We start from the raw sequence: 60,854 nt of genomic DNA, 5'->3' as shown, positions 1-60,854 counted from the left end.
ACAATGGGCCGGCGGCGGCGGCGGCGGGCGGGGCGGGGCGTGGCGGGAGGCGTCACCCGTCCGCGGCGTCCGCCAATGAGCGCCGGGCTCGCCGCGTCACTTCCTGCCGCCGACGCGACGCGGCGATGCCCGTCCCCTGAGCGCCCCCTGCCGGCGGCGCGGGACCCCCGGCGCTCCCGGCGTCCCGCGCGGCGCTAGGCGCGCGCGTCCCCGTGGCCGCGGGTCGCGCTCGTCCAGCGCCGGAACTGCGCGGCGGGATCCGGAGAACGCGGGCCGAGCCGCGGGGAAGCAGTGGCCGCCCGCTCGGCCTCGACGAGTCGCGGTCCTGCTGCCCTCCGCCGGTCCCCGTGCGCAGAGCGGAGCGCAGCTGGAAGCGGCGAAGGAAAAGGCCGTTAGGCCACAGAGAAACGAGACAGGGCTTTAAAACGCAAAAAGCGCCTTTAATCGTCGCGCCCTGCAGAAGCGCTGCTTGGCGCCGCGCGTTGTTGCAGAGCCGTCGGGGAGCGGCTGCCCGGCTGCGGATGGCGGCTGTCGGGCGCGGCTGCGGCGCGTGCTGCGGTACGAGCGCCTCGACTCGCGCACGGGTTTCTCTTCTCCGTTTTGTTTTCGCCCGAAGCCGCCCAGCGCACGGTCACTGCTCAGCCCCGCTGCGGCGATTCGCACTCCGTCTCTTTGCCGCTGGCGAAGCTCTCCGCACGCTGAAATCGGCCCTGGCAGCGGCACGGAGCGGGGCACGGCGCGGACGGCGGCGCGGCGCTCCGGGCGCTCCGGCAGCGGGCGGTGCCGCGGGGCGCGATCCCGTCACGTGGAGCCGCCCCGCAGAGCCGCCCCGCTTCGCTCCGCACATGTGTCGGCCACGCGGCGGCCGCCGGCGGCGAGCAAAGGGCGAGCGGACACGCGGCGGGCGTGGCCGGGGCGGTGGCGGCACAGCCCGCGACGGCGGCCAATCCGCGGCTCTCGGTGGCGCGGAGCGGCTTCCGCGGCCAACGGGCGGCGGCGGAGGAGGAACGGCCCCGTGGGGGGCTGGGGGGGAGGCGGGAGGGGAGGTGGGTGCGCCGCGGGTGTTGAGCAACGCGCCGAGCGGGGCATTTAAGCCGTGCGGAGCGCTGCGGGGCTCTTCCCGGCCCCGGCAGCCCGCGGACGGAGCCGCTGCGGGCACTGTGGCCGCCGCTCCCGCTTTGGGTCGCCTTCGGCGGAGCCGTCATGACCGAAACGACACGTTACTCGGGGTGAGTCCCGGGCGGGTTCTGCGCTGCTGTGGCTGGGACGGGAAAAACGTTCTCTGGGTTTGTTTAAGCCCGATTTACGAAATCATTCTCCGTTGGTTGTTGCTTTACGTTTATTAAAGCACGGGGACAGGCAGGGCGAGCCGACATCCCCGCTCCCGCACAGTCCCGATTCTCAGTGCTTGCGTTGCTGGGCACGCGAATATACAGTTCCCGTTAAAAAAGCGTTCCGTGTGATGTGGCACAGCGTGTTACCTGCCGGGCGCTTCTGGCAGAGCTCCTCCAAAGGAGGAGCTGGGGCCGCCACTGACGAACTGACGACAAATACTGAGAAATCCCGTCTGCCAAAGACGAAAGACACGGAAGGGGTTACCGGCATCGAGAGCTGTAACGTGGACGACCCCCGTGTGGCAGCAGGGCTTGGCAGGAGGGCGGCTGCCCCTCATTGCCGCCTCGCCTCATCCCTGGCCGTGCTCCGCCTCCCCCGGGCCGCCCGCCCTCCCGCTGCCCCGCTCACCCACCTTCACCCCGTCTCCCCGCAGCGGTGGATTCGTCCACGTCAAAAACCCGCATCTGGAGGCGATGGATGAGGACGTCCTGTATCATTTGGACTTAGGAACGAAGACACACGACCTGCCGGCAATGTTTGGGGACGTAAAGGTAACCGGCAGGGGCCGAACCGGGCGGCGGCTTGCCCTTTCTCTCGTCGCACCGTGCTGCCGTCCCTTAGTGCGGCCCCCCGGCGGTGTGTGCTCCTGCCGGAGAGCAGCTGCTCTGCAGCTGGGGGTCGATCCGCTCCAGCATTTGGGCAGCACTGTTTTAGCGCGAACGCTGTGAAAACGTGTCCCTTTTCTCCCCACCTCCGTGGCCTCTGTGCCATCAGCAGCGCTCTCTAATTGCAGTTGATGCTGCTGATAGAATAAATTAGACAAGAAGCTAACATCTGGCTTGGCTCTGCTGTCACTAGGCGTACCGGCAGCTTACATTTGCTGAATGTACGGCAGTGGAGTTATTGCAGATTTTCTTGCCCTGGAAGCGATACCCAACCAGGTTCGGCGGCTCCGCTGCCCCGGCCCAGGCCTGCCGGCTCCGGTGCAGTGCCCTGCGCTGTTCCGAGGAGGCAGCATCCCGTTGCGGACCCCGCCGCGCTGCAGGCTGAATCGCGGTACCTGTTGTAGTCGACGCTGCCAACACATCTGCGTTTTACACCCAGTTCGTCTGCGTTGGCGGCAGCCCGAACAGGATGAGGGCATTTGCGCAGTTCATGCGCAAGGAGCTGGGGCTGGAGGGCGACGGAGAGGACCTGGCCGACATCTGCGCGGGAACGGACCGCTACGCCATGTACCGCGTGGGACCGCTGCTGTCCATCAGCGTGAGTGCAGCGCCGTGCAGCCCTGCCCCGTCCTCTGCTCTCAGCTTCTCGCAGAGTAAATCGGGTTGCATCGAGTCCAGCCACCGACCCGTCCCTGCTATTCATTCCAGCACGGGCTCTCAGCTCAGTTGTGTTCGCTATTTAAAAAACATGGTATTCAAAATGAGCGTGCAGGAATTTTGCTCGTGAGATGAGCAGTGTGACAGTTCCTGGTAAAAACCCTTCCCACCCTGCACAAACTATGAAGTGTGGCTGAAGGTATTCCCCTGACATGAGTTGCTTGGTCAGAACCTCCTCTGTTAGTGGTTACTCCCTGAGGACAGCACTGGGTGCTGGGCTGGCCTGCAGGGTGCCTGGGCCTGGGGTTGCTTTCATGGCAGGGATCCCATCTGATTCCTCTGACAAAGCCAAGTCCAACCTGGCTGAGGGAATCAGTCTGATATCCTGGGGATCAGCCCTGCAGGTGTTCTTTGGACCCTGCTACTTGCTGCCTTGGCTAAAAGAAAAAAAGTGGAGGCCTTTATCATAGGAAAAAAGGCCATGCTCCTGAGCATCTTGTACTTCTAAAAGCCAAGCCAAGAGCAGGTGGGTGCCTACAGTGGTGCAAAGAACTGAGATGGGAGGCATAGGAACAGGACAAGGGTCACCAGGGGGGCACGAGTTTTGCAGGGGCTCCGCCAGCCCCAAGTGGTGGCGTTGGGGCCACAACACAGCATTGAGGGCAGGAGGGGCCGGGAGCTCTGCCTGGGCAGGCTGCAGAAACAGAGCCCCCCGATAATGCCTGCTGGCCTCTGCAGTGGGAAGAGGGTGTGATGCTGAGCTCACTGCCGTCACCCATCCAGCACCTACAGAATGGCTCTTTCTTCTCTCAACAGCATGGAATGGGGATCCCTTCTGTGTCCATCATGCTTCACGAGCTGATCAAACTGCTGCACCATGCCAAATGCCGAGATGTCACCATTATACGCATTGGTACTTCTGGAGGCTTAGGTGAGCTGTCCCAGGACTTCTTTCTTTCCAGGCAAAAGGCTATTAGCAATTTTTTTCCATGCAATTAGTCATGTCACTATGAGCTTTTGCATTTCGTCAGGCCCCCATGTGTCAGATAACATGATACTTCATTCTGGGTTCAAACCCAGCACAATCCTGGTGACCAGCTTAGCAGAGCATGTTTTTGTTATGCCTGCTGGGGCAGCGGTGCTGCTCACATCTGCACGGCCTGGTGCCAGGGCATGGCTCTGCATCCATCAGCAATTAAAGTGCCGTCACTCAGCATGCTCCCAGTCATTCATCATGTGCTGATTCTGTGCACTTTACTGATACATCTGTGCCACCACACAAATTCCAATTATTCCCTCACATCTGCTTCACTCACTAAAAACCCATCGCACAGATACCTGCAGGTATTTGTGGTGCTGAAGCTTGCAGCAGATCACCAGCAACGGGGGCTCAGGCTTAGCCTCAGCCTCTGCTTTCCCAGGGGTGCAGGCTGGCTCCGTGGTGATCACAGACAGGGCGGTGGACGCCTGCTTCCAGCCGCGGTTCGAGCAGGTGGTGCTGGGCGACGTGGTGGTGCGGGGCACCGACCTGGACGGGGGCCTTGTGGAGGAGCTGCTGGCCTGCAGTAAGGCCATTCCTGACTTCCCCACGCTCGTCGGGCACACCATGTGCACCTATGACTTCTATGAAGGTAAGACGTGCTTTGGCTGCCCTTCCCCATGGGCAGAGCTATCTGTGCAGCCAGTCCTACGGGTTGCGGCTGTCCCACCGATGCGTCAGGATCAGTTCAGAGCAGTGTGCACCTTCAGAACATGCATTACAAATCCCAGCACTTAGCCAGGCCAAGAGTTCCTCTGCTGATGGGACGTGCGTGCACCTGGCACCTCGTTACATTCGTAGTGTCACCCGTATGGCTGGCACTGCTGTAGGTGGTGGTGGAGCAAAGGGAGAGCCCTCCAGAAGCTGCTGCCTGGCCCAGGTGTGGCATGGCAGTGTGGGTGCTTAGGGACTCCCAGCAGTGGGGGGTCGATGGCTTCGGGCTGCAGGGAAGCAGCCCTGGTCCATAGCCCATCCCTGCGGACGAGCCGTGCTCTGCTGCTCAGGACAGGACTGTAAGTTCATAATAGCCATGTCAGGAAGCATGTGACATTTGGGCAAACAAGCTTCGGTTACTCTGGAACTGTTTCCTTTTCAGAACAAAGTGCTCATTACAGAGTAGATGAAATGTAATAAATGAAGAATTAATCGACTGAAAACTATCTGTAAACCTCTGCTTGTGAATGCAACCATCTGTGTGTTCCTCAAGTCCACATTTTATTTAAATAGAAATTCATTAAGGGGATTAACAGTAGGAACAGCAACAAGATGCCACAGGTTCTGCTCACCCCAAGGAGTGAGACTGCACACTGCAGGAGGCTGCACAAGGTGCAGGGCACTGGCTGCAGGGCAGGTGTGGGGAGAGGAGGCCCGGGGCCAGGGGGCACCGTGTGCAGTGGGTCCTTGGGGACCTGTAGGGCTGATGAAGGCTCACAGGGAGCAGCACAGGGAGCAGTGCCTCTGAAGCTGGTAATGCCATGTGCAAACAGCTCCCACTGCCTGCTGCCAGAGTCAGTCCCTAAAAGAACTAAACCTAAGTTAAGAGGTTGTTCTCTCCCTGATTTTCTGCACAACTTGCTATGCCTCTCCCACAGTGACTTGGAGTTGTTTGAATTTAACCTGGCACACCTCCACCTGATGTGCATCACAGGCCTCGGAGAGGCTGCGACCATTCGTTCGCCCCAGCACAGTGCCAGATGCCTCCTGCTCGGCAGCCGGGTCTTCCTTTATACAGCGTAAACCTACACTGATTTTTTTTCTTCTATACAGAGACGTAGTATGCTGGCCTGGAGTTCAGGTTAACTGGGACATGAGTGAGGTAACTGTGCAAAAGAAAACTCGGTCAGCTCCAGCCAAAACATTGGCACTGCAGACAGCCTGGGTCACTGAGCCTGCTGCCTGCAAGGGCAAGCCGTGACAGTTCTGTTTCCTTTCAAGGTCAAGGGAGATTAGATGGAGCTCTGTGCTCTTTTTCCAATGAAAAAAAGTTGGAGTACTTAAAGCGAGCTTATGATGCTGGTGTGAGAAACATTGAAATGGAGTCGACGGCATTCGCTGCGCTGTGCGGGCTGTGCGGGCTGAGAGGTGAGTGCTGCCCCGGGCTGCCCTGCTCCTCCCTGCAGGGCCTGGGGCTTTGGTGTGTTATGAGCTGATGTGAAGGCCAAAATGCATTCCTAGCAATTTCCATTAGAAAAAGTACACTGAAACAAATGCCACGGCTCAATAAAAAAACAAGTTTGTTTCAAAAGGCCCAAGTACCTGTTGGGTAGAGCAGGAAGTACTGCCTCACCCCTCTTGTGGCCTGGGTGCACCCTCAGCTGCAGCGATGCAGCCACGTCCCAGCTCACCAGCCTCGCGCCCACCCCACACCTTGTGATGCCCCGCCTCAGGCAGCCCCCAGCAGATCCCAGCACAGCCCGGGGGCCATTCAGCTACCCATGCAACGCAGCACTTGGGCCTTCTTGCAGCTGCCGTGGTCTGCGTAACGCTCCTGGACCGGCTGGAGGGGGACCAGATCCGGGCGTCCCACGAGGTGCTGCAGGAATACCAGCAGCGGCCGCAGCGCCTGGTGGCGGCCTTCATCCGGAGACGCCTGGGGCTGCATGCTGCTGCAGGGAACACACGGCCTTCCAGCGACTGAGAGCACTGCCATCCCCACGCCACCGGGGGACCAACCCGCACCACGGGCAAGTGGACCTGGAGAGCAGGAAAGACAGACTGGGGGGCCGCGCGTCCCCAGAGCTGCAGAGGCACTGCTGCCTGCGAGCAGGGGAGGTGTAACTGCAAACACTGCTGTGCTGGTGTGGTGGGTGTCAAACTGCTGGAATTGCATCAGTGCTGCTCAGGAAATAAGAGCGTGCCCCTCTGGCTCCTGCCCTGTGGATGGAAGGACTGTCCTGCAGGGTGCCCTTGCCCCGTGCCCCTCATCAGGGGAACACGTTGCTCCTGGCGCAGTGCTGATAGCTGAGCAAATGGCACACACAGCTCATCTGCTCTGTGAGGGCTGCTGCTCCTCGCTGCAGTCAGTAGGGCTCTCGGACTCATGTGGCCTGATGAGCTCTGTGGGGCCAGAGCCCAGCCCAGGAACCCAGTGGGCAGGGAGCATCTCTGCCACCAACCAACAGGGATGCAGGCAGGGTCTGTGAGCACTGCCCCATGCTGTAAGAAGGCCAAACTGCTCGTGGGTGGGGTGGAAGGCATTGCACCGGGGTTACACATAGCACAGCCAATTCACCACTGACACCGCTTCCAGTTTTGAAGGCTCACTTACAAGGTTGCTTGCAAATAAATCTTGGTGTTTTTAGAACAGTGACTTACAGGATTCAAGAGTTCAGATAAATAAAAGTATTACATATTACGGAAACTCAAGATGGTATCTCTAATATTATTAAAAGGGGGGGTTGGACTCGATGATCTCTGGAGGTCCCTTCCAACCCCTACAATTCTGTGATTCTGTGAAAAGCACAAAACAGTTCAGCCTGAGGACACTTATCAGCATTCTCCAAGGGGCCATTTGTGCAGTACTCGGTCTCACCCCGCGACCTGATTCAGTGACACCTGAATCACAGAATCACAGAATGGTTGGGTTGGAAGGGACCTCAAGGATCATGAATCTCCAACCTCCCCTGCCACCCACAGGGCCACCAACCTCCACTTTTCATAGCAGCCCAGGCTGCCCAGGGCCCCATCCAACCTGGCCTTGAACACCTCCAGGGATGGACGGGGCATCCACAGCCTCTCTGGGCAGCTGTTCCAGCACCTCACTGCTCTCATAGCAAAGAACTTCCCCCTGACATCCAACCTCAATCTTCCCTCAACTTCAAACCTTTACCCCATTTCCTCCCACTGCATGGCCCCCTCTGATGGCCCACCTGGGTCCCACTCACCCTGGTCTCCCCACCACCTCACCCTCACGCTCTGCTGCAGAGTTCCCTGCAGCATCGCAGCCTCCCAGCAGCACACTGACTGCCATCACACTGGGTCAGCACTGGGAGCACACAAACTCCACTTGTTTCAGAGAAGGAGCCTGGTTCTGAGTTTGCCTTCCTGGACTTCAGTTTTCAGGCACAAATACTGATCTGAAGGCTAAGGAAGAGCAGGACTTGAGCTAGTGTCCTTCAGTCACCCGTTACTGACATGCAATTTAACCTGCAGTTCAAGCTCAGCTCTGCAAAGTCCAACGTCCACTTCAAGAACCTCGTGTACTAACCATAAGGTACCTGAGCTCTTAGTGAAAACTACTCCAGGAAAAGCAACACGATGTTTAACATTCTGCCCAATTTGGTAGGGGTTTGCTTTGCTGCAGCTGACACAGCTACAGCCCTGATCATTTGCTCTGCAGGACACAGCCACTTCTTTATTTTCTACAATGTGGTGCAGTTAAGACTCTTCAATCATTCCGCTTCTAACTTAACGATTACATTGGGAAATGTTTACTCTGTTGCACATTCTGACACCCCCCCAAGGTTTCGCATCAGTCAGTTAATGGCTTATAGGGCTCAGCACCTCCGTCTCTGGGAGCTCCTTTCAGAATGCAAACCATCCAGTACAGCCGCCTGCTTCCCAGGGATCAGAGCCAGCACTGCAGCCACTCACATTGCTCTTCTATACATACAAACCCAAAAGCACACATAAGCTCATGTGCACATAAGCTGGCACAAGCATTGTGTTTCTGCAGCAGTTGGTACCGCACCGACTCATCCTGCAGCTGTGGCATACTTGACTTTCAGGCACCAGTTAACACTTGAGCCACTTCTGACGACCAAAACTGACAGCTGAGTCGTACATCTTAAAGTGGAGTGACTTCATTTTCATAAAGATGTTGTTCTCAGGCCTCAGAATATCCAGCAGCTGAAAGTGAGTGGAAGGTCTCAGTGATGAAGCTGATGGTGGAAAACAGGGAAGAAGCAGGTGGGCCCTTGGCCACCTCAGATATCACCGAGCATGGCCAAAGGTGCATTAGCATGTATTAATGAGTCCTTGACAAAGAATGAATCTGTATGCCAGTGTGCTGCATAGGGACATCTGAACTGTTGCAGAGTAAAACCTGAACTCCAGAAGATCAAACTGCTCGTCACCTGGCCCGGTGCACCTGGTGAGCAATAAAGGAATGCCTCTTTCTAACACCACACTGGAGTTAGAGAGTTCTTCCCAGATTTCAGATGACACTACTGAGCCCATTCTCTGCAAAGCAGCACATGTGACAGCATCCACCATACTGCTTATAAAACAGAGCCCCTTTTTTCAAGAACGATTTTCTGCTTCGTGTAAACGTTGTTTCTCCATAAGCATCTCACTAGTTACTTACTAGAGACAATTACAGTTTCACAAGATTTTGCACCACTGAGATTGTCTTCTGGATCTGCCTTTAAAGGCGAGAAAAAAAAACACTGCCTTAAGTATGAGACCTTCTGTTTTTGGGAAGCCATCGGGAGGATTTATCCCTGGAGCCAATCTGGTCTCCAGAAGCAAAGCAGTGCTGGCCTCCTCTGCTGGAGCAACCAACAAGCTGCCCAAGCATGTGTTAAAAATACTGAGTTACCTCGAACAAGACACCAAATTAAAATGCACAAATATGCACTGAATTGCAACGAGACAAAATGCAGAGGATATTCAGCTTCCGCTGCTCTTGAGCAAGCAGTCTCTGCAGCATTTCAACCCCAAGCAAAATAACTCAGATTCACTTCAGTACTCAGATTACTTTGCTTCGATTTAAAGCTGCCCATTGCTGCAGCCTGCAGCACCCGCCCTCCCCTGGCTTTGTGATCCCTTCCTCAGTTCTCTGCTTCTGTTTTCACAGCCTCACCCACCCACACCAGAGCAAACCTCCCTCCCTGGGCACCAACCCCCCTCCTGAGGTCAGGATGCACTGCTACATGTTGTCAGCATTACCTTCAGTGCAAGGTGTGAAGAATGGAACATCGCCTGTCAGATTGCAAGGCGCTCGGTGCAGAGCTGCTGAACCAGTCATCAGGAAGGACGGCCTGCTGAGGAGGGCAGCAGCCAGCACAGCTCTGCAGACGGGCTCTGCTGGCAGGGCCTCCAACATCCTCACCTGCAGATCCTCCTTTGGGCAGCAAGGAATCACTGCTTCACAGGGCCTTGAGGATGTGTGTCCCATTAACGCCTGTAAAGCATCACAATATTAGGCTAATTAAGTTCCTCTAGTTAACTAGATATGCAAATACGGATGTTCAGATCTTTCTGACATTTATTGTCCTTAGGAACTCTAGGTTAAGCTCCTCGCTGTAACTTGTTTACATACAGAATACATTTTACAGCCATCTTATGTGAGGCTTGAAAATGCAATCAGTTACGAAATGAGATGACATCAATTTACTTTAATTGAAGAGGATCACACGCAGTGGAGTCCACTCCAAAATAAAAATCCCGGATCTGAAATGGCGTTTATAATGTATAATTCATTCTGAAACACTGCCAATACAAAATTGCTTGCATGACTGGTTTCCAGTAAGTACAACGCAGCAAACTGGTTTCTAAATATAGACAAAGGTTAAGTTCCTTCTGATCGTCATCAAGGAATAGCAGAAAGATCTTATAATTAAAAGAATCAAATTCTCAGGCAACCTGGAATGAAAGCCACGTGGGATGTATTTGTGCACCACGATACAATCTAAGTCACTGCAAAGCCTTTGGGGTCTGCATTGCCAATTAAAAACCAGAATTCCAAACCACGCTACGCAAATTGACCAGCAGAGTTGGCAGAGGTCTTTGCCATCAGTGCTGATCTCCTGCTGGGAAGAAATACGGGAATCCTGCAGCATGGGGAGTTGAAGAGCAGCCCACCAGAGCTCCTCAAAGCCTGCACCCAGGCAGGGCTCAGATGTTGCACCGAACGCTGTAAGGAAAGGCACGTCCTTTTCTTGAATGATTGCACACAGTGACGACCCAGCAGCTCCATGACACAGCCAGTGAGAATTTGTTGAGAGTTCTACTGTTACGGCCCAGATGACACCTCTGAAGCTTCTCTGCTCTTGACACACAAAGCGCTCTACATTTTAAACACTGTAGATTCCATGTCTCTTCTTGGAAGCTTCAGTGGAGGAATTTTTGGCAAAATCTCTTTTGCATAAAGTGTTTTATGAAGTCCAGCTTCTCGAAGAGCTAACTCGACACGAAGCCTGGGGTCAGAAATGATCTGTTAAAATAAACCACAGCAATGATGAAACAAAACCCTACTTTCCTCACTTGCACTGCAAGTAAAGATAAACTGAAAGGCTATTTGTGAATGCACATATAGACACATACATTATTATTTTATATTTATATTATTATATAATATAATACATATATATTATATATATATATTTATATTATATATTATTATATGCTATATATGTTTGAAACAGAAGGGTTCAGAAGGTGATTAAAAATGTCTTGGTCACAAACAGAGCCTTTGGAAGCGAAGAAGTTCACTGGTGAATAACTCACTACACATAGTTTGATATCATTCTTTTTAAGTACTAATGATCACAATCTGTGTAAACAAAGAGCTCTGGTTTTCAGTCCTCATTGTGGCTCAGTTCAAAGTGCAAATGAGAAACTGAGAGAACTCAGCCTGCTCAGGAAAAGGATTCTGACTTCTCTGATGTTCTCCATCAATGCAACCCTGCTTTCAGGACAAAACTTTTAATTCTTCCTGGGTTTTTTTGCCTTTTTCCCTATGGGATATTAGCACTTCAAATGCACTTAGGATTTTTTTTCATTGCACTGCTTAGTGACTGCATGGCAGTACCACTTCCATATCTGTAACAGCAAGTAAGGCCCAGGGAAATTAACGCTAAGATTTGCCATGAGGTTATCTGACAAAATGCACGGCCCCTTTCAGCTCCCTTGGCCGGGTGCTGGGTGTTGGCAGGAGCAGAGCAGTGCCCACGACCAGCTGAAGTGGGCAGCACGTTCTGAGAACCCACAAATCAACCTCACACGCACCTCTTCAGAGCACGCTCAAGCCAGGCTTTTCCAAACCTCACAACATCCATTGGATTTGGGTAAATTTTCTTAGCCAAACAAAGAGCCTTGCATTCGAAACCATTCCCATTCTGGAATTTGGAAATGATACTGACAGAAAGAAGAATGCTATTATGTAGTTCTGTGGCATAAAAGCTTTATTTTAGCATTGAATAAGCTGAAATGTAATGATGTCTATTACCATGCTTGCCCAGCACTTCCCTTTTTAAGACATTTTAGGGCTTCTCAGTTCCGAATGCATACACTGACAGATGGAGAGTAGTAAAAAAAACCAGAACATCTCTCCCTGTGTCGCTTAACTTCAGTTGAAATAGAGTTAGCACTGTCCTCAGCAGAGCAGGCAACCTGAAAACCACCTCACTGCTTACCCCTGACTGGTTTCTCCTTTAGCCAACGCAGTAAGGAGGACTTCCATTTCACGTCAGACACTTAGCACAACACCTGCAGGAGCAGGTGAATAGGAGGCACTTTTTAAAGTGAGCGTGTAAAAGCATGAACGGGGTGAGTTTAGAAATGGAGCAATAGCAAAGCACTCAGCAAGCAGTCGGCACCCAGCTCCGCATCCTCCCCACTGGTGGGAGATGTGGCTCAGGGACAGCAGCACAGCCCCTGGGGCACTGTGTGTGTGTGTGTGTGTGTGTGTGTGTGTGTGTGTGCATGCTGCTGTGTGCTGCAGCACTGCAGACTCCTGGGCACACAGCTGGCTCCACGCATTGCTCCTAAGGATTTCAGTTTCATGTACATTGTGTTCTGTGTTCTGCCATTAGCGTTACTGTTTCAGCTACGCACCCTTTACCACCTATTGTTCTCACAGTACGGTTGCATACAATAAAGCATGCAGTATAAGGACAGGCTATTACCTGCTCTTCACTGTATGTCTGCAACTGAAACAGCGGCTTCTGAAGAACAAACTCTTCTGTGGACCCAACGCCCATCCGAGCTTTAGATGCTGCAGTATCAGCCACCACTCTCGCTGGGTCTGGTTTTGCTACGATGGAAACCTAAAGCACACAAATGAAAACAAGCGTTACAGTCTGTGCAGGGGCACGGTGGTATCAGTAACACACAGCCCTTGAGAACACCATCGCTGACATGGTTTAGAACCTTAAACCAACCTGCCTCCATACATAAGTGCTGTAAAGCCAGAAAGTTGAGCCCAGAGCCTGTGCATCCCCCCAGGGGCACAGGACCAGGTCCCACCGCCAGCACAGCCCTGTGCTCTCTGAATGCTGCCAGCAGCACAGCTCCCAGCCAGGCCCTGCCAGCAACCTCCAAGTGCTGTAACACAGAACAGAGGGGAAGATGCAAGGTGTGAATGCAGGAAAACTGCCTCAGACCAAACACTGAAAACCACTTTGATGCAGTGAAACTCAGGGAGATTTTTTCCAGCTTCCCGATAGAGACAATTTAATTGCCTAGACTTCATATAGCACTGTGCATGACTGGTAAGTGCAGGGCTGCCACAGCCTGGAGAACTGCCTGCTACACGGGCAGGCTGCACACAGAGCACCTGCACACTGTAAATGCCAATGCCAGTCCTTACAAACTGAAATAAACCTGAAAGCCAAATGGCATTTCTATGAAGAGAGAGCTCATGATGCTAGCTCACAAATGCTGTGGGGAAATAAGCCTATGTTGAACTCCAGGTGACCAGAGGACAGCCCCTCCTGAGGACAAGCACCACTGCTTCGTGCCATAAGGGCAGTGCGTGGCCCTGGGTGCAAAGGAGACCTCAGGGGTGGTACGACAGCAGTGCCAGCATCTGCAGCTCTAGCACAGATTGACACGAGATCTGATGTTCACAGCCCATAACCAGAAGCAGCCAGCAGGCTCAGTTTAGCCCCGTCCATATTTCTGGACATCTCAGTGCACTTTAACTTCTTAATATTCTTCCTGTCGGTTACAAAGCATGTAAGATTTATAGCACGACAGAATCAACATTAACATCAGACCCGGAGTGCATTTTAGCTCCTTCATTTATTTGCTTGTGGTGTAACATTTTGTTTTACCTTCCATGTAGTATGTCAGCATGTGCTCTGTCTCTACTGCATCTGAAAATACCACACGTAAGAAATAGAAGCACCTTTTGTCGAAGTGCTTCCAGGCATTTCTCTTTCTCTTCTGCTGCACAGGCTTCTCGAAGGGCCTCCTCCTTTTTCTCCAGGATCCGCTTTTCCAGCAGCCCTTGTCTAAACTCCACCCTGTAAAACAGCATGCATACAAACAGGAAAACTGGTCAAGTTTCACTTTAAAGTTGTTACTTTCCAATTGAAAACTAGCCTGATGCTCTCTTATGCCCACCATCAAAATTCCTGACAAACGCAAAGAATGCCATTCCCTTTATATATTTTTTATAAGTTGGTTAACCTTTCAGACTTCATTTCTACAACCCTAGCTCTTCTCTAGCAAGCTTTAAGCTTTATAGCACCATTACTCACTTTTTTCCATTTTCTTTGCCAAGAAGAAATGTTCTCTGACATCTGTGTATGGCAGCACAACTGTTCCCTATAGCCCTTCTCATTTAAAGAAACAAATCCCTTCCAAGAAGCAAGAAAACTCATGAATTAAAAACTTTCTCCGAAGGAACAAACGGAGCTCAGCACAAATAGATCCCGAATCTTCACCTACAGCACTGCCTTCACTGGTCAGCTTCCTGCAGCAGGTGTTTACAGCCCTTGAGATACCACTGCCACCATACCACCATGCTTCCTTCTACTTCTCAGCCCGCTGCCAAAGTCTGTTTCTCACGAAGCTGCAGGACGTTCTGTGGTGCATCACTGGCAGCCTTTCACACAAGCTGCTGTTGCCACCGTTTGCCTTCAGGGAAGCACAGAAATAAGGGCTGCTTCAAGGCAGCAGAGCTGCTGTCGTTGCTCTCAACGTTTCGTTGCTCCAAGGAGCACACGTGCTGTGCACTGCACGTACTGGAACTGAATGCGTAGTTGTGCTGGTGGCTCCAAAAGAGCACTGCAGCCACAGCCCAATAACAACTACTGGGACAAATATGTTGGTGCTAAGAGAGCAGTACAAAGCAGCTCACGGATGCCCTGGAGAGGCTTTCCACATCCCTGTATGGAATAGAATAGAATCATAGAATCGCTCAGGTTGGAAAAGACATTAAAGGTCATCAAGTCCATCCACAACCCAACCATACTGCCCTAACTCTAACAGCCCTCTGCTAAATCGTGGCCCTCAGCACCACATCCAAACACTTTATAGAATCAACGCTCGCAATGGAAATCTTTACAGGTCATTTTTTTTTTCCCTGGGAGAAAATTTAATCAGATTTTCATATGCAGAATATTTAATAAAAAGCAGAAATATTCTTTGAAAATGACAAAATTATTTTATATCAAAAATCCTTCACTCTGCTTGAGCCGACTGCTACGAGTTCTAAAATACTCCAGTGTTATCAGATACAAAATTCAACCGCTTGGGAACTTCTAAAACTGAGGGCACTCATTCAGGCCTAAGCTCACACATTTTGCTGCAGGAGTTCTGATTCACATCAGGGTGTGAAGCTGCGATAAAGTCAAACCCAGTGTGAAGGTGCCAGTGACTGGAAATGAATAGCAAGGCAGCCAACAGGCAGAGTGGGGCAGCGAAGGGACCCAGAGTATTGTTGCTGTATAAAATTAAGTGAGATTGATTTTATACAAAGCTAAAAATTAAGGTATTTCAATACTCAATTTTGATTCTAAGTACCACTCTAAGTACTGATTTTAATGAATCTCCAGCTGAAAAACAAGCTGAGCTGCTCAGGCTCAGTAAAACCACCTTGAAGTATTGTGGGCACACACTTATGTAACTTTGGACAAGCAGAATTTCACTAAAACTCTGCTTCAACACAACACCTCATATATGTTCAATAGGAAAAAAATGGACTACAGCTTATTGGGACAGATACAGTTGGAATTGGGAGGGGAGGAGAAGGTTTATAACACAGGTGGCATTTTTGCATGTATCAGAACCTACCTTATTCCCTGTGTCAGTTCAATAAACACCTCATTCATATTTAAATCTCTGCTTTCAGTGGGCCACATGCAGACACGCAGTGCTCCCAGCATCTTGTTTCAGAGCCTTTACTCCTTCAGTTTGGTCACAGCCCTGGTTATCCAGCATCTCATGCTTACCCGGTGAGACCTGAACACAGCAGCAAGTCTGGGATATATATTTATATTCAATCATTATTTTATAAGCCCAATTGCTTAATTTGAAATTAAACACAGAAACAATTCGGGATAGGGGCAGAACATTTCTTGGTATCCGATTGCACCCATTAGAAATGCTCTGTGTCTGCCCATGCTGTATCTCCTTCTTGGAACAGCCAGCTGGCTCACACCAAATCTTCTCCTTTCCCAAAAGAGCCTGAGGACATATCAGGTCACAATTGCTGTGCTGCTCTGATCCATCTTTTACAATCAGCTCTGCAAAGACTTAAAGACGTGTTGTGTTCTGGAACAGGCTAAGCTTGTGAGGATACAATGAGTTGCTGTAGGACTGCAATTCTTCACTGTGAAATCACTACACCAGCACCCTGCCTTCAGTACAACACGTGCCTGATGCCGTGCCAGTAGCACTACAGCTCCTAGTAACAGAAACACCTCTCTGCCCCTATTTGATTAATATTTGTGAAGGCTTTGGAGATGAAAAGCACAGAGCATTAGTAATCTCCGCAAAGAGCAAGCATTTTCCTTTAAACTGTTTTATTTTGTACAGTATGCCGATTCAGGGAAACATAATGCTGAGCATTTGCTGACGTTTGATTCATAATAGCCTGAAGGTATGATTGTTTCCTCCCTGCATTCCTCAATGAACTGTGCCATTTCCTTATATTTTATCCCGCAGCGTTTATTACCATAAGAAAAGAACGCTCTCCAACTGCCTGGCACACTGCAGTGTACAGGTTTAAAGAAAAGTCATTTTCTCCTATTCTGCTCTGCTGAAAACTCAGTAATTCAAGCCCTGTATTTCCTCTGCTCTTGGCTAAAACCAGTGCCAGGTACGTTTGAGGCAAGTGTAGGAGTACTCCCAGCATAAACCTAAACTCAGCTGTCAGAGAGGCACCGTAGCAGAGTCAGATGGAAGCAGTGTTTCACCATGAATGACTACAATAAATTTCAGTCTTTAAAAGTCAACTGAACTACGTCTCTATTTTAATTCCATTTCCAGTCTGCTCACCTGGCGACTCATTTCATGTAAAAAGGCAAACTTTTGATTCGAGAGCAGTTATAACCAGACTGCATACAATGGTTTTTTAATGGTCCTCCTTCCTTCAGCAGGTCATTAGAGACCACATTCCACAGAGAAGACTTGGCACAGGTTGAAACACAGACAGGCTCAGCCCATTCATCAAACAAGCGAACAGCAGCTACCAGGAATGCGCTGCAACGTACATCGTTTGTATTTCAGTTCCACCCTTAGAAGCATTCTGGTTCCCACATACAGAAATCACCACCAAGATTTTCTCACTGGTATTGGTTAAAATCCTAAATGCAGTTTGCTTGAGAAGAAGAAAGCAAAGAGTTCCATGGAAATACTTGATCCAGTGCAGTAACATTTACTGTGTCAACAACTGAGAGCTCTTAATGCAGAGCAAGAGCAACAGCTTTTACTAGGTCTGAATACTCAACACTGAGTAATTATTTGATTATCTCAAAATTCAGGGACACAATTTAAGGTTCTCTGAAAGGATGATAAATGTCTTTAAGGCTGCAGATGCTTGATGTGCTCCCCTTGCTGCCTTCAAACAAAAACACACCTGATCAATATGGAAAATAGCACAGAAGGTTCAGCTACCCGTCCACAACACAGCGAGCATGAAGGGAGCTGGACTTCATGTGTGTGCCCTGCTTTGTTTGCAGCTGTTCATTGCTTACATGGCTCTGATGCTGTGACTGATTTGAATTAATTTAAAAGAAGAAATAAATTGCATTCAGAATACAGCCATGATGCAACCTTCACGTGTCAAGTGGGGAAACCACCAAACAGGAAGAAAAAAAGCACTTGATTTTGTTTTAAGGTGAAAGGTAGGGAGAACAAAACAAATTCTATTGTAAAAAGTCCCTACAGACAGTATATTCACATGTCATGTATCTTACCGTTCTCTGTCTTTAATTGCTTGTTTAGCCATTAATTTCCTTAATTCCTCCAAATGTTGGAGCTCTTTTTCTTCCTGTTCTTGCCACTTCAGCTGTTTCTCAGCCAAGTACTTTTTAACCTAGAAGTTGAACAAACAGTGAACAAACCAACGACCGTCCATAAGCCTAATTTCCAAGAAGAGTTCAGACACCTGTAGACAGGAATCTGTGTATAAGCCCAAGTTCAGCGGCCGAAAAATGTACTGTGTGTGCCATGAGTCTTTGATTACACTCATAACATAAAGCAGTTAAACCCACATAAGGTGATGGCACAGTCATGGCACCTTAATTTGGCTGTGGGAAGTAACAGTTATGCATACTGGCACCACAGCCCTCCAGTCAGTTCTCATATGGAAACCCCAACACGCTGCTGCCCGTGATCTCCTGTGCTTCCTGACCTTGTGGCTCCTGTCAGCACGAAGCACAGCTGGCCTGGCCTGCCTCTACCTGTTGGTAACACACAATAGTACCAACATGTAGTAATACAAGCCAGATTCCACACCCTCTCCATGACATACTGTTTTCTTTTCTGCATTACACTGAGCCCTCTGCTCAAGCCACGAAGAGCTGGGGTGACATGACAGATCTACAAGTGGTAACACTTGCAGTTTCTCTTTGCCAGCCACTCCTTCATTTCTACCTTTTCTTCCCAGTCGACTTGCAGGTACCAGAAGAAAAAGACAAGTTGGGACACAGAGATAATGACATGCCCTGATGTGCCTCAAATCAGCAACAAACAGAAAAACAGCCAGAGCACAGCATGGTGCATCACCCTGCCACAGGGCTCACTGAGGAAGCCCCGGACCTGTTAGAAGCAGTGGATTTCCTGGCAATTGCTGCAATCATCTGTGTCACTGACTGATCACACTGAATTTAGGCCTCTCCTGGAGATGTTAGCTGGAGCAGCAAAGTTCCTCCTCTTATGCAGTATACCTCGTGAAGCAAAATTTGTAACTGTTCTGGTTCAAAATAACACAGGTCTTCCCAACAGTGCTTCTATTTCAGCATTGCTAACTTACAAGTCACTTGTCTCCTTAGGGCATTCTTTATGCATGGAGAACATGAATACAAGGACTCCAGAGAAGCATTCTAATAAAAATGGTCATCAAATCCTGTTTGGAATACTTTTAAAACAAAACTCTCTCTTTTGGAATTATTCTGCATCCCACACTGTCTGAAGGAATTTTCATAATCTGAATAGAGGCCAATGGATATTTCTGAAATTCGGTATTTAAATACACAGGAAGAAAGTCTGTTCTGCAGACTAATTGAAGAAGCAGAGCATTTGTACCTACTGCCATTGTACCCCTTCTCAGATTTAGGAGTGGAGGCATCTGACGCAGCCTGCCCACCCGGTCACACTGATCACAAATATTCCATCTCCTGGTTTGCTGTCCCAGCACACAGAAGCGGCCACACGCCGTGTTTGCAGCCCTTCCCTGCAGCCCAAGATGTCATTTACTCAAATGAAACATACAACTGCTGACCTCAAACAGCTGCCATCCCATCTGCGCATAGGCAGAGAGCTGTTCCACACAGACATTATCCACAGGCAAGGGGAAGGTGGAAAATATATACAACTAGGTATACAACTATATGTACAAGTAAAATATTTACTCATGAAATTAACATTGCTGGCAGTCAGGTCAACACAGCTCACAGAGCCACCTGCCACTGTAAACACTGCGTGAGAGCAGACAGCTCTACAGAACAAGCCTTAATCACAGAATCACAGAATGGCCAGGGTTGGAAGGGACCTCAAGGATCATGAATCTCCAACTCCCCTGCCACATGCAGGGCCACCAACCTCCACATTTAATGCTAGACCAGGCATTTGGTTCTTTAACAAAAAGAAAAGTAGCAGCACCGTTTCTTGCAGCAAAGAAGCAAACTACCATTAGATCCGGACTCCCCTTTCTCTGTACCTCTCACTGTGGTGCTGGCAGTGGAACCACAGAGGCTCACCATCACACGTCCAGCTGAGCCCACTCACACGCTATCCATCAGACACAGCCAAAATGCCACCACATCTCACCCTGCAAACTCCGATATGGAAAGTGACTGCGGATAACAAACGTACAAGTTCTCATGATTTCTGCTTCCTGCTTGGCTCGTAGCTTTAAATCCAGAGCCTAAATGTGCAATAAGATATCAGCAAACTGCAATTACACAGAAATAAATGTCAGTGTGAAAAAAATCTTACGCACAATGCGGTTTTGTAACACAGTGCACATAATCTTGAAAAATTCCCCTGCGTGTATTTGTAGAAGTTCTGTTTTTAAAGTTCAGTTATGGTGTCTACTACCACAAGCAAAGCAAAAGTAAAGAGAAAATCCAGACTGACTGAAGCTGACCCGAGACTGCTCTCAAGAGAAAGATTTTCAAGGCCAGGTTGGAGGGGGCCCTGGGCAGCCTGGGCTGCTCTGAAACGTGGAGGTTGGTGGCCCTGCGTGTGGCAGGGGGTTGGAGATCTGTGATCTTTGAGGTCCCTTCCAACCCAACCATTCTGTGATTCGGTGATTTCTCTGCCTGTTTTTTCACACACATAAATGTTCTTTTCTGCACATTTGAATCTGAAGTTATACTCTTAAATATAAATTATTATAATAAAATATAATTAAAATAATAATTAAATTATAGTCTTAAAGATAAATAGAATAAGGATAAAAAAAAAACAAATTAAAACAAGTATAAAGCCATGAGTTGTCTGGTCAGACCTCAGAGCAGACCCTACTTCCAGCAGAACTAAAGAGCTGTTGATGTCCCTTCTTATCTGAATTTTTTTTCTTAGGAAAAGTGAAAGCATTCTGAGTATTACGAAGGAAAGAGAAACATCTCATTGAAGTGACTTTTGGACAATTTTCTAACTATGTGATTTAGGACAGCTTGGCAGGAGGACGTATTCTGCCAAGAATGCATCTATAATCCTTAAGATACATGGCAGGAAAGGAAGAAGATCGGGTGACAAATGTAAGCAGAAACTTCTTCAGCTAGACAAGAACCTGGATGTGTGCAAAATGCAAAGCCGTGACAAGAACAGGGAAGTCACAAATCAAATAAAACTGATTAGAAATTAGGCAGCTTTTCAAATGTTGGCTCTGGGGACTTAGAACAAGGAGAACTAACGAGTGGACAGCAGTCCACCTGCAGGCAAGGCTTCAGCAAAGCTTCGGCTTCTTTTCTCCAGGTGCCACTTCCATTCCGGTGCCCCTTTGCAGCACTGTCTCTACAACCCTTCAGCAGTCGTGCACAACTACCAGCAGGAGCCTTCAGCACGGGCTGCTGCTTTTGCCCCGTTTGTCGTGGCAGAGAGACGTGTCTCTTCAAACAGAGCACAGAAAAAATATTTGAGTGCTATAACAGCAGATAGGGAAAATCCAAGTGGTGAAGGATTTTATTTCCATTTTTCCGCTAAGGCATTTGTTTCCAGCAGCCTGCAAGTCGTTTATTTTGGTCTGCTATCATCTCCTTTCTGCTTTTACTAAGTGTTGTAAAGTAAATTGCTTTAGTAATAACTTAAGCAAATTGCTGTAAAAATAGATAGCTTCATTTTTTTCTGCAAGGACTATCACTGCAAGAGACACATCTACTGAAATGAGTTTCCATCAGTTACTAGGGAGTCTAATTGCCCATGTTTTAGTCCCATCAGTAAACATTTGCTCCCACTAAGGCACATCACACAGAAACTAGGAGGGTACATAAAGAAAAGAAGACAAAGTCTAAGGGAAAACATGATAACTTACATGAAGATTTCATTTTCCTTCCTATTTGCCCAAGCTTTCTGCAGTGAGGCACAGACTGATGCCACTACAGCCTCCAAGACACACTCTGAAAGCAACTCTGCTTGAAACAGTTCAGGCCTTTCTTATCTCTTCTTCTAATTGCCATGTTATAACAACACAGCTCTTAGTGCCTCTCCTCACAAACATGTTAGCATGAGAAGTCCCATTACATTAAAGGAGTTCATTCACTCGCCAGCATCTGAAAGACCAGCCAATAACAACCTATAATATTCTCCTACTTACTCGTTCCAGAAATAATTTTGCAGTCTTAGCAAATATTCCACAGGTAAATTGGACTCTATGCAAGCCAGATTTCATTGCAAAAGTAATCAGAAAAAAAGGGCACGATTTTAATACTAAAACCTCCTGGATTTGTTTCCTATCCATCAAATAGAAAGGTCAACAGAAATACAGACGCGATAATTTGATTTTATAAACACTCCATATTCCCTATTTCTGATTTCTATTAAGTTGAAGTTCAGATTTAGGTGGTGACCACACAAGTGCTTAGAATAATGTCCTGCAGACCTGCGATACCCTGAGCTGGTTAATAGCATCGCTGTGCTCCAGGTTCACTTTTAAGGTCCTTGTGCTGCAAAGTGCAGAGCGCTGTCTTGCAGACAACATGCTGTAAAGCCCATTTGCTGCATTGCAGCATATTTAACTGCAGCTTTCATAGTCTTTGCCACACTGCTGAGAAGCACAGGACTGTAAGAGCCCAAAGCCTCTGGTGCCTCAGTGCTGAGGCTGGGTGACATCCAGATAGCTCCAAGCACTGTCTTTGTGAGACCCTTTTGTTAGGAGCAAAGTAACACAGATGCACAAGCAGAGGCAGGTTTAAGGCTAAAAGGGAAGCACCGGGACTCCACGGGCCGCTGATCTCCGTACTGACACTAAATCTGCTCCAAGAATACAGAGCAGCCAGATCAGCTGAAGCTTTTAACGGCAGTTGTAAATCACGAATGCAGAAATACTTAAAAAAGTTTCTCATACTTTTTCTTTCTCCTGAGCTCTGCGAATCATTTCCTGCTTTTTCTGTAGCCTTTCTTTCTCATCTTCCTTTTCTTTTCTTCTAGCAGCTACAGCAGCTTCCAGCTCAGCTGCCTCCTCTTGTTGTGCTCTCCATTGTAGGACCTGAGAGAAAGAATTGAAAAGACTGTTTAAACAGCTGTGCAGGAGAATGCGTGCAATGTTGTGATCCTGCTAAACTGACACTGGTAAGGAAACCCGTGTGATCCATTTTCAAACTGAAATTTGTAACCTGTCAGCAATACGTAACCATTCAGGTAGCGTTGTCTTTCTGCATATTAATTTATATCACAGCTGACTTGTGTATTATGCAGTAAGAACACGTGTGGAAAGATTAGGTAAAATTGCCAAAGGAACCTCGGCAACATCGGATCTTAAATCTTTCCAGCTCTTGGACTTTCAATAACGCTTAAGTTTCTTAATGACCCCATCATTTCCTTTATGAAGGGATCTGTACTGTGGCACTCAGGGCAGTCTGGTGAAACGCTCCTGACAGATGCTGCCAGTGCCCAGGAGTAGGAAGGGAAAGCTGTTATTCCTCAGAAGCAAAACGCAGCTGATTGCCTTGCAGCCATTCTCTAAAGCACGGACACAGTCGGGATTAAGCTGCTGTAGCCTGAGAAATGGCAAACGATCGCCTGAGCCTCTGTCATTAACTATCCCCACCCCAACCCACGGAAGTGCCCTGTTTGCTCCGTGCAGTACTTGACCGTGAGTCAAGCAGGGAAAAGTGAAAATGATCACAAAACCAGCAAATCAGAGGAACAGACGGAAATGAGGAGTCAGCACAGGCATTAGCGCTGTGGGTGTAAAGCGGACGCGCAAACAGGAAGAGACCTGGGCAGCGAGCTAACAGAGCAGCCTCAGGACCAGAGAAGAACGGCTGTACCAAGATACCCCAGCAAGTAGACCAGCACGCGGTGCGGTGCCAGCCCAGGGCAGTGGGACGCGATGCCCTGCGTGGCCCCAGCCAGCTCCGTAGCCGTGCGCTGCTCGGCAGCCCCAGCTGACGGCCCCGGCTGTCCGCGCTGTGGCAAGCTGCCCGCGCGGGACGGATCCTGCTCAGCATCCCGAACCCACCGCGAGGCACCGCTGCGTGCTGCTGAACGGGCCGTGTCAGCAGGCAGTGACTGCTTCCCGTGCCCTGCAGTGCGTTGCTCGCAGCGGGGAGCCCCGACTTCCCCCGGCGCTGTCGCGAGCAGCTCATCTGCTACGCGTGGCTTTCAATGGGATTAACGCTGTCTCCCGGCTGCTGGCTTGCCAGCTCTTTTGGCAATGGTTTTCTGAAGTGTTAGCAGACCTCCACGTTCCTCAAAAGAGTGAGCCTACAGCCATTCCTCACCTGGCTTTCTATACTACTGGGGGTACTTGCATACTGGCAGTAAAGCATCTCGTTTGCATTTTGCCATCTTTAATGCATTTCTCCGGCTGCACTGTGCACCATTCATTCTCTCCCATTCCCATGCAAGGCCTCTATTTGGACTCGCAGAGCGCTGGCGGTCCGTGTCCCCCAGTGAGCAGATCTCTGCAGGACAGATCCCATGTTCGCCCCTCTGTGCTGAGACAGCACTTCTACTTTCCTCTTTGCAGCCAATAGACCCAGGGCATCTTCAAGCTGATGTCCCATTGCGTTGTTATTCTCCCAGAGCACATACAACCTTTTCCAGCTTCAGCTCCATTCCCAAAGCTAAGAACTGCAGTGGGGGTGAGTGAGTCTTATACTTTGAAATGCACAGGGCCAAGCTGTGCCAGCAGACACCAGTGGGGATTTGAGTGTGTGCTCACATAATGGCAGTCAACACAGAGACAGCTATCTTTTTCTATTATTATTATTTTGGCTATTCTTAGAAAGGATTTTGAGCTGGAATTCAGAATTGTATACTATGGAAAGAAAATGTTAAAACATTACTGCTGTATTCCTCAGCACAGATGCTGCTCTTTATAGATGATCTTTCTCCTCAGAATTTTGAAAACATTCCCTTAGTAGAAGCTCATATCTTGGCTATATAAGTAAAAACAAACAAACAAACAAAAAAATGAAAACCATTTACTGCAGTTTCTTTGGCAGTGGTAAAATTACCCTTTCGCTCCTAAAAAGAAAAAAAACCCAAGCATAAAACCCAGCCCTTTCAGCCTGCCAGAGCTTAAGCAGGAGCATTAGAACATGAACGTGGAAGAACACGCAGCCATTTCCACTGCATGTTCGAAACAGCAAAACAGACTGAAACAAAAACACTGATGAAGCTTTCAAATCTAATAACAAAACAAAGGAAGAATGAAATCTGTGAGACGTGTGTGCAGACTGGGGCTAAAATAAACTGCTGGGAAACTGACAGAAAACTGAAACTGCTGTAATAACAACACTACTTGAGATACTCTGAACTTAAGCGAGCCAGAGTTAAAATACATATCCAGAAATTGCCTTTTTAAGCTTGCATTTTCCTTATCCCTGCTTTGCATTCGCCTCAAGCTCCTTAGAATAATGACAAGTGCCAGCGTAAGTGGGGTCAAGATGTGCTGCAGCTTCAGCCTCCTTTAAGTCTGAGAACCCTCCTGATGCCTTACTGACCTTCACCAGATATTAATTACCTACTTACCAGGATCTCTTTCATTTGTTTTATTTCAGCCATTAGTTAGCATGCTGAACCATTAAAAAGGTTTTACTAAATCTGCAGCTAACTGAAACTTCAGGGGAACTTTATCTCAGTACACATTTACAATCAGAAGTGTCCCAACACAGAGCCTGTCACCAAGGTAACTGATTAAAGGAAAGCCTATGGCAATAAATCAGTACATTGCATCTGATACTAAAGATACCAAAACTAGTCTGAAAACATCTCAAGCTTCCTTACTTGTTCATTTTGGTTAGCAATAGCGCTCATGGCACGTATGTTACACCAGCCTCATGACAAGTCTCTCCCTAGTTACATGCATATAACTCTTCTCTTAGTGTCCTTTCATTCATGGCAGAGATCACTATCAGGGTGTGACCGAGATTTTCAGCAGGTTACATACAAATAAGTGGGCATAACAAAGCATCAAATATAGGATTTCACTCATCTGCATCACAAAACATGCAAAAATGTTTACCAGCCAAAACTGATGCACATCAATAATAAATACAGTGCTTACCTCCACTGCTTTCCCCAGCGCTATCTGCATTGCCCTAAATCACTACTAAACACAAGCATTTACTTAGTGGATATAATCTGCTTTCCACTTTCATCTAATCTAGTTAGGATTTCCAGGTGTATGAGTGCATTGCAGAACAAGAAGATAGAACAGAATGAGCAGAAGGAAGGAAAGTTTCATTATATCATACTTCCCCTCAATACCCATTTACTCTTTCCAGGAGGCAGCACATGAAATTAGGTTACACCATCCCTGCCCACTCCCACATTCATCCGATCAGTGCCTTTCACTAAGGCAAAAGAAGAATCACGTTCTTTAAAAAGCGATTTGCTGTTGCAACAAAAAAGGAAAAACTGGCAGAAGCAGAAAGTGACTGTTTGCAAAATATTTTTGAGAGGCGATTCAGTAGGTTGGCACTATGTCATGTCTGCCCCAAATGAACTGCTGAAGTCATTTAGGATAAAACGCTCTCAACTAAACTAAGCTAAATTAAAATGCTCTGTTATGTAAGAGATTCCAAAAACTAGGCGTTGAGCAGCTGAGTCTAACGTCAAAATGATTCAGTTTTTAAACCACATTTGAGCATTACAACCATCTTTCTGCTAGTTCTGGTCTCATGGTCTCACCTTACGCTGCGGTCAGAATGCCTGTATAGGGGAACTTCTCAGAAAGCACCACCCAAAGAAGGCACAGGCCAGATTTCAAATCAGATTCCTGCTAGCATTGGCGCAGCTTGTGAAATAAGGAACTAGACTGCCTTGACTCATGACAAAAAGGGACCTGGTGTGCTGCCTCGTGTAGAAATCAAACCTTCACGTGTATCTGATGCAGCCAACTGTATCCTGCACTGCATCAACAGAAGTGTGGCTAGCAGGTCAGGGAGGTGGCCGTGCCTCTCTGCTGAGTCCCCTGCAGTGCTCTGGGACCCCCGGCATGAGGACATGGACCTGCTGCAGTGGGTCCAGCGAAGGCCCTGGGGATGCTCAGGGCGCTGGGACAGCTCTGCGTGGGGACAGGCTGAGGGAGCTGGGGTTATTTAGCCTGCAGAAGAGAAGGCTCCAGGGAGACCCCATAGGGGCCTTTCAATACCTCAGGGGGCTCTTCATCAAGGATTGAATTGATAGGACAAGAAGTAATGGCTTTAAAGTAATAAAGGGTAGATCCAGGTTAGATTCTAGAAAGAGATTTCTTATTCAAAGGGTGGTGAGGCCGTGGCACTGCCCTGAGCTGAGGTCCCCATCCCTGGAGGTAAGCCAGACTACGGATGGGCCCCAGGCAGCCTGAGCTGGGAGGCAGCCAGCCCACAGCAGGGGCTTTGGAACTGGATGGGCTTTACGGTCCTTTCCAAACCCATCATTGTGCAGTTCTGCGATTCACTTTGCAAACTACGCTTCACTACATATTTGTACTGCTCATAACTCTGTGGAGCCCAATCCTATCTGAGAGCCTCTGGGTCCTGCTGCAAAGTCAACAACAAGAAAGGGCAGGCAGAGAAATGGAACCTCTGTGGCATACATTTTAATACTTCACAATAGTTTACAAGTGACTACAGGACACTCAGTTTCCAAGCTTTTCAAGAAAAACCACTGCGTTCATTGGGATTTTCCTCCAGAGGAGAACAGATACAGGTCTGAAGAAGAAAAACAACCCTTAACAGCATTTCTGATGATCCACTAAAGAATAATCTGGGACCATAGAATGCACCAAAAAATTAATGCGTACTTCATTGCATTCTTCCCTTCTTAGGAGTGCAAAAACTTAACAGGAGATCTCACTGTGTCAGCAGTAAATGCTTTGTTTAATAATTAAAAAAAAAGAAAGGTGGTTAAACTAATATTAAAAATTACACTGAAAAGTGGATCCCCTGTTGTCTGTTTCACAAAGAAACTTGCATCTTAGCAGTACAAGTACTGCCAACATTCAGTTTGGAAAGTTTTTAATTACAACTGGCATTTCAAGTATGTTTCACAGTCCATGTGCTGTTAGAGGAGCTCTTGCCAAGTGAATTATTAAATTGCTGTGCTGAACAGAATGCACACGTATCTATTTTCAGTTCATTATTACAACGTTCTATATTGCAATAATGTAAAGTACACTGCAAACTACTTGAAGTCTGAATAGTAATAACGTATTTACCATGCACTTAATATTACAGATATATCTCTTTTAATGACAGACAAAGTTCTGAGGAGATTTTCCTTAGGAATTCCCATTAAGTTAACTAAGCTAATGTTACACCATATACGGTGTTTCCTATTAAGAAACACTGGCTTCCATTAGAAGCAGATATTGAAGTTGCCTAGGTGAAAACAACAAACTCGGCCCCAAGATCCTTCAAGCAGCTGGATTACTTAGCTAGACAAACAGGGACAGAGGACAACTACTCGCATTCAGAGGCTCGGATGGAACAGCTCAAACTAAAACTCACCTTTGTAAACTGGGCTGCTACAAAGCAAAACTCAGAGAATGGCTGGGAGGAGAAGTGCCACAGGATGACTGCACACAGCTCCAGAGCTGATGCTGCACAGATAAAACAAGCACCTAGAATTCACATTCTAAGCAAGAATTTCCAATAACCTTGGTGTGACGAAGTCAGTACTTTAAGTCATAACAAAAAATGGGAAAGAAGGGAAATTTTTCCATTTCCATACCCTGAGAGCTCATTCTTTCAACCTTATAAAATCACCCAAACTAGCAACACATTTTCAGAATCTCCTAGAGCTGTATCTGGAACATTTGTATGCACCTTTCCTTTCAGAGAGCACATCATCTCCTGGGCTGATCAGCAGAAGTGAGAAGTTACAGCAACAGTGGCCAGTGATGTCAGCAGTATGTGAACAACACAACACTGTGATACTAACAGATGGCGGGCTGAAATCTCCAGTAACTTTCGCCTCTAACCAAACCCTTCCCTCTTCTCCTCCAGAGCGGGAGTTCTTTCACCTCCCATTCTTCTGAACAGCAACCTCCAGACTCCACAGGGCCTCATACGACATCCCAGGCAAGTGGGACAAGCTGCTTTCAACTGACTTATACAAGACCTATGAAAAATCCTTTGCTAGAGCATTTGGTAATGAGGTAACTCAGAAATAATACATCTGCAAGTTTGTTTTTCTAATCACAGAGTGAATTTCTCTTCTGACATTAACAACAAAAGTTCACACCCCTAGTAGAGTTTGTCTGGTACCCTTGAGCAGCTTGTGCTCCACAGGCTTCTCTCTGCAAAGTCTGCAAGAAATAAAAGAGAAAATCAAAACTACTGGTACTAGCATTAATTTTGTCCCATAAAAGTCCATATCTGCCACAAGAAAAGGTCTAATTTAAAACACAGAATGTGAATAAAAGTAGTTTTTCATAATTAATAGAACCATAGATGCTTTCTTCAGCGATAAAAATGCTTATAGCAGAAAGAGGGATATGAAAGCATAATCCTGCAACAAAAATGTGTTCTCAAATCTGTATGCTGACTTTTATAGTGTGAATTCTAATTACGACCATGAGGCCTGAGCAAACTGGAAAGGCAGTTAAAACTAATTTGCTTCCCACTGGCATAGAGCAGGGTGTCCACTGCTGTGGCTCATCTGGTAACTCAGCGCTTACACTGAGCTGATCGCTTGCAGTCCCTCTGCACTGCCTTTAATAACTAGCAGACATAAAACATGTTGTGTGCAACTAACAGCAGGAGTAAATCACTGCAAGTAGAAAGAACATGTGGTTATAAATTACTCTGTAAATAATTCATGGAACAAGCAAAAAGTGAAGCCTGAACTTCTGCTTCTCTCAGATTAGTATTTCTTCAGTCCCTCTGAAGTAAAATGTAAAGATCCGGATAACCCAATATCCATCTGTTTATTTATATTCACATCCTCCTAATGACTTTTTCTTAATTAGAAAAAAGAACAATTATTTCTTCATTTGCAGTACAAGAATGTTTGCTTTCTACACACTACAGATTGCTTTATGAACTCCTTCTACTGTGCGAATATGGAACAAGGGCGAAGTTAAATGATTCTCTCCGTTACAAATTGGCCTCACAGTAACATCACCATAACAAAGAGGTGTGAACTGCACCAGGAGGGAAGAAAAAACATCTGAGCTACTAAACCCTTAAATCTCAGAGATAACCTTACATAATATATTGCAAGAAGATTGCAACAGAAAGGTTGATAATCAGAAATAACGTAATTAACTGAAAAATACTGGAGGCACAGGGAAAAAGAGGGGAAAAAGGAAAGCATGCAAAACAGGCAGAGACAAACTCTGCATATGCTTCAAGCTTAAAACGTACAGTCTTGATCTGACCCAAAAGCTGTGCAGTTTGTCAATGTTTTACTAACCTCAAGCTAAAAAATCTGGGTTGATTAGCTCTGGACTGAAAACATGCTCAGAGCCAGAGCTGGCTCATCTCTGGTGAGCTTCTAAGTCTCAGGTATGGAGAAATGCTGTAATGTCCTACAGCCCTCAGCTTTATCACATACTTACTGAGTGAACACCATTTGAAAATTGGTATTTGAAAACCAGCTTATGAAAAGTTCCTTGTATCTATCATTTCTAGGAAGGGAACTGGGCACATCAACGGCCATTGCTCCATCCTGCCGAGAAAGAAAACTCTGGATCCACAGAATCACAGAACAACGGAACATTCCGAGTTGGAAGGGACCCACAGGGATGATGGAGTCCTGGACATAACGTAGATGTCTGTGAACCCCAGTCATTACACTGTGGAACTAAAAAGTCACCGACAAAGCCTATGATTGGTTTATGTACTGTACATACTGCACAGAAATAACAATAATAATAAATTTGACAAGCAAAAAGTCCTGAACTGGTGCAAAATAGCCAATCTTTATAGATCTTAATGAGATCATTCTGGCTAACATGAGCTGCATCCAGCATTCAGTCTCTTCTTATGCCAGGAAAGGTTCTCAGTTGCAGAAGCCAGATGTGTTTGGTTTGGGACTCAGACCCTACACTTTCATCAATCAATAAATAATAATAAATTATGAATTACAGATGTCCCACTACTTATTTTAAAAAATGTTTCCTGCAAAATTATCAAATTACAGACAAAGCATTACAACTGACAGCTATCCACAATTTAAAAGCAGACAAACATTCTGTTGCATAATTTGACCTCATTTGGTAGTCATTCATTCAAATCAGTGATTTCATTCATTCAAATCAGTGATTTGACTGAATAAGGAGGTACAACACTTCTCTCTAAGTTTACTGATATTTTATTAAAAAATAAATAAAATCCCTTCTTATTATACAGGAAAGGAAAAGAAGCAAGCCAATATTCAACATGCTTTACATAATTTTAATACTCCCATTAATTCCACCTAACTAGTCTCCTTTTTCAATCAATTTATTGTCTTAGTTTCTGTTAGGATAAGGAATGCATAAATTGTTCTCCAAAAATTAAAAGCCTGTTGTAAAAGATTCTAGCACTAGAGCGGGGATTAACCCCAGAGCACAAAGAGAGAAAAGATACAAAGGAAAACTGATGTTCTGCTTTGTGCTAAGGAAGAACAAGTTCACCCTGTGCACATTCACTTGAGACTGAGCTGCCCTTTTGTGCACTTCTGCAGGTCCTCTGCTGACCGTCCTTTATAACTTGCATTATACGAAGGTGCAGAGAACTGGATTAAAATATTTTAAAATAAGTTCAATAGAAAATAACATTCTGAATACCTGCAAACACCTGGATGCAATCTGTAGATGCAGAACAGTGAGTAGTTCAGGCCATCAAGCACCAACTGTGAGCAGCACTCTGCCAACCCTCCTAAAAGGTCACTCTCACCTCATTGCCTACCTGCCTTTTGACAGAACAATTTGCTTCTCTTTATGTTGTTTAGGAAGAGAGATTTTACTGAAACACAGCATCTTCTACAGAACCCAAATGCACACACTGTAAAGAACATGAAATGTAACCCTACTGCTCATTTAGGGTACATTTCCCCCCACGGCTCTGCTGTCTCCCTTCCCCAGGACAAATGGAGATGTTACAGACAGATATCAGAAACTTAAGGATCTTTAAGGACAAGAGAGTTTATCCTCATTAGCATTGCTCATTTCACACCTTATTTCACTTGGATGAATGGCTCTCATGATTTATTTCACCAGAAGTTCCCGAGTTCTGGTGAGGACATGCAGAGATTTTCTGGGAGATGAAATATGGGATACAAACTTAGCAATCCATTCCCAAGTAAGAACCGCTGCAAGCAAGAACGTAACTTCTCTGCTGCTTTACTTTTTAATCATTGTGCCATCTCCAGTCATCCATGAGGCTGAGTCTCATCGATGGCACGGTTGCCTCCTGTGCATTTAAACCAGCTTTAAATCATGTGTTCATTAGGTCGTTTGCTATGCCTTGGTTTGTTACTGCCACAGAATACGCATAAATGTTGGGTGATGTTATGTGGTTATTACTGACAATAATAAAAAAAATATGTAGACAGATAAATCATTCAGGAAGTACATTTTTTCCCTCTGGGAAAGTGGTATGCGTGAGATCTCCTTATGCTGAACTCACTGAAATGCAGAACAGTAAGCCAGCTAATGACAAAAAGGATTAGAACAATCCTACACCTGGTTTTCAGCTCTACAGGCCTTCCTTTGCAGAGACAAATTTATTTTTAATCTCACCTTAACAATGCTCATCAGGATGGATTTTCCTCTATGAATATTTAACTCCCAGAGTTACTTCTTAGTTACCAGCAGCCCCTTTCTGTGGCACCCCTTCCTTAGCTGCACACTTCACACTACGAGCAGAAGCCAGCTGAAGGAACTGCAACTAGTTAACATGTAAACTTTCTGATGCATATAGCCTCAAATCCAGACAAAACACACAGATGCATACGTTCGGAATGATTTCCCTCAGAAAAGCTGCCCAATTTCTCCTTCCATCCTGCAGCCCTTCAGCTGCAGGTCACAATGATGTTCTTCTTTAGCGGAAATGCTGCGCCGTTTCGATTCCTTTCTTCTGGGAAAGGGGTGAATTGTTTTTGATCAGACTTTCACCCTCTTTTATTTTTTTAAAACAAAGTCACCTTTGAAAGCAGCTTTTGAGAAGCATAGCACTAATAGGCTTAAGTTTCAAACAGTTCCTGGTTACGGAAACAGGAGGTCAGAACCTAAGGACTTGGAGGCATCGTTCAACGCATGGGTGAAAATCTTCAGCTAGGTGGAGGTAACATAACACTTTGTTACTTTTTGAGAAGGAAAAAGAAGACTGGCTCACAAAATGCAAAATTCTGGAATAAATGCCCTTTTGCCCTGTAAGTCTTTCTCACCTCTTCACACAGCAAATCACCTTTCAGAATACTGTGAAACCTCTGTTTCACAACAGGGGCAAAAGTGGTGGAGCCCATTTTTAAGAATTCTTTCTACAACCTGAAAAGTGAACAGAAGGGAAGGCAGGTACTTGTTATGCCTCTGAAAACAAACCAGTGTTCATTTAAAAGACTGGTGATAGTGATGCTTCACTACCACTTCAGAAGATTCTAGTGTTGAAAGCGATTACGACATTGTTCCTCAAAGTGCGCGAGCTTTAACTAAAACACAAATATTTTGTGGCTTGCCAGGGTTAAAAAGAAACAGAGTATGGTGGCAGACCTCCACGCCTGGTGGCTTGCTTGCAGCCTCTCATATTCTAAACAGCAGAACAGACCTTGTTCTTCCAATAGTTCAGAAATAGTAGTTCATCAGACTCTGAGATGGTGCTAAAAATCCACCAAAACAAATGGGATTGCAGTTTATACAGAGATTATACCCACAGCACGAAACTCATAGTAAGGCCTAAACTGAGCTAGATGATCAAATTCTTAATCAATAAAAGACAAACTAATTTCAAGAGCCGGTAGAAGGAATACGATGCTAACAAGGATCCCTATGGGTAATGAAATGGAGAATCTTCAAAGCCATTTTCAAGTCAAGCCTCACAAACACACTGACCTGCACCAACAGACTGCGGTTCACCCTGTTCTCTGCTTTGGTTTGTTGTTTGTTTTTGTTTTTTTAAATTGGCCAAAGTGATTCAATAACACTGGTGAAAACAGGATGGTCATCTTAGTTTTTTCATCTAAAACCAGTAACTTTTAGAACAGTTTTTGCTTCTATTCATTTTGAATTTGGCAGTAAAAACTGAGCTTGCATGAGGTATATTTATAACAGATCCTACCTTGGCTTTCAGCTCAGCACAGATCTCCTGTTGCTTTTGTCTGTTAATAGCTGATTCCGCTTCTGCCTCCTGAGCAGCGGAGGCTTCAGCAACAGCCATCAGCGCCTTCAGGACGAATGCTTTCCTAGCTTGAGTCCAACTTAATATCAAGACTCTGCGTTGATTCTTAAAGAAATTGTAACGATCCCAAGCTTTCTCATGAGTAACCTAAAAAAAAAAGTAATGCATTTCAGACAAGCTTGAAAACTAAAAATCAATAAAATATTTTGCAAATCTTGAGTATCATTGGCATAATTACTGTATCTCCAATACCCGCGTGGAATCACAATCGAGAGCCTGAAAGTTATTCTGCCTGATGCTAGCTCTGCAGCAGCCTTCCAACACTAGCAGGCCATCCTAGCACTGCCATCCTTCCTGTTGTCTCCTCCACCACACAGCACTTCAGTATTCTGATATCCCACTGTTCTTTTCTGAACAGTACTTTTGGAACACAAATAAACAGAATGCTTTCTTAGAATACAAATGCTGTCATAGAATACATAAAATGCAAGTAGGTCTTTTCAATACATCATCAAAAATACCAAGCACTTTTAGTTAGATGAGGCTCATCATAGCAAATTATGACCTCCTATAGAGAAACAGAACACCATGTAAAGCAGTTGCATTGATGTACTACAGATGAGAATTAGCTTCACTTTTTCTTTCCCAATATGACACTTACAAACAGACTTTTAGCTTGCCAAGCAACTGCCATTAATAATACACAGTTTTTCATCTTAAATACTCCTTCTTTGATTTTAGTCAGTGAGGTTCCAAAGAACATTGAAGCTTCATACCGTTGACAGAAGCAGTGATGGGTGAGGCTGCATGGACTGCGGCATTAGAAACTTGAACCTGTCTTACATCCCCCAAAAATATGAACTACAAGGATGAATGTTCTAGAGATGGCCTTCTGCTCACAAACTTCTAGAGGCCCATTCCTGATGCTCCCTTCCAGGCTTTTAGCAGAAGACAAGAGGATGCTGACTCAGCTAGTGCCTGGCTCACAGGTTTCCCATGGGCTTGCAGCTGGTTGGAAATTAAATGTATCCCTCCCTCTGGAGCTCCTCTCTGCACAGCTGTTTATATGGTCACCTCATCAGAGGTTCACACAGCCATCACTGCTGCCTCAAACTCCGGTGAGCCTTGCTGGCAAGCAGCTAAACTACCCTAAGAAACTCCTGTACAAGAAAGGAGATGAGCAGGTTGCTCATCTAAAAGCAGGTCACTCTGATGACCTGCTGCTGAATCAAGCACCCACTGCTTGTCCAGTGACCCACTCTTCTTCAGAGAGAAGGAAGAAGAGAAGGTTCTAAGTTTAGTTAGTTATGCTAATGTAATAAACGTTCTAAGAATAGATTCTTAGTACTGTTCTAACGTTTCTGTACCTGTCATGACAATATAAACACTGCATTCAATGCGGAATTACGATTTTTAAATTTTAAATGCCCCCCCAAAGAATTAGAGAGGCCCATTAATAATGTCTATGGTGAAAAACGCACAAACACTGTACGAAGCACATCATTATTTAGCCCAGTTATCACATGCAAAAGTTCCAAAGTCCACAACAACTTCGCCGTCAATGAGGGCATGCCATAAATCTGTATCACTTCATTGTCACTGCTTTGTAGCAGGCACTCCTCAAATACAAGAAAGTAGATGGTCTAAAAATAAATGCAGAGGTAAAAAAAGACTCCAGCTTTCCCTGCGACGTCCTGAAGTATTCTGGCCTTGAACTGGGTTTCTCCATTACCCGCTATGTGCTTATTCACTGTGGAGTGTAAAAGGAATCAGCAATCAATTTGAAGCACATTATGAATATAAAAATAGCCTCTCCCTGAGAGCAGGAGATATCTTTCGCTCTTCCTGCTGTATATGTGCCACAAGCCAATTAAAATAACTATTCCTAGACGGTGTGACAGTGGTATACATCCTCATAAAAAATAAAAATAACAAGAGAAGCTGAACAGTGTGACATAGCTATAAAATGGTACAGCAAAGCAATGCTAGCAAACTAATTTTGTGAACTTGGCAGCAAGGGCTTGTGGAACTATAAAATCCCCACAGTGCATATTTTGAAGCCGCGATCAAGAAGTGAACGGCTTTCAAGTTCGTGGATTTTAAAGACAGGGACATCTCATCTTCACCGTGCAGAATAAAGCCAATAATTAAGAACTTACGAAAGAAAAACCTTTGCTAGGCATTTTTAATACAAACACTACCGGAAGCTTGCTGTAGGAATGCACACATTTGAGCTCTACTAACCAGTTCGTGCCTAGACTTGTGAGGAAGACATCTGTGCAGCATGTCAAGGTACAGAGTCCTTCTCTGCTGGAGATCACTCGGATACTGATTGATGACAGTCTGAAAAACCCACCGATCCTCTTCGTTCCAGTCAGTGTTCCTGCAGAAATCCAGAACAACTGGTAACTGTGCCCAGCCAGGCCTGTCCTGCTGCCCAGTGCCTCAGCTACTGCCTGCGGGATGCATCACACACCTCAGCCTGAGCTGCTAAGGACAAGGGCCTTAGCAGATACGTCCCTTAGCAATTTTACCTGAGATAGACCTGTGTTTCTCTTGTTCTCCACTCATTTTTTTTTTAACTTCTCATAAACTGTGTGAAATACCTGACAAACTATTTCCAAGACGCAGCTGTTTAATTTTAGATCCAGCACCATGAAAAGAAATGGAGGTGGTTTCAAAATGGGAGGGAGATAAGATCCAGCTCCTGTAAAAAGTTTATTTTCAATGACTGACAGCTACTGTGCAAGCTGGAGACAGCATTAAACAGGAAATAACTTCAGTATAGCAGACATTGTCTAGCAATTAAAGTGCTTCCTTATAGGCTACTCCTTAATTTTTCATGAAAGACAATGAATGCAGATTGCTGAGCGTATGGTGCTTTCATTTTCTAGGAATAAAGAAGAAATAGTGCCCAACAGAGTAAAAGGAATTAAGGAACCCACCAAAAAGGGAATGGCTGCAGCCCTGTAACTGCAAGGCTGGGCTGCGGGTCTCCAAGCCAAGAGCTCCTGAGCTGCCACAGAGAAGGCAATGAAAGCTGTGCTATTCCTGCAGCCTGTATGAAAGCTCATGATCCTCAGAAATGAGTGCTATAAACATCACCCCCCTCTTCTTTTCTCTAGAGAGTGCTTTCAATGAAATCAGTTCAGTTATTAATTTTAGAATCTGTGTCATAATTTGATATTTTGAGGTATAGGCATTCTGAAGAATAACTTTAATGAACAAATTAATTATCCTTTGCTATGACTTAAACCTCTTCAACTGCAACTGCTCCCATGGAGGCTTAACTGACTGCATTTCTTAAGATAACACAGCATTCGTTCCAATCATGCAGGTTGATGAACATCTAGACGTCTTTTGCCTACAGTAAAGCACATCCTGACCAGCAGACACTGCACTGCCCACCTGAGAGCAGGGGCCGGCACAGACCCTGCCTCAGAATGCCGGCCTGGTGCCCCCCATCTGCTGGGCACAAAGGTGTGCGAGGTTTTGCACCCACATTTGCCTCAGCCCTCTCACCTCCCTAAGGATCCCTCTGACTGTCCGCTGCTGTGATGGCAGCTAATGATGGGTGCTGTGTTGCTCACGAGCACGACAGAGGAATTGGGAGTTGTGGAAGATGGCCCAGGGAGCTAACAGCTGGAGCCACATGTGGGTTATTGGAAGCAGGGAAACACAGAAGTCTTGGTTTGTCAGCTGTGAAGAGATTTGGTCAGCTGTATACAGACAAATAGCTAAAGGAAACATGATCAGTCTGGTATATTTGCAACCATTACATGCACAGAGAATTAGAAAAATATCTAGCTTCAATAAATGCAAGATATTTTCTTAATTAAACTTCTGCAAAATTACATAAAACAAGACCTTATCTAAATGAAATTTGACATCCCTCTTTACGTCACTATTTAAGGTAGTGTGCTTCTTCAGCACCAGGATATTGGCAAACATTTACAAAGCTGATGGCACAACCCAATTTTTAAACATCCTTCTTGCTTTTCTTCTGTGTAATTCTGCTACCAGAAAACATTTCAATCTTGTTTCTGTTCCAGAACTGAAACATGGAGATGGTCTGACAGTCAGCAAGCCTGGGGCAGCTGCTTCCTTTGAAACAAATTTACCCAGGGTTAATCCCTGGCCTTATGCTTTTAAAGAACACAAAGGGACTTGGAAGGGAAGCTGCCCTATAATCCCCACACATCCTTTGCAATAGCTGGGACAACATAAACTTGATGCACTGATGTGTTGTGGAATCTGCAGATAGGCTGCAACAAGGATTCTATGATATGATCAGTGCCACCAAATGAGATGTTAACTCCCCTGGCCATCAATTATGTCATTGCTGATTGTTCCACCAGAAACATCCCGTTAATTGGCCTTAAAAAAGGGACCACGTTTACTCACCACAGTCCTAATATCCCTTTCATTGAAAGGATGTTGCTGAGGATATGGTGCTGAATATGTAATACGAAACCCATCTTTCAGCTATTTAAATAATTGAGATATCCTTGGAAGTTGTGGCAAAAATATAGTTGTGCTTAGAGAATCATCAGCTATAACGCATCAGTTCCAAGTCCACGATTTATGGGACAATTTAGAAGTTGGATTTTTCCCAAAAACAAAATCTGTGTTTCAGCAGAAATAAAGGAAGTGAATTTGACTGATCAAACATCATCATCCTATATTATGCTTGAAAAAAAATCTTCAGTTTCTAAAAGCAATAAACACTGAAACTGCTATAAATGTGCCACCTGCTGCTTTGTAAATGCTATAAAAATTGGAAAGATCAGGACAATTTTTAATAAGTATCATGTTATAACACCTAGGACTCTATAGTAATAATAAACTGGTTTCAGATAACAGTAGGAGAAGGCCCTACAAAATATCCAGGCAGTTTATATAAAAGATATGTAGATAACATCACTTTCTAGGGGATGCAACATCTTACACCTGTTTGAGCATTCCCACACTAATTTATCAGCAGTGGCAGGATATTTAAGCACTGCATTGCAAGAGCGTGTAGGAAAAGGGGGAGTTTAGATCACGTTTGTGATTGTTTTACCAATAAAACAGGTTTTTTTCTGCTCTCTCCAGTTTATTCTTCCCAGGCTCCAAATAATTCCTCTGGCCTTCCCACTCTTCACCTTCTTAAAACCTGGCATCATTTTAATCTGGGTGATATCAGTAAAGAACAAAAAGAAGCCAAGGCTGGTACAACAGATGCAACTCAGCACTCTCCTGGACTCAAGTTAGCTGGAGCAGGAAAGCTGATCTTTGCTCCCATTAGCATATTATATTTCTCAGCTACATATGACATTTCTAGTTATGTTACATTTCCAGATCATTATGAATATTTGTGTTCTTTCTACTTTTTCATTTACAGAAAAACCTCTCCTTCTTTAAACTATTCTTTATCTATATATATTCTTAATTTATTTATGATGATAATTAGTGCAGTGATCCAAAATTCTTTAAAAGACGAGACCTATTTATCAGCTTTATAGACAAAAGCATTTCAGCTCTGTGCAAACAGCTGCTGACGTTAGCCCCAGAGAGCTGGGCAGTGAGTCAACTGTTCTCTGCACCGAATAGAATAGTAAAGGAAACTGCGGAACCTGTAAATTGCAAAATACATTGAAGTCTGTGTTGTCCTCTGCAAAAGAAATCCAGAAGCAGATATCATTACCTATATATGATGTCTAGCTGTTGATCAATCTCTTGCAGCTTAGACCAGTATTCATTTGCAAGCTTACGGTATTCATTGATAACAAAGCTCCTCAAGTCTGGATAAGGGAACTTCAAAGACAGGAGATCTGAAGGAACTTCATGGAAAAGTCCGTTTTTCTCTTCAAAACCATGCACTATGGCCTGGGATGAAAAAATGATACTCAGCACACTACTCTGCATTATATTTTTTCTCCAACATCATTAACTACATTTATAAGGAAAAGCTTACTTCTATTTTGTAGTCTTGAAGCTCTCTTTCCAAAGCCAGACTTTCAAGGCCAAGAAATTCCAAAACTGTTTTCCACTGTTTCTTCACAGATTCGATCTATTTCATGAAATACATTACTGTTATTTCTTTATATTGTTGGAATATGAAATTTCTGAGTTAGAAACAAAAACTTGATTTCCAGTTTAACTCTGCTATGCTCTTACAGGTTTCAGTGAAACAGATTTGCACTGTGGCAAGTGCAGAACTTACTGAATACTTACTAAATAGTCTGAAAGTCAGCTTTAGCCTCAAAACATTGCATACAAAATAAATGCTAAGCAGCCCATGATCAGAAATCGGACAAATAATGATAAAATGCCAACCTGCTGTAACTTCTCAGCTAGACTGAATTTGTTTTTCAGAGATGAGTCTTCCGTGACGTAATGCTGCATTTCAGACAGCCAGAACTTCAGATTCTCTCTTAGTTGCCAGATAGGAGCCACAGCATCAGTTTGGTAAGCATCCCGCTCCTGGGACAATTTATGCTCTATGTGCAAATGAAACATAAAGCTTTCTAAAACACAAAGTATTATGCAGCACTGTGCTTCCTAAACCAATAACTGTCATGACCAGTATTTAAAAACTCAACAAGCAATGAAGATAATTTTGACTGCAATAAATAATCAATAAATGAATTGAAAATTCTTACCCAAGTCCCATATATCCAAAAAAAAGTCGTACTTATGACTTCCTTCATCAAGAAGAGCCTCTATTTCTGCTTCTGCTTTTTCCCTGCAAAACGGGAATGAGTTTGACAGAAGACTTGATTGATTTCTTAGTTCTTAAGTTTGCAAGAATGATAAACCTCAGACATTTCATTCATTAAGTAAAAAGGACTCTCCACGTGTGAAGGTACTAAGGGCAGGAGTTTGATGGGAGAGAGGTATGGAAGCCACCTTTCCTTCAGCAAAACATGCTGTAAGAGATCTGCTATATAGCATGCAAGCTGGTGGACATAAGGCAGCAAAGTTGTGGTTTGGGCAGCAAATTCTTTCTGAGAAAAGAACTGCATCAGGATACCAGAAGTATTCTTCCTGAGAATTCTGGGATAATAGCCATCGTTCAAAAGGCACGAAAACAGCTTCTGCAGCCTGTTGCCTCTTGTCCTGCCACTGCCCGGCACTGAAGAAAGCCCAGCACCACCCATTTGATTCTCACACTTCACGTATTCACAAGCACTGATCAGAGGCCCTCTCACTCTTCTCTTCTCCAGGTTGAAAAGCCCCAGGTCTCTCCGTTTACTTTTGCAGTGACCTGTGTGCATGCAGAACATCCACCTCGCTCTGCCCATTTTTAATCTGTTCTCTTTGCACCTGCAGACCCCTTTCAATGGCAGTCACAAACTCTTTTGCCTGCACAAAGATCTGTCTTCTCCTCCTAATGTCCCTTTCATCCCATGTGCCTCACAAGAATCTCTGCCATCTGATGTATTTATTTAACAATGAATTCCTCAGCTCCTACCTGTTCTCACTGAGTCTCTTATACTCTTGCCACCACACTCGGCAGTGCTGTTTCTGCAGCATTTGCTCTTTGCTAACTTTTGAAATTTGCTCCATTTTTTTGATCTGCAAGGCGATTAAGAGTGTCAGTATGTTTGGTACGTGAATATTGAATTTCTTCATATTGAAACTGAATTACAGAACAGAAAACATAACAGCTCTTTACAAAGCTGTTTTCTAAAGAATGAGGGGTAATTAATTTCCATGAAAACTTTTATTCCACTTCAAGTTGCAATTAAAATGAAAAATGAAAGAAGTGTAATCCGTTTTCTTCTTCTTTGCCTTCATATTCCTATTTCCCAGAGGATAAAGGGGGTGGGTGAGTAAGAGAAAGAAACAGCAACAAACTTTCTTACAGGTGGGAAGAAGATGTAAGAATGAAAGAACATCTCTGAAGAAAAATTACTTTAAAAATTGGTTACTGAAAAAGGGTGCTTTTCTAAATCCGTCCAATTAGAGATGCTCTGAATTTGTCTGCAGATTTCACAAAGGCATTGCTTCAACTTCATGGAGAACAGGAAGGAGTGCTTTCAGAGAGATGGAGTTACTTCTTAAAAATCCATCATGGGACAGTGGAGGAAGTAGCAGCCAGACATTCTGGCTAATCAACAGAGAAGAAAGAAGGAACGGAACACCCAGAAGACATTCGCTCCTCTCCTGCTACTTCTCTTCTTGCTTCCCACCACAGCTCCCTCTGTACCACCCAACCCCAGCACTCCCCAGCCAGCTGCTTCAAAACCCTGTTTGCAGAGGATGCCCTGATTCACCCAACCCCCTACCCTCCTCTTTGCTGTCAGATCCCATGCAGACCGTGAAAAGAAATATGATCACTGCATTAAAAACACGATAACACAAAAACATTAACATTAAAAAATACGTACCTTTAATTGAATTTTTCTGGATGCCATTTTTTCTGCTGCAGTGAGTTCACATAGACGTTTGTAGTCAATGGGTTTGTACTTCTGACTGCAAAGCATTCTCATAGGATTCACCAGATTTTCTAGTTATCACATAAAACATTTACAACCATGTCAAATTCTCAAGAAATATTTTAAGTATGAGCCAAAAAATGAAAGCATTATGCATAGAAATTAGAGACAGCACAATAAAAACATTAGAAGTTTTCATAACAGAGATTTGTAGGTGCTGAGTAGGAATCTGATATAAACATAAGCTAGATAAGATAGAAGCAGTAAGAAAAATTAACCATTTGTCTTTTCATAAATAGTAAAAGCAGTTATTTTTTTCTATGTGAACTAAAAGAATAATTCACTTCAAATAGAGTTTACTGGAATTTCAGTAACTTCTAACACAGAAATATTTAAGCTTCAATACAGGCATAATTATTACACCAACTGGAATACCACCTCAACATGTATTGTCTTGTATGAATTGATTAATAGGATTTTTTTTTAAAGAAAAGCTCTATAAATCAATACTTGAATGTAAACTGGGTCAGTCTCAGACACACTTCTCATCAAATCTCCAGCCACAAGAACAGCAAAACTTTCCTACAGAACTTCCTTAAAAAAAGCAAGGAAAGCATTCCGCTTAGCTCTTGTCACACTGGTGTGGTTCCGAATGCCCACCTTCTACCCATATCCCTATCCGATTTGTCTATCCCCATCACTATTTGAAAGGTTGTCTCAGTACTGAAAGTCTGTTGTCCAAAAACCTAGAGGAGGCAGCTGAGCTGAAAAAGCATTTGATAAAGCTTAATCAAGCTGGTCTTTCACCACACAGTGAAGCTAACTCACGCTTCTCCCTTCAATAGATCTCACAGAGGGAAAATTTCTTCCATTTTATCCTTCCTGTAATCTTTGTATGAACAACTCTTTTCCCCTGGTTTTTAGTCCTGTAGGAAGCATTGTTCATCTACTGTCTTTTGTTCCCCTAGATCCAGATTTGAAATCCTCTTCCCTAAGTTAGCAAGATTCTACATGAACACTTTTTCCCTGCTTTTGAGATTGGTTACAACTTTGTCCATCAGAGATTGTGTAGACTAGGTATTAGGAAGAAATTCTTTACTGTGAGGGTGACACAGAACAGGCTGCTCAGTGAGGCTGTGGATGTTAACCCCCCTGGAAGCACTCAAGGCCAGGCTGGATGGGGCTGTGAGCAGCCTGGGCTGCAGGGAGGTGTTCATGCCTGCAGCAGGAGTTGGAACGAGGTGATCTCAAATGTCCCTTCTGACCCAAAGCTTCTGACCCAAATGATTTGTGATTCTGTGTACCATCATTATGCATTCAAAGAAGGAAAATTTTAGCAGACGAACCCTTTGAACAAGTACACATTCAGTTCTTCCTCTTAAGCCAGTTAATTCTTCACTACTGCTCCTGAACCTTTAAATCACTGCCAGTCTGCAGTCATTTCAAGTAGCAGCATTGGTGTCCACTCTCAGAAGCAGCAGGACGCAGCAAGAGCCTCAGAGCATTTCTAAACGTAGCTAATTAAGGCTCCCTGCAGGCATTTCACCTGGGAGATAAGCCAGGTTTGCAATTTCATCCTGTCATACTCATCCAAAATGAATCAGTAACTGCTGCTGTTATCAATAACTGATACTAACTACTCTCAGAAGTCGTTAAATACAGCATAAATGGCATAAATCTCGTGATCTCAGAAATACACAGTTCTGCCTTCCAGCATTCCTGAACCTCACTTAATTCCAGGGTAGCCTACTATGGTGCAAGTAAGTGTCAGAACAAAGCTGGGACAGCCACCTTCCAGAGGAAATTACAACCCGCCTCTCTCCCTGCAGTGCCTGTTACAGCTGCTGCTGTTCTCATGCCACTGCTGACCTTCACCTGCTGACAGTGTCACCTTCTGATCAGGAATCAGAAGTTATTCTGAAATCATTTCACTAGCATGAAGCTCTCACGCCAGTTGTTCCAAATTGTTGTACAGATATCCAGGGTGAGGAACCCACCTGGGTGTCACGGTCAAAATTGCAATAGCCTGACCAGTATTCCTTGGCCTATAACAGCACTGTCATTCTCCTTAAGCCACTCGATGAAATTACAGCTTGGTGTCCCTGTTTAACAGCTGCCATTTACCATCAGCTTTTGAAACCCTGCTTTCTGTATGCCAGCTTGATTCCTTAGTGGGGTGTATCAAGCATAAGGGTGTGATCGAAAAAACAAACACATCTTTTTTGTTCTCTTTCTTTCTCATGATATTAAATGAGTGAAAAGGGTAGACAGCAAAAAGAATGGAAGAATAGGAAGAAAAATGTATCAGGACATACTGATGTAGGGGAAGCAACAGAGCTCAGTGCAGAAAGTGAGGAAAGGAGAAGGAGTCACCCCACTGGATGAACAGAAAAGAAACTGGAATGTTATTAAAAAAAAAAAGAAAAAGAAAAAAGCCCTGTTTTTTTTCAGTCTGACCACAGAGAAGTGCATCAGAGAAACACATAAAGGTTACACTTGGTGGTGCTCCTTCACATCTGCAAGGATCAGAAGGGATGGAAGACAGGGTCAATTCCCAAATCTCTCACCCCATGTCATTCACTTTTGCCTTTGCTTTTGATACGTTTTTTGCTTTGCCTTGTACATCTGAACCTTATGAATCTCCACTCGTAATCTTTATCAGCTTCTTTTACTGAAGACCTTCCTCTTCGAGGATATTTCTGAAGGCAATTAAATCTATTCATGTACAATTAACTCCAAAACGAGGTTGCTAGCATATCAGATGAAAACTTTACATTTAATATGTTCGTGTTGGATGTGCCTTCCGTCTTACAAATATAAAGATTCCTTTATGTACCTAATATGTACATATACATCCAAAAATATATACATACATATCCACATTAGTGAAAAATACTAAGCTAACATTTTTTCACGATTCTCTGTAATAAATACTGGCTAAACCTGAGATACAATTTTAATAGTGAACAAAAATACTTCAACATTTGCCCAGGTAATGTAAGGCTCAGCACTCAGACCTTCAGTAATTTCATGTGTAAGCTGGGAATTTTCATAGAATCAGAGAATGAGGTTTTCCTTCCCATTTTTTTTTTTTTTTTTTTTGGGGGGGGTATCTTTAATAGTGAAACTTGCTATTAAATGTCACTATAAACTTTTTTTTCCCATTCATCAGTAAGCACGCCATGGCTCAAAGCTGTATTTCTAGAGCACTGCAGAAGGACCCCATATAAAATCCTAAGGCAAGTCCTGAAAGCTATCTCACAACCCTCCTCCAAGCCTCTCCGAAGGATTCGCATTTGCTACATGCCCTACAGAAAATCTGACAGAATGACCCCACAGCTCTTTGTGGAAACATATTTTGCATTAAACATCAAAATACTGGAGCAGCTTCCATAAGTCACAGTTAAATCACATATTGCAGAAACTGTTCTATTTTTACAATTGAATTTATACACGACAGTGTACATACCAACATCACCAATCCTCTGAGCTGCAGACATTGTTCTGTGGCCTGCTTCACTTCTTTCTACGTGTTGTTTAGCATCTGTTGAGAAACAAGCATGTCTTGAGAACACCAGCACTGAGGGTGCTAAAAATACACATACAATAAACACACATTGATTTCCAAGAGGAGAGCACATATCAGAGTGAATGTGTAATTAGAAATTACACAAGTTCATCTTCCATTTTAAGAAAGATTTCACTTTTTTTGCTATCGTTCAAAAAATCTCTCATGTTATTTAGGGAGCAGCTGAGAAATGGAAACCAAACTGTGATTCATTTGATGGATCTGTGACACTGTTACCAAGTAGATCACTCATCCTTTATGCTTTTTGAAATGTATCTGTCCTACTGGTCCAAATGGAAGATTGCTTTTTTGAGCTGCTCTTTGATTTTTAGAAATGAAACCTGAAAGGCCTCTCTGATTTTGTACTTACATACTATAGTTTATATCTAGATCTCTTTGTACTCCTTCAAGAGCCTCTGCATTAACACCTGCCAATCCAACCCAGCTGTTTCAGTATTACTGGCTTAATTCTTAATAAGCAGTGAAGACAGACAATGTACATCAAGGGTCTACAGCACGCTGGGATCAGCCTCGCATTTACACTGCAGTCATAGAATCACCGAAGTTGGAAAAGGCTTCCAAGGCCACCTAGTCCAACCGTAAATAATAACATCTACAAGGCAGTTAAAAAACAAACCAACTTTGATGTCCTAAAAGTGTGTTTCCACTTCAGTTAGGCACTACCACAGGTTTTGCATGTGAAGCAAACATGCATGCAAAGCTAGAGGTGGGGTGTTTCAGCAGATCTGGATGAACGGCCGAAGCGCAGCAGAAGGGAAAGGCTGCATGCAGCCAGTCTGCCCCAAACCCTCCCCCTCACTCCCAGCTTCACCTCACCGTTGCTTCCTAGACACAAATTCCACCTAATGTGGTGCAGCTTTGGCACGTGCTGCTCCTGCAGCAAGTAGCAACACAGTAAATAGCAGACCAGCAAAGTCTGTTCATCAGTATTTTGTGGAGTTATTTTTCTGCTGTTCTAGCAAGTTGAACCAGCTTATCCACACAAATTCCGAGGATGGCCCAGCGCATAAAGAGAAAGGCAGAGAAGAGCAGCAGAAGCAATTGAAAGGGAATGACTCTGACAGAGAGCTATTAATTTCAGTCTACCCAAACTCTGCGACTGCAACCAAGGATACTTAGTATTGTGTGTTCCTGTGAGCTATATTTCTTCCTGACAACATTCTGCATTGCAGAATCATCAAAAACAGCTTAAGTGTAAAAACCTGACCGAGATGGACAAGTTTCATTGAACGAAGTACCATTATCACTGCAAAAAAAAAAAAAAAAAAAAAAGCAAATGCAGTTGAAACTAAGCCACAGCTGCACACAGTCATTCCTGTGTCTCCAAGCCACTGTTTGATATTCATTCTGTATTTTAGTTAACGATGAAAGTTAGAAAGCAAAGAAAAATCACGGCTATCAGGTGCTGTACAAAGAATATTGGATGATGGCAGCAAGTAGATAATAGCGAACGCTCACTGATGGCATGATATTTCCCAGTGCTTCTCAGTGCATATTCTTCTATGTTATTTAAGTGAAAGAAATCCTGCCTTGCACTGAACCAAAATCAACAAGTCTAAACATCATCTACCTTTACTCAAGAGCAACCACATTAAGGAGAAAGGGACCTTTCCAAATTTGTTCAGGAAGCAATTGGCAGGATCGGTGGGTCAGGAGCTGCTCTGAAGGCCAACATCTGATCACAGGGGCTGAAATTGAAGGAGAAAATATGATAATACATTTGGGAGTTTGTTCTTATTATAAAACATTAATGTTTATTTTACAGTCTAGTAGTCACTCGCAAACAAATTCACGGTGCTATCCCAAAGTCTGCACACTGCTCAAGGGAAAAAGAAAGAAAATTAGCATATTCATTTTGTTGATCCCATTTTCTCTCCTTAAAGCAATTGCTTGGGTTTAACCTGTAACCATGTAACAAGGCCAAATTCATCCAGCCAAAGGAGTAATTCTGCCCAGAAGAAGCTGCTTTGTTTGGCCTATTTGTGATGGTAATGTTTTATGGGCGTAACAACCTGTTTCTGCATAATTCTCCGTCTGCACATATACTTCAGTTGGAATTGATTTTTTTTTTAATCAAATCCATTCTATATGTAAATTCTCTACTTAGAGACTTGCAGAACAGTACAGAATGAGAGTTACACCCTTACTTAGTATGTCAAGACACACAAAGTTGAAATGTCTCTTCTTTCCCCTCTAAAACAAAATACATTTTTCTGCTGCTTCTTAAAAAGGTCAGCTATGCACAGAATAGCCTTTACTTCTTGGAAGAATCAGCAGAAATACAATTGGGACAAGAAATACTTAATCACCAGCTATCACAACCCCAACCTCATTCAGGGAGATGCTCAGCAGTTATTACCATCACCTACAGACATTGCTCCTGACATGACAGCATGGTAAAACTGCCCCAGGCCTCTTCTAGTAGCACCAGACACGTGCTGCATTGGTTGAGACCAAGAAAAGAAGGGCAAGAGCCAACCAAATGATTCTATGTGGCTGTGACCACTGTCGGCGGAGCCACCCAAGCTCTGCCCAGCAGCACACTGGGCAATTTCTCTTCAGGGATTTGCATGCTGTGGTTAATATTTACACAGTAGTTTTTGTCTCCCTTGCCAGAGATAACAGCAAGGATGCCATATTCAGAGATTCTGCAAGCAGAAATACATTTATCTCCATTGGACACGGCACAGACTGCACGTGCCTTGTGGAACAATTCTGACTTCTCAGACTTGTACCAGCCCAGCATAATGCATCCACAAAGGCATGGGTTAGTTCTAACTGCAGTGAGACGCCAAAGTTCCTTACAAAGTTCTAGTCAAACTGAGAGATCTGTAACAAAGCAGGATGGCTTTTCTTTGCTCTCGCTATTCTTGGCACCCCGATTCCCCGTGCTGATGTTAGAGGGAATCAGAACCTCCAAGGGTTCTCCAGCTGGGCTGTTTTCACAGGGTTCTGAGAAGCACTGAGCACCCAGCAGAGCTGCACAGCCGTACCTGTGTGTGCAGCAGCGACCCAGCACAGGCAGGGCACGCCAGCACTGCGCACAGCACATGGAGCAGTGCCAGCTGCCCGAGGGAATCCCTGCCGAGCGAATGAGCCGTGCAGCTTCAGAGAGCAGAAAGCTCACTTCCATTTTTGTGCTTACAAGCATAAGCCATGGACAGTGATAAGTAGCAGAAATATTGTCTACTTCCTCTTGCATTTCCACTCCAGTTCACAAAAGGCAGTGCAAGAATTCAAGGGGTATTAATTGCATTTCAGTACACGTGACAGTGTCCTTGAGCACTCTCCTCCCTTCGCTCTTGAGGAGACCATAAGAATTTTTTCAGTTCATAACCTTAAAAAAGTAGTTCCCACTGTGATCCTGCTTCACTAAATTCTATGACCTGTTAGCACTTCTAGCTGTGGAGTCTGCATGTAAAGGGGAACAAGGCTGGGTATATTCTCATCGTAATGATAATCTCACCAAGACTGAATTTACTGTGCACCTAGAAATGACAAATATATTTAATAACTGTGGGTTAATTCTTGGAGCACTCACTCAAGGCCTACCCTGCAGCCTTGTCTAACTTGCAGGTGAAATCTGTAGCAAGTACTACAGCTTATTATCCAGAATTTGTGTTTCGTGGTGAAAATGACTAATTTTAAAGTTTTGCAGCTGCTTGAGCAGAGATAATGAGCTAGATCTAGCAAGTAAACTATTCCTGATATCTCATCTGCCTCCTTTTTTTTTCATATACTTGTTTTTGAACCTAAAGAAATTTCAGAGTGAAAGCCTCAGTTTCAGTAAGACCGCAGTGCTTCAGAAATCTGTTCATCTGTACAGCAGAGTAACTTCAATTCACACACCTCTTCTGTAAAGAAAAGCTATTTGGTACGTAGTACAGCTTGGAACAAGGGTAACTTCACTGTGCAGCAAGCTGTCCTGCTTTTAGAGTCATTGTATATTTTTTCTGGAATAGGTTTGTTTCTGTGGCCTTTTTCAGCAGTTTATTAATGCCTGTTAAACACAGCTGGGGTCAAGCACACTATCCAGAAAATTGGTCAGTCCTTTCAGTCTGTACATCTGAAGGGATAACGTCCTCTGGCTGCTGTCAGGCAGTGCCTGCCACTCAAACATCCTAAACCAAGGTGAGATGTCGTGTCACTTGAGCATTCAATCCAGAACACTTTACCCAATCCTTCACACTCAAAAAACCGAAGAGAACAGAAATCCACCTGTGTTGCCTTTCTTGGCTCTGCCCCATGCTGGTTGCAGCACAGAGCAGAGCAGCTCCAGCAGTGCCCTGGGACAGCAGCGTGGCTGAGTGCCCCCAGTGCCCCCAGTGCCCCGTAAGGCTCTGACCAACAGCTCGGCCGTGCCACGCGCTGCTCGCTGATCCTGGCCTGTGACTTCACAACTGTTAATGCTTTCCCAGACAGCATCTGTGTCAGGTGAGCGTCCTTCCAGGACGTGGCTGGGTGACTGCCTGGTGATAGCACTGCTCCAGCACGTGGAGCCGGCCGTGCCGGATGGCTGTGCTCCCACATCACAGACACAAGCTCCAGTCCCAGCCGGCAGGCAGCACAAGCCAGGACCTTCCTCCTCCTCAGCTTGCAGTCTACAAGGTGCTCCAGAGCTTACAGTTGGGGGAGACTTTGTCTCCAAAAAGTTTAGACATGATGAGGTCTCAGCTCAGGCTTGTTTTTAGCATCAAGGGCAGACTGAAAGCAGCAGCTCAGAGACCTGAGAGCACTGAGCAGACACAGAACTACGCCCTATGCAGGTGAAGATCACCTTCTACAAAGCATCTCCTCAGTGACAAACCCCACCACAAGGAATGCTGTCCCTTTCAGAAAGTAACAGTGGATCCTGGTAACCTCAGCGGTGCAGAGAGCTACCCCTCCGGATTTATTTATTTATCCCTTTGACAAACATTCCAGCTCTTCCTTCAGCCAACAACTTTTTGTTCAGCAAAATTTCACATACTCCCATTAGCTTCCGTCCTTTTGGTCAGAAAGTAGGGGAGTACACCTGAGGGAACTGATCAAAAAAAAATAAAATAAACCAAAACCCCACAGCAATCTGGCCATTTTTCTGCAATTTTAAGGCTACTGTATTCTGTTATTACTTACTATTAAGTAAGAACAAATTCTCTCGCAACCTCTTCTGCAATCACGTCATACGTTTCTATTCGATCTCAGACTTTCAACTGAAATCATTTTCTGATTCCACAGATTTGATGTTACAACTGCTACGAAATGGAAAATAAGTATGTTGAGATGGTTTTGGCAAGGGCGGGATCTGTTCAAACCCATGTTTAATCTTCAGTAACTAGAGAATGTAGCAAGGAGAATTACATAAGCACTGCAAGTTACATTTATTTCTGCTGTAATGCTGATGTTTTTAAAACCTCTTCAATGCTACGAAAGTCCGTTTAAGCCTTGATTCAGGCACCACACTTTCAGGCTTTGTTCTAACTTCAATACAGCCTCCAGGATGGAAGCCTCGATGCATCTTAGAAACAAAAAGTACAAAAGAAGAAAGAGGCACTGAACAGAAGCCATCGCTACATAGAGAACTGTTCCCCCAGCCTGCTAAATCAGCCATGTCTACAAGCGGCCGTGACTAAACCTTTTAGTGACAGTGAGAAGCACAGGGCTCACCAGTCGTCCTTTTCTGCTCCTGCAGATAAGTCAGTGCTTCACTGCAGCTCAGAACTCTCCAAGGTAATACCAATATGTCTTCTTAAAAGGAGGATTATGCCTCCAATTTCACTAAACATTTAAGAATGTTCTTATCTTAATGTAAGTACTTGTGCTTCAAGCACATGACTTAAGCATATTCTTAAATGGGAATGCCAAACATGAAGGCAAGATCCTGTTCCCTTTCATTTAAATAGAAATTAAACTCCACAAGTGTTACTCAGCACTTCTGCAGCAAGCCAAGCCTGCACAGCTGGCCAATGAGGCTGTCACACATCACAGCTTCTGGTGCTTCTTCCTCTGCGAAGGTCCCAATTCCACAAGCAAGAGACTTCACAAAGAACTGAGCTACTAACTTCAAAGGAGTCTGGATCTCCCTGCCTCCGTTCAACACATCGTTTACATACAAAAGTCTTTGCAGATTCAGGTGGTGCCATCATTTTCCCTTCTTGGCTAAAGTGATGCTAATTGACAGAAGAGTAAAATTATTGTGGGGGTGGCATTTAGTGGTCTGGACATGCTATTTAAAATTAAACTTTTAAGCAGGTTTTAAATCAGATGAATTATAAATGTAAAATCAATAATATGAAGCCGTATCAACTCTACAGAAAAGACAATTTAACAGCAGAATCACTGACAGTTTAATAGGTGCATTTTGGGGAAACAAGGGTTTCTTAATTTTGCAACAGCAGGTGTTGGCAGTTCAAGTAAATCACTACTGACGTACACAGTTAAAAATAAAAACCAGAAATGAACCACTGACTCCATTGAAAAATGTTAGGAATGAATAGCAGCTTTGATTACAAGAGCAGGACAGATGTTTCCTGACAAACTCAGGAGAAAACAAACATTCAAGTCCCTCCATGTCAGTGCTCTCACTTTCTAATGTCTAGACATCTCTTAAAATCTAGGGGGAAAAAAAACTCCAAACCTCCCACTAAATATTAGAAGGAAATATTAATTTCTTGGCTTTTGCATGTTTCCATCCAAGGGAAAGGAATATTGACATGCAGGTGTTTGAACGCTCTGATCCTCAGCATTGTTAGCAAAAAGAGGCAGAAAAGTCACTCACTGTACAGGATGGAGTAAAAACTAAAAATAACCCCCTTTAATCAGACCCATTTCCTCCTACCAGCAAACTGAGTGCTGAAAACCCGTTCACAACATTTTGATCTCAAAGAACTTGCAGCACTCGGTCCTCCACCAAAAGTAACACACAATAATACTTTCATCATTCAGTGTCAAAACAGCTGTTAGAGAAATCCCATAGATGGATTATCAATCAAACCGTCATTCCTTCATGAAAGGACTGCGGAGCTGTTTGAAATAGTCAAGTGTTAGAACCTTTATGTTCCCAGAAGTGACACAGTCCTCTTCGTCTGACGTAACTTCGTTATTTCCTCATTAAGTAAATGTTAATCCAGAGTATGAAGATCAGTTTGAGGAGCGCTTTGGGCAATCAGCCTGTGGGAAGACTGTGACGCTGCAAGGGAGCAGAACAGAAGCGAAACAAAACCTTGCTGGACACCCATACGTGAAAGAGGACTTCTATTTCCCTCTTGTATCTTCAAATATTTTAATTAGCAAACCCAAGATAAAATGAAGAAAATTTCACGTAGAAAAAAAAACGTTTTCAGTGCAACAACGACGTAAAAGAAAGGAAACCAAATGTCTGACAGTGGACAAAGGACATAAGAAGGTAGGAAATGGAGTCACCCATGCCTGCCAGGCAGCCACGAGCCGAGGGACCCAGCTGCCATCTGGCTGTGCTGCTCTGTGCAAACACGGACAGGCCATCTGCGCAGACCAAGGGCAGCATTTAAAGTTAGCCAGCTGCAGGCAGCACACCTGTCCATATCAAAGCATAATTGAAATTAAGAGCATTACCTCCATGTGTAGCATTAAAAATATTACAAATTAAACCATATGCTGTGACACATTTATTTAAAGACTCACTGGAAGAAGCAAGTGAATTTATCCATCACAGCAGCCTATAATTTCCTCCATTATTTAAGCAGCAACAAACATACAGTAAAATTGACCCTTAATTAGCAGACTTGCAAAGCATGTCTGCTCATTCACTACCATAGGTGGAAAGGAGCATATTTGCAATGGTGCATAGAACAGCATAATACTACGCTGCTCTGGCATCCTTCCTATAAAAAACGTGGATCTACATTACTCATTTAACATAACAGAGCTTAAAACGATGTTACAGAAAACTGCAGTGGAATCAGCATTCCCTGCATTACAGCACAGCATCTCGGTGTTGCCTGACACATTTTTTCCGCTAGTGGAAAACAAAGTCTGAGGCACTCCAAGGAGAGAGATACTAGGGGAACAAAATATTGCAATTTCATGATCTCTTCAGGCTCATCAGTTTTGGAAAAAGAGCATTTCAGCCACCCACACAAAACTGATTCTGTCTTATTTCTCTCTTAAACCAGAAAACTTTTGAGTCATATAAACACAGATAGCAGACAGAGCAGAGAAGCCCTAAGAAAAGCAGCCTTCTTACTTAAGGTTTCTTTGCTTAAGAGCACTAATGAAATGATGCTCCTGGCCCAAAATTTAACCTGCCTTCTAAACACTAAAGTGAGCCAAGTAAACCCTTCTCATGCTTTTATGTCACAAGGACATTTAACTTTGTGATTAAAAAAAAATCAATTCCCTTGGCAAGCTAAAATATGCATTATCTCTCTAACAGGTGGCTCCCAGAACTAGACAAGGCACAGCACTTCAAACTGAATCTGTAAAAAAACACTGCATAGTTCCTTATTTCCACACTTATGATCCATACAGATCGCTCCAAACTGTAGAAGAAAAAAATGTCAATTTGTTTATTTGTAAAAGCTTTGGTGCCATTCTCCTTCCTAAAGACTTAGGTTTACTCTTAAGGACTCTGCTCTGCAAGGCTATGGCTGTCCTGGTCAGGATCCAAAGGACCACACAGCTGCATGTATAACCTTAAACATACCAAAACAAGGAGTTTAGTAAAGTCTGAATTGGTATCACACGTTCTTGATACTATACAAATATACAACAGGAAGTAAAAGAACATTTTTCTAAGGGAACTAGAATACATTTAAAATAACCAACCAACCTAAGGCTGCATGAAATAACCCGGAAGAAAGGTCTTACAGGACTAATAGCATTATTATATCCAAAGGTAGCAGAAATATCTTTCTGAAGAGAAGCCCAAAGCTGTGAAGTTTTAGAAGAAAGGGGTGGCTTAATGAGAAAACACGTTACTTTAACAACATGGAATGAAAGACTGGGGTGAGAGCAGCCAGTGCTTTGAAGCAATGTTCCATCTATAGCAATACAGGGCCAATGGGAAAAGGATGCTATTTCACAGGCAGGGATAGCTGGAGAGCTGGGCTTAAAGGAGCTGCAGCAGAACTCTGAGTACCATCACATTTACCTTGCCATCTGATACTGAAATAAATCAATACCAAGTAATAGCAGAAATTCAGCAGAAGACACCTGATGTCACTCAGAGTGTGCAGAAGTCATCAATCCACTGAGAAAGAAATCGTTTACTGATCACTGAGTATAAATTTCTGCACGGGGATCTGGACTGCTGTCATCAGATCACAGCCCCACTGATCACCAGCTAAGCCCACTGATTTGATTTTGTTTCCAACGATTGGAAAGATACAGAGTCACACACAAAGATATTTTTCTGAAAGCCTCTTATTTCAACACTTAGAAAAGCAGAGTCCATAAACAAAAGCCTTCTTGCTTATGTATTTTCTTTGTTGTCTTGGTAAGGCTGCCTGAATTCCAGTTTGAAATTCTGCATTCCTAGATTGATGAGAAAGATTACAGTTTGGCAACTTTCCCAAGTTTTTTTCCAGTCCACAAATCAAGCCCAGCACTGTTTTGTCCCGTAGGAACTGCGAATGATCCCAGCAGGCCTTCACCTATCCTTGAACAGATTTTGGTGCTTGCACCCTCCAGAGTTTTTGTGGCATTTGTGTCAGTGCTGGTGGCTTTGTTTTGTTGGCTGGGGGTTTTGGTTTTGGTCTTGATTTTTTAAAAATAGGTTGCTAGTTTCCACAGATAATGCTTACAGGCTTAGAACATGAAAACCCACCAAACAGTGACTGCTAATCTTTTTTTTCTTTATTGGACATTCCCACAGCTTATTCTCACATTCCCTCCCCATATCGCCCACTCAGCTGCTGCTGAGCTGCCCGGTTTCGTCTGATGCAGCAACACGCAAGAGCAGCCCTGATTTATAGATGTCCCTGTGGTGCAGCACGCTGTACCCTCCACATTGCCAAATGAGCACTCACTGTTTCAGCCTATAAACCAGGACAATATATTGATATGGACACCTTTTGTTTTGCCAAAGAAAGGTTACTTTTCTTAAACTCAGCAACTGAGTTTATATTGCAGTCCAGCAAGCTGTTATTCCTCAAACCTCAGTTCTGCTGGCAGAGATGCTCAGGGCAGCCCATTTCACATCACTGCCAGAAGAGAAGGTCCCCCATCCACTCTACACATGGCTAGTTGCCCACTGCTTCAGTGTGGGCACTGAGGGCCAGAACAGTGAGCTGGACGAGGACATTGATACAACTGAAAAAGAAGCTATGTTGTGGAGAGTTTGGGGAAAACTGGATCAATTTTCCAACCTAGCTGACTGCACAGCTGTGCAATCATGCTTGCTGGTACAATGAAAGCTAGAGAGATAACATGACAGGATAGCACTTCCCCTTTCCATCACACCTAGGCTTCAGCCAGACTGAAGAGGCTGTGCCTTGAGAAGCTTAATGATCATGACGAGTGCTTGAAGCACCAGGTATGAACTTCTGATTCTAGACCCTGCAAAGCCACGGAAATAGAAGAAGAAGAAAAAAGGAAATGCAAATAACTTGGTGTCATCCAAACAGCTTTCCTCATTTACTTGTTTTTAAACGGAGAAGGAGAAATCCATACCAAAGACAGAGCAGTGATGTGATATGTCTCCATACAAGACTACATATTTCTGTAAAAATCCCTCACTGAAACAGCAAGATGTCACTCCATGACTCTTCCAGGAATACATCTTCTATTAGTTCCCACATCTCAGTTTACAACAAAAGAAGCATGGGAATGCACACTGCTTTCTAAAACCAGATGCAAATAGAGTTTAGAAGCTACCCAAAGTCAACTGTATCATGACTGAGCTGTTGTGATATCAACACAATGCTTTGCAGTAACTTTTAAAATCAAATTGTAGGTTTTAGTGACGAGGGGGAAAAGCCCCACACATCTGAATGATTTCCATTGTGAATGCTAAGCAGCTGCTCATTTGTTCAGTAACCTTGCCATGAACATTACTCTTCTCCAGTAATTTTTTTCCAAACCTTTGCAATTTCAGCATCTGTAAGAAATTACAGATAAGAGACAGCAATAAACAGTTTCCAGAAAAAAAAAAAAAAAGACAAAGACAACACTGTTTTTGTGCCCAGTACTGATCTTCCCAGTCCTCCATTTCCAAGGAGCAACAGCTTCCACTTTCTAAGCAAAGCCATGGTTCCTGTGTGCTTACCTCAAATGAGAAAGCAAGGGTGATCTTGAAAAAAGAGAAACTATCTCTCAAATTAAAGATAGGCATGATGATGTTTTGCAAGGACTGTGAACATCATAGAATCACAGAGTATCCTGAGTAGGAAGGTACCCTCAAGAACCATCAAACACAACTCCTGGCCCCACATAGCACCACCTGAACACAACCCTATGGCTGAGAGTGCTGTCCAAATGTTCTCTGAGCTCCGGCAGCTCGGGGCCATGCCCACTGCCCTCTGGAGCAAAGCCTTTCCCTCACTCCCACCTGACCCTCCACATGCAGCTCCGAGCTGTTTCCTCTGGCCCTGTTGCTGTCACTAGAGAGCAGAGCTCAGCACTGCTTCTCCACTCCCTGCGAGGAGCTGTGGGCTTCTCAGGCTCCTCTTCTCTGGGCCGAACAAACTGAACTGCTCCTCATACTGCTCCTCTACACAAGTGCATGTAGCATTGGAAATGAGCAAGGGAAACTGGAATTTTTGGCCCAGTCTTAGGGTTATGATACCGCAGGCTCAGTGAGAGATAGCAGGACAACTCGCACTGCTGCAGGGCTGAGACTGGTGGCTTAGGCTGCTCAGGAGAGATGGGCAGGCAGGAGAAGAGCCCCTGCACTGGGGAGGTCTGAGCTGCAGGGAGCTGACTGTGGTGTCTGTAGGGGAGGGTTGGTCAAAAGTGGCTGGAAGACCATGTGGAAGAAACAGACCCAGGGGTGTTGGTTGATGCTCGGCTGAACATGAACCAGCAGTGTGCCCAGGTGGCCAAGAAGGCCAATGCTGTCCTGGCTTGTATCAGAAATAGGACAGCCAGCAGAGCAGGAGGTGATCGCCCCTCTGTACTCAGTTCTGGTGAGGCTGCACCTTGAGTGCAGTGTTCAGTTTTGGGCCTCTGACTACAAGAAAGACATTGAGGCCCTGGAACGTGTCCAGAGAAGGGCAATGGAGCTGTGCACGTTTATGGGGAGCAGTTGAAAGAACTGGGATTGTTCAGCCTGCAGAAGAGGAGGCTCACGGGAGGCATTATTGCTCTCTACGACTTCTGAAAGGAGGTTGTGGCGAGGTGGAGGTCGGCCTCTTCTCTAGCTTAACTAGCAACAGCATGAGAGGGAATGGCTTCAAGTTGCACCACAGGTGGTTCAGGTTGGATGTTAGGAACAATTTCTTCTCCAAAAAAGCATTCAGGTGCTGGAATGCTGCCCAGGGTGGGTGGTTGAGTCACTGCCCCTGGAGGTGTTCAAGAAGCGTTTAGATATTGTAGTAAGGGATATGATTTAGTGGGGAAAAATTGGTGGTAGATGGATAGCTGGTCTAGATGACCTTGGAGCTCTTTTCCAACCCTGGCAATACTATGATTCTATGAAAAGTTCACACAAGAGATATTGTGGTGGGAGGATGTTGCAGGTCATCCAGACAGGACATAGCAGCAGAACTAAAAACGAAAACGAAAACAAAAACAAACAAAAAAGATAAATTGGATTAATTTCAGGATAGATTAAATGAAGCAGAAAAACATACTAATGACTTGAAAGACTGAAGGAGCACAGCAGCAGCAAAATATCCGTTAAGTAAATTGTGTGCCTAAAAAGCTGGAGAACAAGCATAAACCTTTTAAGAGAACAGATTTAAGGCTCATAAGAAACAAGGAAGTTTCAGAAGGAAAATATGCCATTAGATTTTTTTAAAAAGATTTGCAAACATAATGGAATTGGCACTTTCCAGATGATACTGAGAATGAGAAAGAAATCTTACTTCCAAGTCACATTCTGAAAAATAAAAAGATAAAAAGAAACAGTACTTGTTTGTTGCTGATCCCAAAATTGCTGTAAGAGTTTAAATGTGTATTTAATAAAGGCAACTACTAGCTAATGGAATAAGAAGAATGGAATCAGGAGAATCAAGCTCTTTTGACTGAAAGTCAAACTCAGATACTTTTCCACAACACATTTTGTCCCTACGGGGCTCAGTACAGGGATAGATGGGTGGGAATTGATGACTTGTGATACACAGTGGTCAAATTAGATAACGCAATGGCTGCTGTGAGTGCCAAAATAAATATGAAAAGCTATGACTACATGACTAATACCAATTAGAATGAAATTGCTGTTCTTCACTGACAGTCATTCAATATATTTGAAAATCTTATAGGATCTCAAAAAAAACTATTTTTTAACTCTTTGTATTTCTATCTTGCCAAGATAAACTGGCTGAAGAGCATTTTCTCATTCTTGCTGTTGTTCCTCACTCCCATCTAGCCCCAGCTGTAAATTCCAAAATACAGAGAGAACTCTGAGTGTAGTGGTTCTGCAGGGAGACAGGGCACATGGAACAGCCTGTTCCAAATAACACTGAAGGTTGCAGCTGTCCACCTGGAGCCACCCAGAATCTGAAAGGCCAAGAGATGGCATTAAGCCACCTTTCACAGCCTGCCAGTAGACTGTGCCTTCTGTATTCACAACAATAACGCTCAGAAATGTTCCGTTTGCCAAACGAGGCGAGTAAGCTTTTTCATTTTCTAAACGCTGTCATATGCAGAAGCCAGGCCAGTGTAGCAACATCCAAATTATAGGTTATATCCAGTTTAGACTGGAAGTTGATCTAATTAATCCAGTGCACCTTTGGGTGAAGCAACCTTGCAGGCAATGTAAGTCATCACTCTCAGAGGTTCTGTGCTCTCTCATCCCTTTATTCTAGGTCTGTTCTTCTGATCTTGCATCTTATTTCTCCTACTCTTTTGCTCTTCTCTCTGTTTTGACCCTTCCCCCCACTTTTTATCTTCAAGGCCAGGCTGGATGTGGCTCTGGGCAGCCTGGCCTGGTGGTTGGTGACCCTGCACATAGCAGGGGTTGGAACTGGATGAGCATTGTGGTCCTTTTCTACACAGGCCATTCTATGGTTCTATGTTCTTATTCCACCCTTGCTAATTCTTCCTTTACAAAGCTTAAGCTTTTATTCCTCTGGACTCTGTTTCCTAGAAGGAGGTCACCATTCTGGTTTGGTAACATTTTGTGTGTAACACAGTATGAATAATGGGATGCTCAGGGCAGCCAGGAACCAAGACTTACATATGCCAAGAGCTTTGCGTTTAGCACAAGCAGCAGCACTTACTTAATCCATGCAAATGGCAACGGCTATCACAGACATCACACCAGAATCTTCCAGGGGTAGGAGACGACTTTCCAAGCGGGTAACGAAGATGAATTCCGGGCTTACGAGTGCAGCAGCGGCACTTCAGCTGCCCTTCCTTTCCCAGCAGAGGTTCGCGGCACCTTCAGCAGCGCGGACCGAACGTCAGAGCAGACACACGCAAACCGTCCTCACTGCCGCGCGCCTCCGCGGGGCACTGCCGGCATTCCCCATCACCCGCCTAACAGCATCGGTAACCATAGCAACCTCAACTCCTTTCGCCATTGGCCGGCTCGGCGCGATGCGTCAACCAATCCTCCGCCGCCCCGCCTCGAGTCGGGCCAATAGGAGCGGGGCGGGGGGCGGGGCGTCGCGTGACGTACGGCGGGGAGGCGGAGCGCGGCCAGGCGGAGCGGGCGGCGGCGCCACCAGCGCTGCTGCCGCCGCCACCATGGAGACCCCGGGCTAGGGCCCG

General features: G+C 44.8%; 2 protein-coding genes across 2 annotated transcripts; one reads left to right on the top strand and one right to left on the bottom strand.

The window, feature by feature from the left end:
* The first annotated feature begins 1,105 nt into the window (after positions 1 to 1,105).
* Positions 1,106 to 7,062, top strand: UPP2 (uridine phosphorylase 2). The gene is made up of 7 exons (XM_042877688.1): positions 1,106 to 1,229; positions 1,769 to 1,886; positions 2,440 to 2,598; positions 3,474 to 3,588; positions 4,079 to 4,288; positions 5,632 to 5,778; positions 6,162 to 7,062. Exons 1-7 carry the CDS (start codon positions 1,204 to 1,206, stop codon positions 6,332 to 6,334), a joined length of 948 nt encoding a protein of 315 aa, XP_042733622.1. The 5' UTR covers positions 1,106 to 1,203; the 3' UTR covers positions 6,335 to 7,062.
* A 2,777-nt stretch (positions 7,063 to 9,839) lies between these two features.
* CCDC148 (coiled-coil domain containing 148) lies at positions 9,840 to 41,566 on the bottom strand. The gene is made up of 12 exons (XM_042877890.1): positions 41,467 to 41,566; positions 40,655 to 40,737; positions 40,329 to 40,492; positions 39,967 to 40,062; positions 39,697 to 39,878; positions 36,255 to 36,393; positions 33,951 to 34,157; positions 22,601 to 22,741; positions 17,787 to 17,905; positions 13,769 to 13,886; positions 12,546 to 12,686; positions 9,840 to 10,852 (listed from the first exon to the last, which is right to left on the bottom strand). The coding sequence occupies exons 1-12, from the start codon at positions 41,559 to 41,561 to the stop codon at positions 10,706 to 10,708; spliced, it is 1,632 nt and encodes a 543-aa protein (XP_042733824.1). The 5' UTR covers positions 41,562 to 41,566; the 3' UTR covers positions 9,840 to 10,705.
* Positions 41,567 to 60,854: the final 19,288 nt, after the last annotated feature.

This window comes from Lagopus leucura, unplaced genomic scaffold (genome assembly GCF_019238085.1).
Source record: "Lagopus leucura isolate 7727_CA_CO unplaced genomic scaffold, USGS_WTPT01 Super-Scaffold_100019, whole genome shotgun sequence".
Classification (NCBI taxonomy): Eukaryota; Metazoa; Chordata; class Aves; order Galliformes; family Phasianidae; genus Lagopus; species Lagopus leucura.
Note: the sequence above shows the minus strand (reverse complement) of the source record. Positions and strands in the feature narration are given on the sequence as shown.

What these genes read in the sequence shown, in the direction of transcription:
- UPP2 (XM_042877688.1), top strand. Translation starts at nt 1,204, where the DNA reads ATGACCGAAACGACACGTTACTCGGG. An exon ending in GACCGCTGCTGTCCATCAGC is followed by an intron (nt 2,599 to 3,473) that starts GTGAGTGCAGCG and finishes TTCTCTCAACAG; the next exon opens with CATGGAATGGGGATCCCTTC. An exon ending in CGGGCTGTGCGGGCTGAGAG is followed by an intron (nt 5,779 to 6,161) that starts GTGAGTGCTGCC and finishes GCCTTCTTGCAG; the next exon opens with CTGCCGTGGTCTGCGTAACG.
- CCDC148 (XM_042877890.1), bottom strand. Translation starts at nt 41,561, where the DNA reads ATGGAGCAAATTTCAAAAGTTAGCAAAGAGCAAATGCTGCAGAAACAG. An exon ending in GAGCTCAGGAGAAAGAAAAA is followed by an intron (nt 17,906 to 22,600) that starts GTATGAGAAACT and finishes TTCAACTTCTAG; the next exon opens with GTTAAAAAGTACTTGGCTGA. An exon ending in AGACATACAGTGAAGAGCAG is followed by an intron (nt 10,853 to 12,545) that starts GTAATAGCCTGT and finishes TTATTTTAACAG; the next exon opens with ATCATTTCTGACCCCAGGCT.